This window comes from Lactuca saligna, chromosome 1, assembly GCF_052625555.1.
Source record: "Lactuca saligna cultivar CGN05327 chromosome 1, ASM5262555v1, whole genome shotgun sequence".
NCBI lineage: Eukaryota > Viridiplantae > Streptophyta > Magnoliopsida > Asterales > Asteraceae > Lactuca > Lactuca saligna.
Genome location: NC_136417.1, coordinates 35,687,144 through 35,759,232, shown reverse-complemented (window position 1 = coordinate 35,759,232; position 72,089 = coordinate 35,687,144). Strand labels below are relative to the sequence as shown.

The window sequence follows — 72,089 nt, the reverse complement described above, 5'->3', positions numbered from 1 at the left end:
AGACCAAAGGATGCATCCGTAGTAGGGTTGAAATGGGTTTTTAGGAATAAGTTGGATAAAGAGGGAAATGTCATTCTCAATAAAGTGAGGCTAGTGGTGAAAGGATATTGTCAGGAAGAAGGAATAGATTATGAGGAAACCTTCACTCCTGTAGCAAGGTTGGAATCAGTAAGAATCTTTTCGGCATATGTTGCACATAAAAACTTTGAAGTTTTTCCAAATGGATGTAAAGTGTGCTTTCTTGAATGGAGAACTAGAAGAAACGGTGTACGTGGAGCAACCACCTGGGTTCGTGAACGAAAAGTATCCCTATCATTGTTACATCCTGGATAAAGTAGTTTATGGTTTGAAGCAAGCACCGAGGACCTGGTATGAAACTCTAACTCGCTTTCTGAAAATGTCGAAATTCAAGCAAAGTTCGGTCGACCCAAACTTCTTTCGAAAGAAAGAAGGCGAACACTTGATGATAGTTCAAATTTACGTTGATGACATCATCTTTAGCTCCAGGAATCCTAGCTTAACAATTGAATTCAGAAAGTTGATGGAGACTAAGTTTGAAATGAGCGCAATGGGTCCGATTAACTTTTTCCTTGGACTGAATATTATACAGGGACCATAAGGCACCTTTATTAACCAGGAGGCTTACACAAAAACCTTATTGGTGAAGTTCGGCATGACAGGAGATTCCAAACTGAAGGTTCCAATGGCGTTTGGCACAAAGTTAACACCATCTCTGGATAAACCGGTTGTTGATGTGACACTTTATCTTCAAATGATAGGGTCTCTAATGTATCTAACGGCTAGTAGTGTAGCACCTGGTTCCTGGTATGTAAATCTTAATTGAGTATTTTTCCTTTTTAAGCCTTGGACTCGGCGAGTCATAGGTCCGACTCGCCGAGTAGGGACGGGACCCGGGACACGTTTAAGTTGGCGACTCGGCGAGTCCATATCCTGGACTCGGCGAGTCACCGTTGTTGGATGAAACCCTAAGCTTTAGGGGTTTGCACCCTATTTAATCCCCCTTTCTGCCCCCAAGCCAGCCCCCATTCACCCTAAGAGCCATATACCTCGTTCTAAGCCTTGTTTTGTGGATTTGAAGCCATTTGGTGTGCCCTCTTGGAGATTGGAGTGAGTAAGGAAGGAGATCAAGAAGAAGAAGAGGAGGTCAAGCACTTGTGAGCAATTTCAGAGTGATATCTAAGGTATGGCTCATTTTCCCCCTTGTCTCCATGCTTATGGCCCCATTAAAGTCCTTCATGGCTCATTTCCAAGCTTGTATGTGCATCATATTTCAAAATAAGTTGATTGGTCCCTAGATCTAAGCATAGTTGAGCTCCAGGAGCTCAGATCTACTACCTTTATGAGCCCATATTGCATATAAACCTTATATCTACTCTTTTGGTGCATTTTGAACCCTAAAAAACCCCATAGATGGATATTTACACATAAAGTTGGAAACTTTACGTGTTATTCATGCTCTAGGAGCCCAGATCTACGAATGGCATGGACTGGATTCGAGCAAAATCGCATTTTTAGCTCTTGCATGGAGCGGACTCGGCGAGTCGCTCATCTGACTCGACGAGTCTAGTCACGAGTCTCCGGGTTTGTCCCCTTTTTGTTATGTCGATTTGTGTGGTGAGTCTAGGAGGGACTCGGTGAGTTGGAAGCCAAAAATCACCCATAGTGGAACTCGACGAGTCGATGCCCAGACTCGGCGAGTTCAAGGCAATCTCCTTAGATCAAGATCAGACTCGGTGAGTTGTTCATACAACTCGGCGAGTCACAGTATAACTTGTTCATCGGATGAAGATGAACTCGGCGAGTTGTTCATACAACTCGGCGAGTAGGATGAAGGACTTGAACATCAGTTTGGAAGGAGAACTCGTCGAGTCGACGCCTAACTCGACGAGTAGAAACAGAATTCAGGACAGTCGTTTGGACATGGACTCGGCGAGTTGGCGAGCCAACTCAGCGAGTCGGGTCAACTGGAAGTTGACTCTGACTTTGACTTAGGGCATGATCAGGGGTAAAATGGTCATTTTACCCAAAGGTCAGTTAGCAGTTTTTGACTAAGTGTTTGGTGGGAATACAGCCGGAGGATTTCTGGAACAGCAGCAGCAGCAGTCAGACTATTCCCACGAAGATCAGCAGCTACTCCGAGGTGAGTTGCCTTCCAGTAGCGATGGGTCTAAGGCCACAATGCCGGCCCACCAGTAGGAGTTCTATGTTAGATGATTGTCTTTGTGATATCATCTAGGTTTGCTACTACCTGATATGTTTGTTATATGTTGGCATGATATGTTGTATGTGATAGTAGTAGAGTTTGGTTGCTAGGACCGAAGGGTGGTCAGACACCCCAGATATGTCTGATATTACGTTTGTGATATGATATATGTGATGGTAGTAGTAGGGGTGAAATAGTCCCCGAGGTTCGGTCGATAGGACCGAAGGGTAGTCAGCACCCCATAATAGCTCGACATGGGTCGGTCAGCACCCCAAAATGGCCGTATCGGGTAGTCAGGCACCCCAGAATAGTCTGGCAGTATGTATGATATGTGTTGTATGGTATGTGGTACGATGGGGGAACTCACTAAGCTTTGTGCTTACAGTTTATAGTTTTGGTTTCAAGTACCTCTTCATCGAAGGGGAAGGAGCTGGCTCGATAGCGGCACATCATGCACACACATTGGTTTCCGCATTTACTAGATTTCCCTGGGATTTATACTCTGATGTTTTGATTGGTTGTATGACTTGACTTTTGAACATGGTCTATGTTGTGATGTAGTTTGGTCAAACAATGTTTTTATTTATTAACATTTTCTAGTGTAATGTTTTAAAAACAAAATTTTTGGACGTGAAAATTGGGTCGTTACAGGATAACCCAATGGATCCCCTTACGAAGGGACTGAGTAGGGTTAAGCACTTGCAGCATACTATGAGCATCGGGCTAAAGGACGATATTAGTTTTAGTGATTAGATAGTTTTTTTAGAAACTTGTAAAGATAAAAATGTACTTGGCATTTGATGATTGAATAAAATGAGTTTTATTTATAAGTAAAGTTACTATCTTGTGTCAATTGTTTACTATTGTTTCACTTTTGCATGTTTTGACTTCCAGAATTATAAGATTATTCAAACCGTCCACAGTCAATCATACTTTGGAAGTAGGTATTGAGACAAGATTGTCATGAATTGGCTTGTAGATTGTATAAAGTGTTTAGGCATAGCTAAATTTTGCTACAACATTCATGAGTACTCCTAAAATAAGATTTGAGTATTGGATTAAACTCACGCTCACATGAATCACTTCATGGAATTTATCACGAGTTATTGTGAAACGATAATATCATATAGTCCTCAAACCAAGATATATGAGTTATTGACTACGAGTTGGTTGTGCATTGATAGTATGAAACCGCATCAGTAACTTGATGTTAAAACGTATTGTTGTGTATGATTTAACGAGTAGTTAGTACAAGCATATAATTCGAAGTTTATTTGTTCCTTTTATCCTAAGAGGATCAAAAGAGATATCTTGGGCCCCTCGATGATTTTGTTTTGACTTATGTGTCGAGCCCGGTCAAGACTCAATTGATGTGTTCAATTAAGTTCGATGTTAAACAAATCAAAAATCGGGAAACAAATTGTTCAATAAGTATGACTATGTTCCATGTATTTTTCTGCGTGATATCTTGAAGAACAGAGGGTTATATGATCTCTTATCGAAAGGACGCGTTACTTACTAGGTTAGAGTTCGACAGCGGCTTTTGAGAGCTACGATTGCTAATCGGTTTTGAAGTTACATTGGCAGTTATAGTTATTAGACTTATCCAAGTAGGAGACTGTTGGATTAGGTGTCTAAGCCCATAACTATAATTGGTATGTACTTGACTCGATAGTAGCATAGTCCTTTTGGGTTGCCTTCACCGGAGCAATATGATAGGATAGACTTTTGAGAAAGAGGTTGTTTGTGATTTATTAATATATTATATAAATAATATGCTAATTTAGAAATTATCTTATTTGATTAGTATTGATCAAGAATTAATTTGGAATTAATTTGGTGATCAAAAGAGACTGATTAAATTTACGGGGACTGATTAAGTAAATCAGTAATACTTATAGTTTGGGCTAATGATCCATGTTGATTAGGGATGGGCTAAACCTATATGATAGTCCATGAAGGTTTAACCCAAAGGGCCTAAGAAATATGAAGGGTCATGGTGAATTAGAGTTTACATGGAAGAAACCTAGGATTTCCACACTATAAAAGTAACCCCTTAACACCCCCCCCCCCCCTAAATCGGCTAGTGCATTCTAAAGGTGAACGATAACCTATTTGGTGCTTTCTAGCCTCCTCTTGCATTTGGTGTTTGTAACACATTAAAGGCATCACATTTGAGGTGATAAAGCTTTTAAAGGCCAAAAACTACAAGCTACACTAAGAGGTATTCATCTAACCTTGTTTTATGTTGTATATCTCCAATTGCATGCTAGCTAGGGTGTATGCTTTGGAAAAATGAAATTGCATGTATAATTAGAGAAAACTTAGATCCAAAGCATCTAGGGTTGTATGTGCAACATAGGAGTGTTATAGTACATAAAACCCAACACTGAAGGCCCAGTGAGGCGGACCAGACATGCTGAAGGTTGTGAGAGTGGGCCAGATAGACTGAAGGCCCGGTGATGGCGGTCCAGTCATATTGTAGACTCTATATGCATGTTGTTTGTTATTATATGGTTAAGGGTTGTATGACATTGGTATTTTAGGGAAACTCACTAAGCTTCGAGCTTACAGTTTTGGATTTTGTTTCAGGTACTTCAGATGATCACGGGAAGGCGAAGGTGTGATCGTGCACCTCCTCGCATTTTTATGATTTGATTTCTGGGATACTCTGACATGAAACCATTTTTAAAACATTTTGTAATAAATGATGGTTTTTGAATGCTTGAAAAAAAAAATTAAACTTTCATGAATTTTATGGATGTTTCAGTTCGCCACAGCTTGAGGTTTGACATTGCCGTCAGCCACACCCCACGCGATTTAAAACCTTTGTTGTGGCTGATTTCTCAAAAGTGCATTGGATTTAATTTATTGTCTATCGATTTCTAGATTGATTATTTAACTTGGTCCCATTAACTAATCTTAATTATAATAATGACAACTAATTAACTATCCAAATAATTAGTATTAGTTCGTATCATGCAAGATTTGATCTAATAATTAATCTCAATGATGATGACAATTAACTAATACACAAAATGTTATCTAATGGAATCTTACACATTAGAGTTAATTATTTTATCATTTAATCTTAGGGTTTGGTTCGATCACTATTTTTACTTCTATTAGGACATGAAGAAGTTATAACACTAATTACTTGAGCCAAATGCTATTGATATTTCTATTATCAACTATTCAATCTTTTAATACTTTTAAAAAAGGTATGGATGCTTTGATTATCAACTCTTCCATCTTTTAAATCTTGTTTGCCTATTAAATTTGATTCATAATATTACATTGTTGGTGGAAATAAGAAGTATGACAAAAATGTTAAGTAGATTGCCACTACTGCAGTGGACATCGAATCAACATATGTACAAAGGTATTTCATTCATATTACGTTTTTTACTCTTCTTTGTATTTTACTTTACTTCATTTTCTTATTTGATTAAAGATGATCATTTTGGTTTAATATGTTTATCTAAAAAGTTTGATTATTGATGCTCATTTTGTTTAGCATGTTTATTTTGAATCAATACTTTAATAAGAAAAAAATAAGAAACATGAATATAAAATATTACAACTTTTTAAATTAAAAAAAAAATGGAATCAAAAGATGAGAAACTTGAACGAACGATAATCGTATAAAAATGCATTGTTATGGATAAGTCAAAATAAGGCTATCTCATTGTTGTCATCTTTAGCCGCACATACCAATGTGCTTTATAGTTCCAAGTGCTATAGCAATATACTTTATTGCTTTCTGTCTTGGGTGTATTAGAAACGTGAATAGAAAAAAAAAAATTATAAACATGAATTCAAAATTAGAAACTTTAATGAACGATAAAGGCATAAAAAGTGTATTATATTGGTTGAGTCAAATAAGGCTATCCGATTGGTGTTACTTTTAGCTGCATGTGACAATGTACTTTGTTGTTTCCTGGTGCTAAATCGATGTACTTTGGTGCTTCATGTTTTGGGTGTCTATATAGCAATGTATTTTGATGCTTCCAGTATTGGATGTATTAGAAACGTGAATCAAAAATTAGAAGCATGTATCAAAAAATTATAAAACTAAATGAACGATAAGGGCATAAAATTCAAAATAATAATAATAATAATAATAATAATAATAATAATAATAATAATAATAATAATAATAATAATTGAATCGAAAAATAGAAAATTGAATGAATGATAACTTTATAAAAGGTGAACTATATTGAAGAATCAAAATAAGTCTATTAGGTTGATATCATAATGTAAATAATATTTAATCGGGTTATAAGAACATTGGGTGTAGACAATAAGATGCAACACTAAATTGTGTCACCTCACATGCTACATAACCAAATTGTGTTATAACACCAAGTAAGAAAATGAGCAACAAGATGTAACACCAATTTTTTAAGAATAAATATGTTTTATTTTTTATTTTTTATTTTTTTCGAATTTGGTTTTTTTTTCCTTTTTCGTTTTTTTTCTTTTTCTTTTTTTTTTCCTTTTTATGTTTTTTTAATCACTAAAATGAATATATTTTTATAAAACATAAAATTTTAAAAACAAAAAAAAACATAATATTTAAAATCTAAAATTACGATTACAATTTAAAAAAAAAAATTTAATTTAAAGTCATAACTAAAATATCATTCAAATTACTCATAAAATCCTAATTAACCCAAATATTGCTTCTTAATTTGTTCATTCATCGCTTGTAGCACCACTAGATCAGCAGGCGTTAAACCCTCCTCGCTCATCTGAAGAATTGACAACTCATGTGTCATTAGTGCCCTCTCTTTTTGCGTCTGCTTCTCCCGTGTCTGCCTTTCTAGGAACTCCAAATGACGACGTTTCAAGTCATTTTTCACTTTCATTAATAAATTGCGTTCGTTGAATTTCGCTCTCATTTCCGACGCATCTTTTGCTTTCGCCTCAACCTCATGTGCATGCCTTGCAGCACGCCTCGCTTTGTCGCGTCCGGGCGGTCATCGTGTTCGGGATATCTCCTCGATATCATCCAGGATCCCATCGGTGTCGGTGTTTAGGTCGATGTGAGTTTGTGAGTCCTACAAGTCGACCGAGCTTAAATTGCGAGACCTTTTAGATTGAACCCCCGACGATGTAGGCGTTTTATTCCACTATGGATCCGCTCGCAACAACTCCCATGATTTTTCAAAGTCGAAAACATGTCCCATTTCAACCCGATATTCTTCATTTGCAGATTTGAACAAATCGAAGTCGTTGGTTCCGCTTTGCTGTTGCACCTCAAGTTGTTTGTAAATACCGTTGAATTTGTTGCACCGCTTAGTTATTTGACTTCATTTGTTGCTCAACATGTCATTGTTGTAATACGGATTTTCTTCAAAATAGCGTGAAACTTGTCGCGCACCACCCCCCCCCCCCCCAATAAGCTCATTTCTTCATTCCATTTCCACGGAGCTCGTCTTTTGAAGTAGTACATCAAGTCGCCGTTAAAGCATATTCCTCCTTCGGTGTTCACTATTGTGGAACGTCTGCATTTTCTGTTTCAACCGATATCGATTTCCCTTTTGATTTTCCTTTCCCTTTCCCTCTCCTACTACCTCCCGCTTCCACTTCAACCCATGGTTGTGTTGTAGGTGGTGATTGGGTGGTTGTTTGTTGCATCGAAGCAAGAATAGGGAAAATATGTTGTTATAAATTGTGTTTAAGGTAAGGTAAGTTGGGAAATTGCAGTGGTGGTGAAGCGGGATTGGAAGTGGCGCCTTAGTATGGGATTTGTAGTGATCCTTGAGACGATAAAAGGTTAAAATAAATTTCATAACCCGTAAATCCGAGAGGCGAGGTTGTGTTTGCTTGTGTGTTTAGGTTTGATGATGGGGGGTTGCAGTGATCCTTGAGACGATAAACAGTCGAGTAATTAAACGTTCAGATTTTCATCCATTTCAATCCATGGTAACAACCAGGAGTGATGTCACAACGAGAAGCAACGAGGAGGGGGCGGTGTTCCCCCGTTACAACAGTGTTATGGCCGGACACATAAGCCCATAACGAGTAATTTTGGACCCATACTGTTTACTCTAATAAAACATTTCTTAGTTATAACATTGATTGACTTTATAATACAGATTGTGAATCGTGTTTAGTCGGGTTATAAAAAAAAATAATAAGTAAAATAAATAAATAAATAAAAACTTGTTATTTCTATTTATTCACTTTGAAATTCATTTTTTTAATCATGTTTAGTTGGCTTATAACAAACATTTAAAAGTTATAACATTGATTCAATTTGTAATCCATGTGGTATGAATCATGTTTAGACGGATTATAACAAATATTTCTTAGTTCGATTTCGGACAAAATAAAATTATCTTAGGTTGAATCATTTTTGTCATAATTAATACACAACTACTATTATATAAAAACAAAAAATATTCAAAAACATAATAGACACGTATACAATGATTTTGTTCTAGGAGGGGAACAAGAAATCTTACGGAAAGTCTTTTGTGTGTTGGCAAAAGGAGACCTTTTCGAAGAGAATCGTGAATAAATTTGGTATCGTCTTGTCTTGTCAATTTGGATAAGATTTAACTTTATAACAATCATATATCCATACGATGTATTGTTAAAAAAATTAATCAAGATAACAGATAATTGTCCATATCAAAATGGTCAAAATTGATGAGTTTGATTATAAAAATATTAAAAAGTTTTAAAGATTAGGAATTTAAAGGGTAATGTCTGTAAGATTCGACCGTTTTTTTATCACGAAATTGATATACGAGTGATTCTCATAAACAAAATTTGAAAATAAACAAAAATAACAATAATGTGGTTTCAAGTACCGGCACGATCTGGTATGTTCTTTTCGATATATTTAGGTGTGCTGGAGTTTCTGCTAAGAAATAGACACATGTGAACTTTTTGACTGATCCATTGGAAGGACGTTCAACACTTATACCAGTGGATGTTTAAGTTTTTAGATGGGTTAGAGTTAATCATGCATGTATGGATCTAACGGGATTTTCCAGTAGACTTGGATAGTGGGGTTTTCACTACATGATATGTTTTAAAAATCACATCATGCAAAGTGGCTAAACACGAGAAAACGTGCAAGGAAAATCAACACACATTTATACCTTATGCATTTAATATTTTCGGTTTCGTTGCGTCAGATGTAGTGCAGCTCCTCAATAGAGTCTAACATATCATACATAGTAATGTTATAACTCTAAAATCTATGGATGTTTTTTAAATAATTAGTTTTGTCATCCAAAAAAGGGTTGCGGTACAGTTAGTTGTTCGTTTATCTATTACGTCTATATAAAAATTTTATAGTTTAAAATCAATGAAAGTGTTTTGTGATATGCAGAAATGATGGTATCATTGCAAGAAAGTAAGATATTTCGGAAAATAAATTTTGTTAATACAATACATATTTAAAATTTTAAAGGACGATGAGCATTCATATCATAGCACTATTTATTTCGATTAATTTAATAAGTATCTTTTGAGGTATAATCTTAAAATAAGATTTGATAAATTGTTTAAACAAACTAGTAAACGAATAATTTTGGTGTATATGTAAACCATATTTATATTCAAACTATACATCGACTAGAAGTTAAAGTATATACTATATTATTTAGATATAATTATAGAAGATATTATCTTTTTATAAATTGATCTCTTCTTTATTAAAATAAATACAACAATGGGCTATACAACAATGTGTGTCGATTTGTCAAATATTAGAAAATCCGTATCTACTATAATAAATGAATGTTTTTTTTTTTTTTTGCCATATGTTCTCTTCTTCTTTATTTGGACACATGGCATTTTCTAGATTTTTTAAATTTTTTATTTTCCACTTATTATTTTATTGTATTTTTCATTTTATTAAATTAAAATTTCACATTTAATGTGTAAGGTAATATGTATGTAAAGTATTTATTAGAAAGGGTTTATATATGTAATGTATTCAATACATTAAAAATCTCATTAATTTTAATAATTCAAAATTTTTCTTATTTTTCTTATAAATTCAAACTTTTCAAATTGTTAAAATTTCATATTTATTTTTTTAAAGAATCTCATGTAATACATAGGTCTCACACCTAGTATATAATACATACCAGGTTAATATCCAAGAAATTTTTGATAATTTAAAATTGTAATGACTAATGAAAGATTTGTAAAATCTATTAATTTATAAAGATAAAAATGTTGTATGTAAGTTTATAGTGATTAATTAAAATTAATATGAGAAATCTCAAATAAAGTCTCAATATTTTGAGTTAGTTTACGATTTAATCCCAAATTAGTTTGTGTTTACAACAAAAAAAAAAACAAAATACCAGCTAAAACTTCGGAATAACCCTTTTTGGTTTTGCAAATTTAGTCATTTTTCCTTTTTTCGTTAATTGGTCAAAAAAATTTTGGACTTTTCTAAAGATTACGTTGATTTTTACCAATAACCTAAAACTTGAGACTTTTCTGAAGATTATTTTTAAACTAATTTATATTATTACGTTTATCAATAACCAAAATATTGAAATTTTTTTAAGATTACCTTGAACTAATTTAGGTTATTGGTAAAAAAAATAGTATAATCTACAGAAAAGTCTCTATATTTTGACCAATTAACAAAAAAAATGCAAAATATTGACTAAATTTGCAAAACCGGCCAAAAATGGTTATTCCAAAATTTTAACCGGTAATCTGTCTTTTTTTGTAAACAAAAATTAATTTAAGATTAAACCGTATAGTGATCCAAAATATTATAACTTTATTAGAGATTTCTCAAACTAATATATACATTGTTAAGAATATCTAGTCTACCTTCTATATGTGTAGATATTTGATAAAACCATAATTTTGTACAATACAACATAATATTGAATTAAAAAAAAATCAATCATGAAAATAATATTGTCTTCTAGTGATGGATTTAGGTATTTCAAATTTTAAATCAGTTTTGACTAAACTGCACAAATGGTCCCTGTGGTTTGCTCAAAATTACCACTTTGGTCCAAAAATGTTTGGACTAGCACCAGAGGTCCAAAGTTTTCATTTTGTTGCTTGTTTAATCCAATATGTTCTGATTTTTTTTCAAAATGATGGATTTGCCCCTGTTTATATGATTTTTTTTTTCTTATTTGTTTTTTTATTTTCATATTTTGAAAAATAAAAAATAAAAATAAATTTCTCTCTCTCTCTCTCTCTCTCTATATATATATATATATATATATATACATATACCTTCTTCCCTCTTCATTTGTTCTTCACGGTTCTCAAGAACCCCTCATCGTCAAATCCACCACCGTCCATCTTCAGCCACCCCTCATCCTCGCTCCCTTCATAATCTGAACATGGACCCAACACCGTTTTACCACCCTCACCATTGATCACCTTCACCATCCTTCAACCTTCAACTGAACCTTTCATCATCTATCACCACCCTCATTTATCAATCACAACCTACACTACCCACCATTAGCCACCACCGACCTTACAACCCATCATTTTCTCCATTAGATCATCACACCACCATTGAAACACCATTGATTGTCATCAACACAAAATGATCGCCAAACCACCAACAACACCAAATCTGCCAAAAAATAAGAAAAAGAAATTAACCAGTGGATATGTTCATCACTTAATCTGTTCGTCACCCTCTTTATCTTTTTTCTCGTCGGATTTGGGAACAAGAAGGTAAGGGCATCGTTCAACACATACCAGTGCTAGGGTTTCCTGATGAAGATGTCGGAGCTAGGGTTTTCGGTGGATGATAGCGGCGCTGAAATAAGAATAGCCGCTTAGGGTTTTCTGAAAACCCTAACTCTTCGCCGCCCTTCGTCTTCTCTGGAACGTCGTCACCAAATCGCTAGGGTTTGTTGATGAAGAAAGCAGAGAAACATGGAGATAGACGAGGCTCGCCGGAAGAACGATAGTTTATAGATCTAGAGCTTCGTCGAGTTGCAACGGAGTTTTTCATATTGCCGGAAAAACGAAGGTTTATATATATACACAACGGCGACGAGATCAAAGAAATGGTTTGCAGATGGATGGCGATGGCGAGATGGTGGTCCATGACAGGTGGTGGCTGAAGACGATGGTGACTGAGGGCGACGACGGTGGTGGAGTCGACGATGAGGGGTTCTTAAGAACCTTGAAGAACAAATGAAGAATGAAGGAGAAATAGTGTGTGTGGGAGAGAGAGAGAGAGAGAGAGAGAGAGAGAGAGAGAGAGAGAGAGATTTATTTTTATTTTATTTTTTTTAAATCTGAAAATCAGAAAAAACAAATAAGCAAAAAGAAAAAAATCATATAAACAAGGGCAAATCCGTTATTTTGAAAAAAATCAGAACAGATTGGACCAAACAAGCAACAAAATGACAACTTTTGACCTCTGGTGCTAGTCCAAAACTTTTTGGATCAAAATGGCAATTTTGAGCAAACCACAGGGACCATTTGTGCAGTTTAGTCATCAGTTTTCAGATTAAGATGGCAAAAATAAAAGAAGTTTGTGCATTCTTGATTTATAGGTAAATTGTATGATTTATATTAATAAGGATGAAGGGTAAAATGGTAAATTAACTTTCATAGAGGAGGGTTAGAGGAGATATGGCAAAATTTGATTCTTTTATTAAAATAAAAAGATTGTTACATCTCCACCTCTTGTAATTCAAGGTGTAAGAATTTAGAAAATCACCTTCAATGATGATTACTTGTATCGACTATTTCATAATATAAAGATACAATCATAAGAGGAATATGGAAACAAGATAACTACAAATAAATTTATAATTACCAAATCAACAAATCATGGATTTCATAATATAAAGATACAATCATAAGAGGAATATGGAAACAGGATAACTACAAATAAATTTATAATTACCAAATCAACAAATCATGGAGACTACCAAATAAACATTATTGTAATAATTAATTTTTTATTCACAGATCGAATTTCTTAATATCCCTTGAACTTATGGAGTGTTTGGGAATGCATTTTAAAATGACTTATTAACTTATTGGCTTTTTAAAAAGCCAATAAGATATTAAAAAAAAAAAAAAAAAAAAAAAAAATGTTTGATAAATAACCCAAATAACAATCAAATCGGACTTATTAACTTATTAGCTTTCTAATACCTAAATAGACTTGCTTTTTGTCAAGTCCTAAACCATTTACCATCAAATCAAAGTAGAAAAAAGTAAATCAACTTTTTTGTCATTTACACCTTCAAGCTCAAATAAATTAACCAAATAACAATCAAAATAGGACTAAAACTTCATCTACTTTCCTTTTTGTTAACCTACCATTTTCAACCTTTTACACACAAAAACAAAGGTATAACCAACCACTACACATGCCCATTAACATTTCACATTTCTACAACAGCTGAACATAGTCGATAAAAACTACTCAAAATTGTGAGGTTTAACATTAACAAAGGGTTTGTACATAGGCTGGAAATTTTTTTTAAAAAAAAAAAAGCAAAAAGCATCATGAATGAGAGAGCGCGTATAACTGACCCGGATTCTTGTATATTATAACTGGGCAACTCCTTTTCCTGCTTCACTTTCCTCAGATTTGTTCTCTTCATTTGTTGACTTGTTATCAGTAGTACTAGTAGTAGTAGAAGGCAATACTGTTTGACTTAAAGTCGAACATAATGTAGCAAATACACTTTCTTTAGGCTTTTGGGTTTGGGTTTTTCCAACTAACTTGCGTTTTTTTATGATGTCTGTTTCTTCCTTTTTTGCCAAAAATTTTCTTTTTAACCTAAATTCTAATGTTCCTTCATCTTCTTCTAAGTGTTTCTTTGGTGGAGGTTTATAGTCTTCATCATCCTCATCATCTTCATAATCAACCAATCCACCAGATCCATTTGATACACCGGGTCCCGGTCGTGTTCTTATCCTACCCCCACGTGTCATTGATGCAGAATCTTCCTCATCACTATCAACATAAACAAAATCAGTAACTTAACAAAATAAATAAATAAGATAATGTAATTAGTTAATTACGAAAATACCTATCCTCGTTGAAGTAATCCTCCTCTTCCTTCTCGAGTCCACGCTCATCTACACGTTTTCGTGTTTCCGTGTTGTTGTTTTGGTTATTCGTTGCATGTTCTTGCGCCTGTGTGTCGGAATTTTAAAAAAAAAAATCTAAATATAAATAAATGGTTTGTGTTTTTTTAGATGAAATTACAGAAAAGGACCTGATCGTATCTGAGTTTGAGAGATTGAATGGAAGGTAAACTGTCAAATTTCGCTAATTCATTCCAGAAGGTGTCAATTAAATACTTCAACAGTGTCTTTATATTCTCCTGAATTAATGGCATTGTGTTTAATGTTATTAGATAATAAAAACAATAATAATAATAATAATAATAATAATAATAATAATAATAATAATAATAATATAAGATATTTAGTTATATTATGAAATAAATAAATAAATACCTTACGGATATGCTCGAAAAGTTCAAGAACTGAAGAGTTTAACAAATTATAGCGACTTCCATTACAGATAAACGCATCCACGATTGGTTTAAAAACATTGTTCTTCACAATATAACTCATAAGATGTTCATCCTGTAATAAAAGTAAAACACATATTTTTTTCATTATTATAACATATAAATTCTAAAAAATTAGTTATATAGAATTTGTGGTTATTACGTTATGTGAGATTAAAGTTCGAATGAAACGAATGGCTGCAACTACAAGATACTTTTCTTTCCTTCGAGTCAGATGTAAGACTTTATCTACAACACCATTAAGCAAGAAGTTACACCTGCAAAATTAAAAAATACAAAAATTTATATAGAGTATAAAAGAATTTACTCCAGAATAATTTAAAATGGAGAGATTACTTGAGTTGAGTACTTTATTCTATAAGGATGATGAAGAACACAAAAGCATAGGAGATCACAAATGTTCATAAGTATCTCAGGCTTTGCACTGTTTTTACTTCCATTTGGAGGACATGAAGAAGTTATAACATTAATCACTTGATCCAGATGCTTCTCGTAGAATATTTCAACAATCGCATCTCTCTGCTGATGAAACAGAATTTATATAAAAATGTTTTATGTAATTTAGAAAAATATATAAATCAAAAAGAAGAAAGAAAAGAGCGATGAGAGTTTATATGTGTTTACCCTAACCTGTCCTCCTGAAGAAAAGGAATCAAGAAGACTTCGAATTATTTCAAGAAACTGGCAATGCATATCGTCTCCAAAATCTGTAAGCATCCCTTTCACCTGTGAAAAACCTACCACATTGTTAAGAGATTGCCACATTGTGAAATTACTAATATACCCTTGGATGTGTAAGTTGTACATACCAGAAGGCCGAGCAATGGGACACCTTCTTGACGGCTGACATAGGAACGCAACATGGTCGGATCTTGGTTTAATGAAAAAATGAGGATGTCTGTCCTGCATCCATAACATTTCGTCTACCAAATTGTTAATTAATTTAATCTAAGAAATCAAAAGTTTTTAGAGTAAATTACACGAATGGTCCCTATGGTTTGGGGTAGTTTGCACGTTTGGTCCCTAACTGATTTTTTTAACTCGGAAGGTCACTACTGTTTGTTTTTGTTGCACGCTCAGTCCCTATCTTACCTAAAAAGACTATTTTGCACTTGATTTTTTTTATTTATTTAAATAAACACAACCCCAAACCCACTTCCACCTTACCTACCCCACCTTATTTAAATAAATTAAAAAATCAAGGGAAAAATAGTCTTTTTAGGTATGACAGGGACCAAGCGCACAAAAAAAACAAACTGTAGGGACCTTCGGAGTTTAAAAAAACCAGTTAGGGACCAAACGTGCAAATTACCCCAAACTATAGGGACCATTTATGTAATTTAATCAAGTTTTTATAAAATTTGTGAGATACAAATTGATTACCCAGTGAGAACAAGCTTCTTATCTTCACTTTGTAAGATATCAGTAATCACACTGAATATGCCTTCATTCACTAGATCTCTAAAAACATTCCAAAAAAAATGATTTGTAAATTTGTATATATTGAAAGTGTGTAATGAGATTTATTAATATACCTGAAAAGGCGAAGTTGTTGAACTACTTGTAAGCTTTTGCTTAAGGTGCAAAATTCTTGTAAGAAAAACACCAAATTTCTCTTGGAATCAGGAGATGTTGTAGGGGATTTTAGCCTTGCAAACAGCTCCTTAATGAAAGTGGTGTCATCTTTTAATAAAGTCACAACCTGGAAATATAAACAAACAACATGTTAGATGATTTTTTTTTTTTAAAAAAAATAAATGGGAGTTGAGATTTAATTAATTATGTAAATATCAATTCTTAAATCTTACCATTCCATTATTGGAGTGAATCATGGAATTAAGGCTTGCAAGAGTGGATTCATCCAAAACCCTAGGCAACACAACATCCTTCAGATAACCTATTCTGTATGTTTGATGTATCTTTGACAAGGCTAGAGGATCTTTAATTGGTATAGCCTATATAATATCAATTAACATTGTATTTATATTTATTAAATACTTCCCAAAATAATTAAAACAAATACATTCATTAATTAATTAATTAAGTATTAACATCTTCCAGATTGATACTGATACCTCCTTGAAAACAACATGATCTTTAAGGAAATTTCGATGATGTACATGAGGTGTTTCCATGTCATCTGTAGACAAACAAAATTATAAATTTAATTATATAAGTATTAAGAGTAAATGTCAAAGAATCTATTTGAGATTTATCATTACTTACATTCAAGACACCCGATAATATCCATGATTAATTCATCACTGAATATTTTCTCAAAGATTTGAGGACTGTTGAGTAGAACTGAGATAAAGAAAGATAAAAAAGTTGTGAGTTTTTTTATAGAATATGAAACTGATTCTTTAAAATTGATGATGAATTGATGATTAGGAAAGTTTGGGTATTAACTGATTCCTTTGACAATTTTGTATATCATGTGAAGCCCATCTTTGTTTTCCAAATCTTCACATACTCTAAATAAATCCATCAACTTTCGGAAAAATATTTGCTGCTCACATTAAAGATTTCATAAAAACAAGGTGAGTTTATCTATAAAGATTTTAAAAAGTTACAAAAAGACAAATTTAGAATTAGTAAAATAGCATACATCATGTAGTATGAGCTCTGTTACACACAGCTGATCTGTAACACTACCATCAACCACAACCTGCAAGAAAAAAAAATATTCAACACTAATTTTATAAAAAAAAAAAATCAGAGTAAAATATGGATTAAAAAATTTAACACCAACTTTAAGTATTGAAGGGAGTGTTGAGAGCTCTACAGCTGGCAACTCCCTTAACTCATTGTTAGCCCCATGATATGAGTCATCTGAAGAGAAATACAATAATAAATAAATTATGACAAGATGATATTGATATTTACAATATACATAAAAAAGTTAAATAGTAATAATAACTTACTGCGAATAGTATCAAAATGTAAATTACGCTGCAGATTGCAAATATGATCCCTAGGTAAAATATAATGTTAAGCATATGCATAATTAAAAGGAAAAGAAAAACATAAGATGATGAGATATATCATTTATTGATTATTAGGTACCATATGTATGAGCATCCTGTGGTTTCTTGAAAGCTAAGAGCTATTTCACTTGAAAACTCTGAATCCCTCCATGAAATTATAGTATCTGGATAATAGGACAAGATAAAATTAATTTTTTTTTTTTTTAAAAAGAATGATATAGAATGTGTTTCTGAAATTTAAAAACACCTTCTTGTTTGCGATATATATCATCAGAGCAAATACGATGCATTAGCAGTGTTTCATTGTCTTCTTCATCAACAACAAACAAGCCCAATTCTTCAGATCTCTGTTGTAAAGATTGAGGGTAAGAATGTCTTTAAAAGATGAAAAGTATAAAAAGTTGAAGTTTTTCAGAATATAAAGATTAAAGATTAAAGACAAACCTCTAAATAATCAACAGTGACATGACCAGTCCCTTGATCATCCCATTTTCCATCATCATTGAGTCGATACACCTTCACACGCTGTTATTTATAAAGTTTAAAAGATGGGGTAAAGCACATTTTGAAGATATTTTATACTGTTAATAACAAACACGGGAAAATCTACAGAAAATAAAAAGAAGACAGCATCTAGAAGAAAGAAAGTTGAATAGTGTCATTAACAGGCTATTATTCTAAATCAATTAACTCACAAAGCCATCAAGAGTGACTAATTAATGACATAATTGAGAGCTAAAGAAACTAAAATGCAGATTGAAACTAATTCATTAAAGTTTTGATGATTACTGATGTCAAGCTAGTTAGCTAGGTAAGCTACAATCTTTTTAAAAGATAACTTCTTTTATAGAAGCTATTATAAAAAAAAAAAAAAAAAAAAAAAAAAAAAAAGTAAGGATTTTGTAAAATATAAAGTGGGATCTTCTATTTTAAAGTAAGTAGACACTGAAAAAACCTTTCTAGAAGGTATGCATTTTTTCTGCTAGTTTTCTACCTCACCATGTGTCCAATGAGCTTGAAATTTCTACTCAGCTTCTTAAATGGACCAATTAGAGTTTGCTAAATCTTGGGCTTCCGAGTTTATAAAAAGTAAAAACCCTTTTTTATGCTCGGGATTTGCAAGAAGTGACATTATCCCACAACCACAACTTTTTCTCTCAAATTATACTCGTTGTTAAATACTTGTGTTATTTTGTGGTTGTTTATTGTTTCTTTTCTTGTATTGTGCAACATATCTTATTACATGTATTCGTGTAATCTATATTCCAAACATTCGTATTTAGCTCTTTCCTATTTGGTGTACAAGAATTTGGTATGCTTCCTTCATAGTATCACAATCCCAAGTGTTACACCCTGTTCCCGAGTTCAACTTAACGAAGGAAAAGAATGGAAATGGATGGAAGTGAGAAGAAAGATAAAAAAAAAAATGGTGTTCCTGAGTTTCATTAATGAAAGGAAGTGGAAAGAAATGGAAGGAAAACTTTCCTTCCAATTTGGAAGGATTTGGAGAGAAATGAACATAATGTTTAATTTTCATTTCATTTCTCTCCAACTCAGGAACACAAAATAGAATTTTCTTTCACTTTCCTTTCTCTTCTTTTCTCTCCTTACTTTCTTTCCCCTTCTTTTCTTTTCTATGCTAAAACTCAAGAAAAAAGGTATTAGTGCTAACCATTCATTTAGAGTTTTTGGTTTGTTACATATATTGGCATTTTAGTATTTTGAAGTGTGTTTATCAAGAGGTTTTAGTTTTCAAAGTTATGCTCAAAATGGGTGCGAGTGTCGCAATTAACACAACGAGGTGCTTTGAGTACGTCATCACCAAAATCCATGCAAAATAATATTTAGCCTAAATAGAATAGAAGGATCCACAAAATAAGAGTGTCTTCATTCATGCTTACTTTAATAATGCATAATTTGGATAGCCACAAGTGAAACATGCTTATATGACATGAATTCAGGCACATGTGGGTGTTCTTGATTACTTCCAATATCACACTTTTACACTTTCTTATTTGCACCTAAGCTCACCCGAACAAGTAGTTAAACAGCACATATGACAAAACCACACGATTGCACATAAAAGTAGAAATTTTTTTTGGTTCGAATAAGAAAACAGGCAGTTGAAGAACACACAAACATAATAGAAAGGCAACTTTGGTAAAAAGAAAATTGGAACTCTGGAATTCAGCACAAAGCCAGTAACAGATGAGCAATTCACTAAAAACTTAACTCATAAATCTCCATTCATAGAGGGAGATTCACATCATAGTTAACTAAGCTGACATTAAGAATTATATCATAACGCCTATATATCTTAAAGCTAATAAATCCGGGTTTAAAGATCAACAGCAAAAATGAACTAAAAGTAACTTGAAATCAGAACGATATTATCAGCACATTAATGAAAATAACAAGAATAAGGCAAAAAAACATAAGCTACAAACAGACCTGCATCGAATTGTTGCTGGAAGTAGCCAACTTCTCCGGTGCACCCATCACAGCTTACTTCCTCCGTTTTCTTTTTCCCTTCAGCAAATTCGCCAAGAAAATCGCATCAAGATAATGTTTGCTTGATTTCGGGCGAAATTAGGGTTTTCCCGATTAGAATTCGAGAAAGGATAAGAAGAATGGAGTGGAGATAAACAAAAGCATGCAATAAAGTTCAGAGAATTGACAACGAAGAAACCCTAAAACATCATTCACACAGCAATAAGCCTGTTTCTCTCTCTATCTTCTTCTCTCAAAAGCTTTTCCCTCTGGGAAAAGGTTTCCGTGCACACCCCGACTATATGCTTGCTACAGATAATAATGGTAATAATTATTGCATGTATTTACACAAATAACCCCTAGGTTTAATCTAATTACACTTTAAATCAAAAAAAAAAGTATGGTAACTCTAATTGTAAAATCATTCTTATGGATTATGTGTCCATTCAAAATTAATTTTTAATGATAAATTAAACCGACCGTCTTCATGTTATTATTGATATTTCTGACCGTATTCATGTTATTACTGTCTGATCGTCTTTTCAGTTGTAGTCATGTTGTTATGATTTTTCTATTTATATTCATATTATTATTAATTTTTTCCGACCATGTTAGCTATAGTGTTCAGTTTATTTACATAGTGATCATTCTAATTCATATATTTTACAACATCTTTATTCTGGATATTCATTCATTGCATTGCATGATGAGTAATTGATCAGCATTGCATGTGTTGCTAACATTGTAGGTGTTGCTACGAAGAAACATTTATGATATTAGAACTAATGTTTGATGAGGCCTTTTATCAAAAGTTTAAATTGGTTTATTCTAAAGCGATGTTATCACGATAGATCCAACACGACCAACATTAAGTTAATTTGAGATGCGACTTGTCACTCGGGTGGCAAACCAGGTAGCTTTTCTAAAATTACATATGGATATTCACATATCAATGGAATACCTTGTAACTTCTTTTTTATTACCATCTACATCATATGCTAAACAAGGTATGTAACTACGTATTGTTTCAACATTAACTAGGAGTTTTACTATTGGAATCTTCCATGCATTGCATGCTTAATAGGTATTGTTTCAACATTAACTAAGAGTTTTACTATTCGAATATAAACCACACATAAAGTATATACACAATAGCATGACCATTATGTTAATTCGAAGGAACAAACATCTCTATGGTGCATTTTTCGAGTCGTCATCTTGACTAGAGCACACATTTCGGCTTCCACTATGGTTGGATATTTCATGTCTTGTATTTTTTTTTTCTATATTACATCAACTAAAGAGAAAACCATTGCTTTAGTGCATTAAAATTACATTCAGTAAGCAAAAAAAAATGTATTTAAAAAGAAAAATGAATTGTCATGATGATTACCTTTTCGTTTTATTAACATTTAGGAAACATTTTTTGTATATATTTGACCATTTAACTTGTTAAATGATCAAATGTGTACAAAAAAATTGTCTAATGTCATGTTTGATATGCGTCTAACCGAGTTGGATCAAACTTTTTTTGTTGAATCGGTCAGCTAAATATGTTTGGTAAATCAATTTTGGCCATCTAACTCATAAAGAAAGTTTTATCTCTGTAAGAAGAAAACCAACGACTGACTAAGAAATGAGGAAGCGTTACCAATTGTTCCCTTCCCTATGTTCCTTTTTCACGCCTTTGCGACCCCCTCCCCCACCGATCAACTCATTCTCCTCTTCTCATCAGGTACGTCTTTTCCTCTTCCATCGCCTCCATTCTTCTTTATCGATTCATAAAACCAATTTCATGAAATCGTTTTTGAAATTGATCCATGAATTCATGAAACCATCTCGTTCATGAAAATTAGTTTTTAAATTGATTCATGAAACCATCTCCTTCAATCGCAGGTTCTCCTTTATGTTCTAAAATCGATTTATGAATTAATTTTATTCACATATATTTCTTTGTACTTCTGTTTTGAATGGTATGATTTTTGAAATTGATTGCTATTGGTTCATGAAATTGATTCCTTTTAAACTTCTATAAAATTTCCGATTTTTTGATGTTAATAAGAAGGTTCCTACCTGCCTCTTGATCAGGAATGTTCTAACAAGCTTTAATCTTACAGCTTTTGTAGAAGATACAAACAGTAATGGTATCAAGTGTGATGAGATGATTAGATAGGTGTTCCATAGTTGTGTTTGGAGGATGGAGTTGTAGATTCCATCGAAAGATCATTTGTGTTTGGAGGATTGAATTGTAGATTCCATCGAAAGATGATGGCTTTTTGTTATGGTAGTTGAGGGATTGAATTGAAAGCGGAGAAGAATTGAGATGAAATTGGGATTCCAATGGCATCAAGTAGGGACCGAAGGCGGAAATGGATTGTGTGTTGGAATTAAAGACAACTGTGAAATTGGTGATTCCAGAGTATAATAAGGTGGGGGTTTGTATTTGAAGTGGGAGTTTTTGTTTCTAAATGGTATAAAATGTAGATGAAAAGTATTTTAGCAGGGCAAAATGATCATTTTTCATCGGTCGGTACATTCAATCAGATGAACAATCAAACAACATGGTTTCTTACTCAATCAGGATTTCTTACCAAGACATAAATTTCCCAATCAGCACTTTCTCAGTCAGCAACTATCAAATGTGGCTTAAATATGAGGAATTTTTTTTTTACTATTTTCTTAAAACTTTTTAGAATTTATTAAAACATTTTCAAGATAATTTTTTTCTTATAGGTTATTCTAATATCATGTTTTCAATTTCGCTTATAACATTTTCTTATAAGTTTTTCAAATTTATTACAACATTTTTTAGATTAATTTTTTTCTTATAGTTTTTTCTAATACAATGTTCTAGATTTCGCTTATAATTTTTTTTTTTTATACTTTTATATAATTTTCATACAAATACTTTTAAACCAATTATTTTCTAAATGTTTTAAACTTTTGTTACAAGTTTTATTTATTTATTTTTATATTTTCATACAATTGTTTTATAACTTTTATACAACTCTTTATGAACTTTCTTTTACAACATTCAACGCTTTGATGATTTTGTATAACAATTTAATACTTTTTTATAACATTTTAAAATACTTTCGTTAAATGAAAGTTTAGAACATTATATTTAAAAAATTAAAATTTTAATAAACTACTAATTAAAAAGTATAAAAAAATTGTAATAATGTTAAAACATTTACATTATAATTTTTTTCTATTTACTACGTAATATTTTTTAAAGACCTTACTTATTGTTACATATTTAATTTATTTAATTTTATTATTAGATACTATTTACTTTAAAAAATATTACATATGCTTAAAAACAAAAGAAAAACTATATATAAGAGGCTATATATAATATTTCACAAAAATAAAAATATATTTCTTAATTAAATAGACAATTTTATAATTGATCGATGATTAATTAGAATTTATGATAGTAAGTTTTGCTAAAAATAAATTAGTAGAAAATTGATATTTTAAATCAAAATGCTATAAATAAGATAAATGATCAATTATTATGGATCTTTTAAAAATAACACTTGAAAAAATAATACAAACAAATATGAAAAATAAAATTTCCATTAAAAGTGTGACTTAACATGGTAAATATCTTTTTGTTTTGTTCACGTTTAGGTCCTATTTAATAGATATATTTCCAGGTTTAAATAAATCATTTTGGTTGAATGGATTGGAAAAACTCTTTAATTTTGCAAAAAAAAAAAAAAAAAAAAAAAAAAAAAAAAAAAAAAAAAAATCCGACTAAGATATGTCTTTCCCACAAAACCACAAAATCATATCTTTTTGGTTAAATGGGTCGGAAAGACAATTTTGTCTCAAACACCGTCTATTTCTTTCTTTGATTATTATTATTTTTTTAAATAATTTTTTCTAGATTATTACTTTTTTATTGAATTGTTATATATTAATAAATATTTTTTATATTATAATATTTATATATTAATAAATATTTGGAATATTAAATTCCTTTACTTAATTTTTTAATTAATTTTTATTGGATTAATTTCTTTTTTGGCAATACCACCACCATCCTAATTTATTTAAAAAAAATATCATTCCCACCACAATCGGACATATCGGGTCAAGAATCACCCGTTGGTTAAAAGAAAAATAAAAAAAAAACAAAAAAAACTAAAATGACTATATATAAAGAATAACATAGTAACATATCTTAAAAAACAATAAACTAAAAACAACCTAATTGATATTCTATTTGGGTTTTAAGTGATTTATGTTTTATTACTTTGTATGAAAAATTGTATTTGGATTTTTAAATGATTATTGTGTGATTTTGATTTTGTATAACAATTTGTATATTTTTATAATAACTCAACAACTTTATCCATTACAGTATATAACAACAGGGTAATATGGTAATTTTTCATTATTCAGCATAGTCACTGAGATGTACAATCAAACAACATGGTTTTTTTTTTTTTCCAGTTAGAACACTTTCTCAGACAACAACTATCAAACTGGACCTTAGGTAATTTATGTTTTTGTACACATTTAACCATTTAACTTGTTAAATATGTTCACATGTTAGATAGTCGGTGATAATGATAATATGTAAACAAATTTAACAAGTTAAATGATAAAATATGTATAAAAAAATGTTTAAGTATGAACAAAACGAAAATGTGATTACCTTGATAAGTTATTTTCCATGTTTAAAAACTACAAGTAACCATAAACATACAAATACAACCATAAAGACCATCCATGCACATTAAAAGGTCACGTTTTACATCACCATTCAAGCTATAAGTCTATAACTTATGGTGTCAATCATATATTCAAAATAAAGTTTTTCATAGCTTTCCCCATTTGAAAAAGGGCAAATACCATATTAACCCATCAAACTTATTGTTTTTGTTTTAAAAGGTCCCCAAACTATTTTTTACACATTAAAGGAATAAACATACATTTCCTTGTTTTAAAATACTCTTATGTTACCTGAAAATCGGGTTCAAAGGTAATATACATGCCACGAAGGGTTTGACTGCCATATCAACATCAACCTGGTTTATTATTATTATTATTTTTTTTTTCATGAAAAATTCTTTGGTCATGTTCATTATGAAATCCAATATTATTCATATTGTTTCTAGAACATTCAAACACCATCACCTTAAACCACCATCTGCCACCTTATATCACCGTCTACAACCACCATCATTAATTCCTTTTCATCTTCTTCAGATACAATTTTACACAGAAAATTTCCTTTACCATCAAAACTAAACCTAAAAATAATCCATTAAAAACAAAGATTAAATTAGAAAAAACTCATAACTAGCAAAAAAATCTGGATTTGATACACCAAGAACACAAAAAGCCCTACCATCATATTTTCCTAAAAAAAAAAATCAGATCAAAAGTGCCACCATCTGATGAAGATGAAAACCCCAAACGATTAAAATCGAAAAAAATGGAGAAGTAATTGAATCTGTAAAACCCTATCGATCAAAAACAAAAAAATAGAGAAGAAATTGAATTTGTAAGACGACGTCGTAGTGACTGGCTTCATCGGGATCTTCGATTCTAAGCGTCTTCTGATTCAAAACTGAGTTCTTTGGTTTCTTTAGATCATCTTCTGAATGGTAAGGATAAATTTACGCATCGTGTCTTGAGTTGTTTTCCTAAGATCGGCATTGGCTCACAGGGGTGTGAGGTTAGGAATCTTGTAGGCTTTAATGGTGGCAAGAACAGAATAGAGGTCCAGTAAGTTGAAGGGTGGATTGGAATTAGAGGGCAGATGGAGTTGGGATCTTTTAATTTCAGTGACCAGACACTCATAGGAAATCCATGATCTTTGATGAGGTTGTTGAGAAGGCGTTTTTTTGGATTTCCAGTAGATGTAGGAAAGCTAAGCTTAATTGGACTGATTGGCTTCGTAAATCTGCTTTTGCTACACTTCTCTTGTAATGTGTTTTTCCTAGCTTCTTGCTAGGGGTTTTTTTTTTTTTTTAATTTTATTTTATTTAAATAAAATCTTCTATCGTTAAAAAAAAAAAAAAAAAAAAAAAAAAAAAAAAAAAAAAGAAGAAGAATTCAGTGACTGGAGATGGTGATGTGATGTGGTATGTAGGGATGAGATGAGATGCTGCAAGATGTTAGGATGATTTCTTTTACCGGAGGGAAGCGAAGTAGATACCAATGGTAGTTGGTTGTTGATGGAGATGAGTTGCCTATGATTAGGTTTAAGTTTTCCTTTTTTATAATTTGTTTTAATTTATATTATTATTATAATAATGACATAAATAATAACAACTAAAAATAATTAAGAAAAACCAAATAATAGTACTATACATGATCTTTTAAGGGGTTAAATGGGGTTAAATGACCATTTCAACCGGTCACATTAACCTTTATTACCTTGATGTGCAAAAACAAAAAATAAATAAATAAATGATCTTTTAAAACAAATGTGATAAGTTCTTGATAGTTATGTGCAAAAACAAGAAATAAATAAATGACCTTTTAAAGCAAATGTGATAAATTCATTGGGTTAAAATGATATTTATATTCGAAAAATCACTAAGTAAGCTTCCACCTAGTTTTTCATTTTTATACACTTTCTCAATAAAAATGGTTAAAGTGAAATTAGTGGGATTCCAACAATAGACAGACTTCAGATATTTTGGTTGTTGAGTTAAGCTAAATTACACAAAAAAGGTGAGAATCAAATTTTTGTATCATTACTAATGATAACAAGATTTTCCAAAATAAATTACTTGATTATAACAAAAAACTTTCTAAAAACATCCTTAATCATAACATAACAAAAGACTAGCAATGGACTCAAGAAATGATTTAACTACACTGTATCAGAGTAGTTAAATGTGATAGATCTCAATTTTAGATGATGCCGCTGTTTGAAAACAATTGAACTTTGAAAGCAATGGACTCAAGAAATGATTTCATTGATAGAATACTCAAAACACAATGACAACCATAACATAGAATGTAAACTAGATTCAACAATCACATGAGATATTGCAGTGTTCTAATTGATAACAAAATTCAAAACAGAAAGAGATCATAAATCAAAAACCCTAAAACATCTATTCTTCAGTAGCAGATTCACCACTCTGCTTGTTGTGCTTCCTTGCATACCTCTGGTTCCTCAAGAACTTGGGATCCATCTGCATCACACACATAGTTTCAACAAAATAATCATCAACCACCATTACTTCACTCTCCAAATAGAAAACAAAAAACAATTTTTTTTAGGTTTTCATCCAAATCATTAAAACATGATGAAATTCACCCGTATCCATATCACAATAAATACCATTTTGAAGTTTTTAATATGACACAAAAACCATAAACAATCAAATCCGAATTCCAGAATTACAGTGTACATGATTTGATTCATAATTTTCAAAAACTTTTTTTGTGTAGAAAATACGACGACAAATTTCGATTTTGCTAAAAGCGTACATTGTCATCCATCAAGCATCACATAGCATTTTTAAAAATCTACATGACCTATTAACGAAGATCAATCGACCACTGATTCAAGCTCAAAAATCAAAGGAAAAGCTTAAAAATCTTACTCCTTTGGTGGAAGTGTGTCTGTGCTTCCTTGGCTTCTTGATACCGTTCCTGTGAGCCTTGGCCGACTGGTTATGCGCGGTGTGATTCTTCGACTTGGCCATCTCTCTGGCACACTGTTTACACCAATAATTAACAAATCAACACACAAATAACTAGGAAAATACGGAGTCCGCTTACATACAGATCCCCGAAAGCTGGAAATAAGCTAATAAATTTGGAAAAGGTTGAGAGAAAAACCTGTTAAGTTGCAGCTCCTGAGAGATTAGGGTTTTCACGATTGACTGAAACGAGGATATGGGGTCGCCGTCTCTTTTTAAAAACCCTAATTTGCGTTTTTTTACGAAATGGGCTTCATAGATCGAGCTGGGCCCAATATTTGTTGAATCATTTTGTCACCGTGTTATCAAATATACCAAAGTTTACTATAATTTTATAATACTGAATGAAAAATTACAGATATATACCAAAGTCTACATTTTTTGCCGAATTGTTTCTTAAATTAGTTTTTAGAAAATTATATTAATGTAATTCGTCTTCATTTTTTATTTAGCGATAATTTCATTAGCAAGTTATACTAAACCAAATGTAAGTTTGAATGGCATGACCATGCATAGTTTCAAATTTATCATGGCCAAGAGATAAGAAATAGCAACATGGTATTTATTTTTCCCTCATTAATTATTTTCTTTATTATGGTATTTCTAAAATTTAACCATTATAACGAGTAAGCTATTGTTTTGAATTATGATTACACAACACAAATTAACATGTTTTCCTGCAATGTTAAGAAAAGAAAATAATGGGATACTGACAAAGAAAATAATGGGACGATTCAATATTGCAAGGGGATAATGACCTGATATGGTAAAATACTTTTTGAAATAGAGATATTTAGTCTTTATTATTATTATTTTTTTGTAAAATAAACCTTTGTACTTTATTAATATGTACACATTAGGTCCTTTTCACCAAATTCTGCAGGTTTTGCTGATGTGGAAGAGTTTATTTTACAAAAAAAAAAATAATAAGGACTAAATGTGTACATTTCAAAAAGTATCTTACCCTATCAAGTCATTTCCCTTTCTTTTATTTTGTTGAAATGAAATACCCATGTGGCATCCACAGATCCACAACGAGATTTTTCCAACTTTTTTCATCATGAAAAAGAGGGAGAACCCCAATCTCCGGCGACTCCTTTGTGTGTTCCTACACATCACTGGTAGCAAGGATGAATGATGGGTAAAAACAACAAGGTCGAAGGGGGAGGCAGGAGGAAGTAAAGACGGTAATTAGCGGCGAGGAGCTGCTCTGGTAGCCCCCTCGTCGATTTTTTTTTCCCTGACAACATATCTCAAAGATGGAGGCAAAGAGAGACAGATCGGAGAAACACAACAGGTAAAGGGTGTTTGGTTGTTGCTGTTCGACCGGAAGGAAGAGAGGCGAGAAAGAGAAAGGCCGCTGCCCTTTTCTTGTTGCTGGAGGATCACCCACCTCCGGTAACTAAGCTAATTAATTGCTATTTAGTGCCACTTGTGCTTCCTCATCAGCAAAACATGTAAAATCTGATGAAAATGACATAATGTGTACATATTAATAAAGTATAAAAGTTTATTTTACAAAAAAAAGAAAAAAAGAAAAAAGACTAAATGTGTACAATTCAAAATATATCTTACCCTATCAAGTCATTTTCACTAAAAGAAAATTTATATATGACCGATATACCGGGTATAACCGGTCACAAGGATTGCATTGTTACAAAAAAAAAAAAAGTATAAGAGTTTATTTTACAAATAATAATAATAATAATAATAATAATAATAATAATAATAATAATAAAATAAATAAATAAGAACTAAGTATGATTTCAAAAAATATCTTACCAAGTTATTTTTCCTATTGCAAGGGGCAGATCACCCATTCTCATAATACATAAAATTACAAAGTATAATGATTCAATAAAAGATTGATTTGAACAGTGTTGTTATAACCAGAATTTAAATTTAAAACTATATTTTATTTCTTGTATTTTGCCCATCCTCCTTAATAAATGAAGGTTTTTTTTGCCACTTGTTAATCTTTTATCAGTTTTGACACTTATCATTTTGTGGTAATTTTGAAATAAATATTATCCACTTGTCAATTTTTTGTTTGTTTTAATTTTTAATTAAAATCATATATTTATATATGTAAAATATTAAATATCATATATATTATATTAAATTGTAATAAATACGTTTTTTTCTTTTTTATTTTAAAGTTGTAATTAAAAAATATTTCTTTTTATACTTTAAGTTTATTATTTTTTAAATCAACCCATATAATATCCGGGTATCACACCTAGTTTATTATTATAGGTCAATGACTAGCGAATTTATATGTTGGTCAAAGCATATAACTTTATTTGTTCCCATCAACCATTCATTCACATTATTATTACTTTACCAAACAATAGAGTTAACACCTAGTTTCCATTCCCATTTCTTCTAATATTACATCAAATCATTATATATAAACTTCAACACAAACCATTAACTCAAAACAATCATGCCCTCTTTCTCATAAAAATACAGACAGACGAGCAGACACAACTTTGCCTTATAGTTTATGCATTTACAACAGTCAAAACACAAACACCAACATCTTCTATTTCTCCATGTCAGTTGGAGGGTCAAAGCTCTCATTATACTCAATCTGCAAAAAAATAAATATTTAAAAGTCAAATAAATGAAAGTATGATATATCTTGCATTTAAGCACTAGAATACACATACCGATGCTTGGATGTGTTGTAGCTTCATTTTCCTGTATTCTTCTTGAGCTAGTTTTGATCTGAACATGGCTTGAACCCTAACAACCGATCTCTCAACACGCTCTTCAGCTTGCTTCCTACTCGCATGGAAAAATCCTTCTTCCCCATCAACATTCTCTTGCTTCTCATCTTTATCTGCCTCCACTTGAAGACCCCGAAACCCTTTTCGCTTCAATCGCCAACGCAATATCGCTTTCTCAAGCACTCCAACTGACCACACTATCTTCGTATACTGCCTTCTCACTTGATGACCCCGAAAAATCGCCTAAATTCAACAAACACAACATTAGTCACCAAAAAAAACAACACTCCCCCAATCTCATATGATAAAAAAACAAATCTGAGCGACACAGGACTGAATCTCAATCTCAGTAGATCGTATCAGCAAGGCCATTCTGTCACTTACAATAACCTGTCAAACTTACTTGAATTCTTATGGCTTGACGGCGTTTATTTAAGAAATCTTTTCTTATTTTCCAAGTACGGAACCTATACTGTATCCGTACAGCAGCCGCCATTTGTTTTTTCGATTCATGGTTCCGGAAGGCGTGTTGGATCCTCATGGCGGCTATGATACACCGCGCTTCGTCTTCCGGATTGGAAACTTCCACTTCTTTTGTCTTGAGTTTAAACGACTGCTCCCTAAACGCCGCCTGTATACGGGCGGCGGCATCGGCGGCTGTTCGGTAGGCTGCCAGGGTGTCTTTTAGATACTGCTCCTCTTCGCTGACGAGGACTGATGACGTGTCTGGGACAACGGGTTCGTTAGTTGGGAATGTGCTTTGTAGTGAGCCGCTAACGTTTCCGGCTAATGTCATGGCTTCAAAATGTGCCACGAGTGCCTTTTCGGCTAGATATGCAGCCAATCCTTCGTACCCATTTTTGGATGCCAGGTCAGCAGGTGTGTGTCCACTGGGGTTTTCAGAAGTTGGGTCGGTTACTAGATTAGGGTTCGCTCCAGCCGAGAGAAGAGATGCCACCATCCTTTGCCTGAACATAGTAAACCAAATTTAAGTTGAGATATTTTACTAATGGGTTTATATAAATGGATAAATGCGAGAAGTAGCAACGTATTTTTGTTTATTTGTGTATTATAGCATCTTACTTTTGTTTTTTCTATTTTAGCATACCAGTTTCACTATTTTCCTAGTAAAGCATTGTACTTTGAAAAATCTACCCAGTTATAGCAATGTACTTTCAATTTTCTTCTTATTAGCACATTGTACTTTGAAAAAACCTACCCAGTCACAGCATTGTACTTTTAATTTTTTCTTATCAGGACATTATACTTTGAAAATCAGTATTTTCAATTATTTTTTTTATCAGGACATTATACTTTAAAAAAAATCTACCCAATTATAGCATTTTACTTCCAATTTTTTTTCTTAGAAGGACAATATACTTTGAAAAGGTTACCCAATTATAGCATTTTACTTTCAATTTTTCTTATTAGGACATTATACTTTGAAAACACTACCCAATTATAGCCTTGTATTTTCAAACTTTCTCATTAGGACACTGTACTTTGAAAAATCTACCCAATTATAGCATTGTACTTTCAATTTTCCCTTATTATGATGTTACATTTCGAAAAATCTACCCACTTATAGGACATTATAGTATTATACTTTAAAAACTATACCAACTAGAACAATGAATTTCTTTGTATATGGATGACATTGCTATATTTGGGTAGATTTTTTATAGCACAATCTTGTAATAGGAAGGAATAAGCAAATCAAAGAAAGCACATTGTTATTTTTGCATAAAATACACACAAGAACCATACCTCCCATGGTGTGCAGCCCAATGAAGAGCAGTCCATCCAAATTTATCACGAAAATCTAAGGATAACCCAGACCATGAATACGGGTAAATCGCCCAATTATAATCCAAAATTGCACACAAATGAATAACTCCTTGACCTTCATCATCACGAACAGGAATCTTCCCACCTTCCAACACTCTTTCCAAAAGCCACTCAAGTAATCTATTTCGCAACGTGAGCTCCATTAAGCTATTTCTCGCTTGTTCAAAAGATACTTTTTTTTCCATAACCGACTTCACCAAAAAATCCCAACGATTCACAATATGTCGTGTTTTTTGGGCGAATATTATCGCATCCTTCAAACTCTTCTGTGGTATTTTACTTGATAAAATCTCTAGACTCTTGGATGTGGAGAAAAGCAAATGAGCTAGTCTCATGTTGACTTCGAGGTCTTGCCAGTCTGGCTTCTCGTTGACAGGTGTCGGTAGATTAGTGGTGGGAGGAGGAGGAGGAGGACGGAATTCGAATTCCATCACCTGACTGATGGGGTTGTGGCAATCAGAACTCAGGAATAGATTCACGATTCCGGGATTTTGTGGAGGAATCATACATCGAAAAACTCCGGATTGAACAAATTCTAATTGAACAAAAACATCCCCACATACACAAAATATATTCGAGTTCATTAGGTGGATATACTTTTTGTTAAAATCTCCAACCACTAAAATCTGCAGAGAAGAAACACAAATGTAATACATTATGCTATTTCCTTTACTTTGACATTTAATTCTTTAGAAAGTTTTAAGAGAAAAGTACCTTTGTTTCTTCACTTGTTAGAGCCCATGAAGGGGAGACATCGGTTATGTTGAAAATTTTATCAGTGGAATTGTGATCACCATTGAAAGGTGTGAATGGATGTTGAAGTGGATCATCTATTGATCCAGGAGAATCTGTGATGATGTAATTCATCCATCTTCCAAAACTTTCTTGTGTTGGTAATTCATCTTTATGCATTGTGTTGAAGACATCAATGCCTAAATTTGCAATTTGAGCATTGTGTCTATTTACATTGTCTACTGATCCATTTGATACATATTGGTTAGTTTGATCAAATTGTGCAACATTTCCTACAAAATAATAGATCCACACATGTAAATAATTATATAAACTTAAGTTTCATTAACAATAACTATTAATCTTTTAATAACTAGATAGATATATTTTAAAAAGAACTAAAGAAAGGAGAGAGTTTGGTTAAAGGGTAGAAACGTAAAAAGGGAGTTCTTGATGGATAAAGAAACTCTCCTCTCACTTAACCTGTTAAGTCAGTCTGTTTATATTAAGTAAAAAAGAAACATCACTATATATCCATTTAGGTTAAGTTCTATCTCCATTAAGTCCATTAAATCAGATATAAACAACACATAAACCAAATTCATTACCTCCTTCAGATCCACTCAGCTTATCGGAAGTTGGAATCACAAGCTCATCCCATTCCAGTGTATTGATTTCATGAATTCTCATCTCATGATTTATTGCTGTCTCATTAGGCTCTGTTGAATCACAAAAAAACAGAAAATACTTTACAACATTTTAGTCATTTAGTTTTCATTGTTATTGTTCAAGAGAAGTGTTTGACTATTAATCAAAGTTTTCTTGATGTTCATTAATAAACTTACACACCAGTAAAGTACACCTGATCAACCCCATCAATTTCTTCTGAAAGATTTGATGAAGTAGGTGGGTCCGAGCTAGAATTGGAGTCAACAGTCAACCCTGGAGACCCTTGCAACTGCATCATATGTTCAGGCAATTTTCAACAAAATATGTTTGACTATTTTTCATTAATAAACTTTTTATGTGAACAAACCTCTTGAGTGTCACGATAATGAACAAGTACAATATGTTCCAGATTCCTGTAACATAATGAAATTAAACAATGATCAATATATATAGAGAGAAGGAACATCTTGAAGATATGTATTGTAAATATCCATGAAATCTTGGATTGTTGCATACTTATCAAGAAGCCAGTAACATCTACGAACAAAGGTTGACCGGTCTTCACCATGTGCATAATAGACATGAATTCTTTCATTGTTTCCAACCTGTATTAACAGCAATGAGAGCTTGTATATTGACTATTCCACACAAGAAACTAATGCTATATTGACTATTCCACACAAGAAACACAAAATAAAAAGGTAAAATCATGTATAAAAACTAAAACTCACCTTCAAGTGTTCATGAGCTTCTTTTACAGTTTTTCCATCTTTTTTCTTTTTCCAGTTATGCCCATCTTTCCGGAAATTTCTGAGCATCTTCCGGTCAAATAGGACGATAGTGCCACCTATTAGATTGCAAAGGAAAAAAGAATTATCTTCCAAGCTATAAAGCTCAAACGAAATTACAATCATAACAATTACACATAAGATAATAAGAACAGTAGCAAAAAGTGATATTAGAGAAGGCATCATGAGCTTTTTATAATTACTTGAAGGCAAATTAACCGGTTTCACACTGATGCTGAAATGCTTGTGGTTATAAAGTACTGCATGAATCTCATTTGGTCGGAGCCATCTTGTCTTTGCTTCCTCCATCATGTTGGGCACATCCAAATCTGTTAATGGAGTTAAGAATCAGACTCAGTAGGAAGTAAAAAATGAACTTAGATAACAATTTTCCTCAATTTCAGTTAAAACGTAAGCATAAACAACAATTTTAGCAACAGAAAGGGCGTGTTTGGATGTGCGTTTTGAAAGTGCTCTGATTATTGTTACCTCGATTTCTGGAGTTTGGATAACTTATCAAACTAATTCTGCTTATGATTATCGTATTATTAGGGCTCAAATAATATGTTTGATTATAGCTTACAACAAAATTGATCATCAACGAGTAGAGTAAAATTAGTTAATTAGCAATCAGAATCTGTTTGATCGGTCAATACCATGAAAAAACGATTATTACAGCTTCAAGAGCAGAACCACATTTACATACCATCCGCATTTGATTACAGTCAATTACAAGATCACATATTCGCTTACAAAACGCACATCCAAACACCACCAGAGTCAAAAATGTAATCCGGTATAGAAACGAAAACGAAATACGCATAAACTAGAAAAGTTCAGAATCAAACACACACCTTCCATGGTTTTGAAGCCATGAATCTCTGAACCAACGAGTCCGGACACCGCAGGTTCCATATCGGAGAAGGAACCTCTAGTTTTTTTAGTTAAATCCAAGGAATATACAACGAAGCTTCAAAAAGTAGCCAAGTTCAGTAAGATTGATTGAAGTCCGGATCAACAATATAATATTCAATTCAAAATTCTACCAAAATACCTAATACCGTATATCAACTACCCCAAATGAATCACTAGGATTGACTTTCAGTAGTCACAATTCCACAAATCAGGAGCATAATGAAATTATTAGTAAAAACCTACAGAAACGCAAGAGAAGAGAATAACCCAAATCGATTATCTAGCGTATATATAGAGGAAGGATATAAACAATAATCAAATCAACAATTGAAATAGTGAAGACTCGGTTGAGCAGTCAACACTCTGTTTTCCCACCGTAGAAAAAAGAAAGTGTTCCTTTGGAATTGTCGGTAATTTGGCATAGGATTGATGTGTAGTTGTACTTTTAATGAAGGTTGATGTGTAATTGTACTATTCAAAGTATAGGTTGTGTCCAAAAGTTATTAAAAATGTATAAGTTGATAATTATATCAATTCAAGGTTGTTACGATATAAATTTATGATTGTTATATGTTTTATAAGTTTGTATCAAAATCAACAGCCCTTTAAATTTGTTCGTAAGCTCTGCTTATGTTTATGTTGTATTTATTCAAATTTAATGTTAAGATTAAGAAACTAATTGTTGAATCAACTTTAATTTTATAAATTACGATTTTTATAGATACAATGATGCAAACTTCAAGAATTAGAAAGAAAAAACGTTTTAAACGGAAAAAGAAAAAAAGATGAGTGTGAACTTGTATCGTTAAAGGCACAAGATCACGTGTATATCATTATGATTGGTTTAATTCAGTGGATGAATTAATAAAGTTGTGATGTTCTACAAACCTTATTATGATCTTAATGTTTGATATCGAGTTGTGATGTTTTATAAACCTTATTGATAAAGTTATGAATGGATAAATTTTATGGTCTGATTTCAAACTTGAAAGACATTTTTTTTTATATTGACGTTGAGTTTTTTAGCAGAAATAATGCACCGTTTAAGGTTTAAAAAATAAAGATTTAAGTATAGGGTAATTAAAGATTAACAATGTAGGATAGTCTTGGATAAAAGTTAGGTTTCTAGTGGAGATCCTAAGATCTTAGTCCATATCTTGCTTCATAATCGGTCTTAATATTTTAGATAGTTTTTTGTTTATAAATTCTTAAAATTATAAAGCTATAAATAATATCAAGATCTTTAACGAACATAATTTAATTAATTCAAGGAAATCCACTTATGTCTTTTCAAAATTATTACAATACTATTTGGTTTGCAAAAAGTTAAGAGATAATATATAAAATCAACTATAGAATTTCATTGAAGGTTTCAAAACATTATTTAATTATAAAACCTATAAAGTATGTCATAAACCTTTAAAGTAAGTAATTTATATCAAGATGACCAAAATGACAAAAATAACCTTAGGTATAATTGTTTGATATTTAAAATTATAAACATAAACTCTGCTAAAGAAAATCTTATACCGAAACTTGGAAATAAAAACAAAAGTCATGAGCATCTCGCAAGTCGGAAAGGAAGAAGTGGGGTAAGTGGGTCGTTGTGTGAATGTGCATTATCCCAAATTTTTCGGATTTAAAAGCTGATGGTATATATTATCTCATGAGTTTTTGAAAAAAATTATGCGTTTTGAGTTTTAAAAAAAAAAAAAAAAAAATTGCACCGGTGGCGCAGGTATATATCCACGGAAGGTTCAATGTATGTATGAAAAAAAAAAGATTTACGGAATCAACATGTTGGTTTTTAATAATCATATGCTACGGTGCTGTTTAGTTCGCAGAATGTTACCGAAGTAATTTGAATTGGAATTGGAAAAGGAATCTGTCAGGAATTTGAATCCAATTCCATATGCTATTTGGTTGGTAGGAAATGGAATTTGAATTAATTCCAAAATTTGTTTGGTTCGCAGGAAATGAAATTGAAATTCATGTAAAATGATATAATTACCTTTTTGCTTGTTTTGCTTAATTTTACATCGTTTTCTAACTTATATGTAAAAATACATTATGAAAATTATAAAAACGGTAGAATTTCGATGGTGGTGGCAGTGGTGGTGGGGGCAGTGGCGGTGGTGGAGGCGACAGTGGTGGGTGGCGGTGATGGGGGCTACGACGGTGGTGGTGACATTAATTGTGGTGGCAGAAGTGGTGGTGATGGTGGCAGTGTCAGTTGGTGGCAATAGCAACCGCAGTGATGGTGCTGGTAGTAGCAGCGACGGCTAGTGGCGGTGGTGGTGGTAGCGGCGATGGTGGCAACATTGGTAGTTGTGGTGGTGGTGGCAGCGGCGGTGGTGGTGGGTGATGATATTGGTAGTGGTGATGGGTAATGGTCGTGGTGGTGGTGGCAGCAATGGTGGCGGTGGTAGTGGTGGGTGGTGGTGGTCGGTTGCGGCGGCAACGGTGGTAACGACGATAATGGTAGTTGGTGGTGGCGTCGTAGGTAGTGGCGGCGGCAGTGGTGGTGGTGGGTGGTGATCATGGTAGTGGTAATGGTGGTCGGTGGTAGTGGCGGCGGTGAGAGTAACAACAACGATGGTAGTGGTTGTGGCAGCAGTGGTGCTGGTCGATGGGGCGACAGCGGTGGCGGCGATGGTGGTAGTGATGGTGGTGGTTAGTGATAGTGGTGGGTTTTCTGATAAGTACAAGGGGTATTTTTGTAATCTGCCACTTTCCTTAATGAAAAAGAATGTTTTCTATCCAACTTTTGATGGAATTCACTTTCCTCCATACGGTGGAAAATTTATTTCATTTAGGAATCACTTTCCCTCAAATTTCATTTATTTCCTTTCAACCAAACGCACCCTAAAAGTCACACACTGGTGGGTAACTTTTTTAACAATATATATATATATATATATATATATATATATATATATATATACACACACACACTCTCTAGCCGATTACATACGCCAAGCGACGGATGTTAATACTTTTTTTTTTTTAAATAGTTTCTAGAAACTTTTAGTTCGGCAAACAAGGATTAGCTTCAATTCATTGATTAGTTTGTTTTATGAAATAAGATATATTAAAAATAAGACACAATGTATTACAATGAACAATGTATTATGGTTTAGTGTGTTCGAGAAAGGTAGGTGATGCAACATATAAAAATTTGTTGTTTCGGTTTAAAATTGAAATATATTTGTTTTTTGTTAATTATAAAAGTTGGTTGACGAATTGTTTTCTGAAAACAAAATTGTATTCTAACATCTTCTTTAATTATATTTTTTATATGAAAAACATGTATTCTATGAAACACGCAGGAAAATATCGTTCAAACAAAATCTATCATACGAGCATTGGTCCAAAAGATCATCCAATGCATGATAACTTTATTTTATTTTTGTTTTTCTTTTTTAACAAATGTATCTCATGTTGCCGGGGTTTTTAACACAAAATATATCAACTTTTGTATACTTATTTCCCGAAATAAAAACTAAAATTACTGAAATATTTCTAATAGTTGATTTATTTTTGATAACTTACATTTAGTTAAAGAAAGAAAAAAAAAAGTATATATTAAAATTGTGTGTTCTTAGCTACAGTAAAGTTGCAAAAGTATTAGCAGTTTTGGTCCTTTGTTTATTTCCCTATTGTCACTTGTGGCTGGCCTTACATGTCTGTCAAAATTGCCCTAATTCTTTTTTGAAATTACAATTTGTTCCATCTAACTTTTTGTAGAAATCTTATGTCTGGCCGTCTGGGTCGGTGTGGTTGATAGGTATTGGACACATGTTCTTACACGTGTTCTGTTTCTGGAATTTTCTACCGCCTCTCCGATAAAATCCCTTTGTATTCTTTTTCTTCATCCCACTGTTCTTTACGGTCACGTATCTATTTTGTGTCCGTTCAAGAGGCGTTCCCCATACCGCTGTTGTTTCTGATTGCAACAAACTGACACAATCCCTAATTTCTTTCGGTCATCATCTATTTCACCATTCAATAATTTACAAGATCGAACAATTCCTACATGCCATCAAGCTGCCTCGGGTTTTAGAAAAGAAGTCAACCCTAGCTTTACCTATCGTTTTCGACGTTCATTGGTGCAACTTCAGGTCAACCAATGGTTGGGTCTCCTTCTATTCCAACCATTACCGGTGTCACTACTTATTTGGCCCCTCCACCGCCTCTCACCGATTATGCTCCCGCTCTCTTCTCCTATCTCTTTCTCTCTCTATCACAGTAACCACTTCAGATAAGGGCGGTGGAGATAAACCCCATTTATGAAATTTCACATTAACGGCTTATATATATTAAAGTTATGAAAAATTTTAACAGTATTTTGTTTTAATTGGTTGAAATTTCTTTTTTCAATCAATGTTACAACATTCACCCTTCAACTTTATGATTTTGTTCACAAACAACCCTTTTTACTTTCATTTGAATTTCGTCTTTTATTACATATTATTACTATTTAGTCATATTAATATTTTTTTTGCAGGAATGATCCCTCAACTATATTTGGGTTATTTTAAAGTTGCTTCCTTTTTGTCTTTTTTAGTCCCTCTACTTCCGTTGGTTATTTATAACATTATAGGTTCCTATGTTTTCGTTTAATTGTCACTTTATTAGTTTTGCTTACAAATTCATTGATGTTTTTTTTATTTCTTATTTATATATTTGTTTATAGATCAGTTAAAGAGGGAAGAAATGGACAACTCAAACTATAAACATTTTCAAAGACAAACAACGGAAAAAATTGTCGCATCCGACTCCGGCAACGCGGGGGTTCCCCATCTAGTTTATATATTAAACTAGTTATGAGACTTATGTATTACATGACTTTATATATATATATATATATATATATATATATATATATATACACACACACACACACACACATATATATATATATATATATATATATATATATATATATATATATATATATATATATATATATATAGAATATACATTACAACCCTACCTAAACTTAGATACTAAACCTATAAAATATGTCATTTCAACTTAGTAAATATATCCGGTTTAGTTTTCACTTAGTAAATATATTATCATCCATAACATTTTTTTCATCCATTATCGTTTTATCATCCTTGTTGCTATTAAAACAGTTTGGATAAATACAGAAAGACAATGTCTCCACTTAATTATGTTGTATTCTATCACTCTACATCTTAGATTAACTCAAATTTTATTTTATTAGATTAGTTTCTTATGCATGTATTTCCATTTTCCATACAACTATAATCCCCAAACTTCCACTTACTATTAATCACAGAAAAACTATGCTTGCTTTTCTTACAAAATTAAGAAACCAAAAAAGTCGTAGTCACAACCTTAAAAAGCGAAGGTTCTTAATATCATCCTAATTCTAATAAATAAGTAGAACTCGGCCACGTGGCATTCTCCCAGCCCCCCAAAATAGAGTTTTCCCGCTCATTTTTCTTCTATATTTACGTAAATGCCATTGAATCCGAAAATTGAATAAAAGTTCAAACTGATGCAATATATCAGGAAATTTTAGCTGTCAACTGCATTCAAAATATTCATGCATTAATTTTAAATGAATAAAGATTATGAAAATAATTTGAAAAAATATATTAATGAATAATCAGATTCGAAAATCACGATTAAATTTGAAAGTTTGTTTATTTTGATTGCAAATTCAATATATTGCAATCATTAAATCCCTAAAAATCTGCAGTATTTTTCAGTAAACGTAAATATCATTTATACGGTTATTTTGTTTTTACCATTCTGCTCCATAGAAACCACAACAAACGTATTCTTCTTCATTCTTTGTTATTCTGCAACGCTTCAAGAATTAAATATTAGGTTAGTGTATTCAAAAATCAGAATTACCAATATTTCTATTTCCTCCATGTTCTTATTTATCTGTATCTATCACGTTTTCAGTGTATGATTTCTATTCTTCTTCTTTTTTGTAATTCTTCTTAATCGTCTACTTCTTCTACCTTTTCAGTTTAAAAGACGAAAAACTAATGAACATTACAAGTTCATTTTCTTTAAAAAAAATTAAAAATAGTCTTTTTCAGATGTGCACAGTAACTTTTTTTTATGGTATGAAATTTTAAAATTTGTTTGTTTTTATCTAAATACAATCTCAAAAAAATTTAGAATTTTAAAATTTATGAGTACATTAAGTCAGTTGTTATTGTCATGTGTTGATTTTTAATTTTTCTGTTTTACTCATTGTTATGTTATCTGTTAGTGTTAGTATGTTGCAGGGGCATTTTCGGTATAATTGTCGTTTTCATGTTTATTATATATTTGTGTTCCATCTTATTATATAAAATTTTATTCAATCTAAAACATTATTTCATATGAATTATTTGTTTTTGTTTGTATTCCATTTTGTTATAAAATGAATTATTCAATTTAAAAATTTATGAGTACATTAAGTCAGTTGTTATTGTCATGTGTTGATTTATAATTTTTCTGTTTTACTTATTGGTTAGGATGTTCTGTACATTTTAAAAGGTTGCTAATTTTCCTTACAATTCTATAATGATTAAATTTATTGCAGAAAATGGAAATATGAAATAAGGTTTACCTAAATAACATTGACCAGATAGATGAAAAATCGCATATCAAGGTTCGGGTGCTTAAAATTTGGAACTTTGTCAGAAATAATAAAGTTTGTTCCATTGAAATGATCATCATGGATGAGGAGGTTTGTTGTATTTGATATATTTTTTATTCATCATTCAATATTAGACATGTTTCATGAACATAATAATTTTTAATTTTTTTTTAAACAGGGTACACAATACCAAGCTCGTGTCTTCAATCAGAATTTCTCCAGATTTCGTCATCTTTTAAAGGAAGATGAAAGTTATATAGTTATAAAACCCAATATGGCTTCTGTTACTAATGGTTTTAGTTATACAGGTCATAAACAAACCTTAACTTTGGATTGGAAAAGCATCCTAAAAAAATGTGATGATTTCTCGGGTCCGATCAATGGATTTATGTTTGTTGACTTTAATTCTATCATAGAACAAACATGCCCAAAAGACACATTCTTTGGTTAGTCATAAAATATTAATAAAATCATTTTTTATCATTTGTTTTTTTGGTTATACATTTTATTATTTAAATATTACGAATTTAATCCTAAACTTTTATTTTTTTGTGGTATCTGTTGTGTAGATGTTATTGGACATATCGTGTCATTTAGGCCTCTTGAAACTTCAAATCCAGTACCATCCAAGCATTATATAAAAGTCACTCTTAGCAACCTAGAGTGAGATTATATTGTATTATTTATTTATTATTTATTATCTTTAATTAATCACAAATTAATATTAATATACTATTTTATGGTTTATTTAGTTCTGTACATCTGAAGGTTACTATTTTTGGAAGTCAAGCATATCAAATTTCAGAATACCTAAAAAATAACCCGACTGTTAATTTTGTTGTTATCGTGATGCAGTTTTTGAAGCTAAACATTTGGAATGGTTTGTATTCAGTCTTTATATATAGATGTTTATAATTACTGTTTTTATATAAATTTTAATAATTGGATATACATTTTTTACAGGTCTTGGTGAAGCTAAAAGTCATTTTGAAGTAACGAAATTGTTCATAAATTCTGACATTTATGAAATAAATGAGTTTAAAAATAAGTTAGTTTCCAATTGTTTTTTATTTTTTTTATAATGTATTTTAACTTAAAAAAAACACAAAACCTAATATTCATGAATCTAAATTAAACATTACAGGTTGAAATGTCATGACAATTTCAGTATAACTGAAAAAAGCATAACTACACTTCAAAGCTACTCTTCTTCATATACAGATGACTTTAAGGACAATTTTCCATTAAAAACAATCTGTGAGATCACCGAACCAATTAAGGTATATTGCATTATTTTATATGTTTTACATTTTATTTTTGCATTATTTATTTTAATAATTTTTACATTTGATATGATACAGGAAATGAAGTTTTTATTAGTTGCTTCCATTGTTAATATAAGGCAGAATCTACCATGGTATTATGAAGCATGCAAAAAATGTGGAAAAAAATTATCCCTGTTCCCAAAACCAATCATTCGTATACCAACCCTGAGGGAATTTCAGAAACTATGGTTGTCGAGTGTACAAATGTACAATGCAAAAAATCTGAATTTCAGTCAGTTATAAAGTATAGACATATTTATTTCTATTAATTTTGTCAATCTTAAAACAACACTAACAATGACATAATTATTTTTTGTTTTAGGTATATAATTCCAATTAACGTACAAGATTGTACTGGAACTATTGGATTGACTCTTTTTGATAGGGAAGCAAGGAGGTTGTTAAATATAAGTGCCTACGAGTTGAAAAAGATACATGATGCGGTATATTATTCATAATTTTAAAATCAGAAAACATTTACTTAATTTTTTTAATTTATTAAAATATATCTTACAGGCCGGAGACAGTGATGCCCTATTTCCAATGCAACTTAACGTGTTGAAAAACCGCAAGTTTGGTTTTGTTGTAGATATTACATAATACAATGTCAACAACTATAATAACATCTACACAGTTCTCAGAGTTACAGAAGATATGTCCATTGTTTGTGAATTGGAAAGTAAAATAGAACTTATGGTATGTAATTTTTTATTGTTGAAAATTTACAATTCTTTAATGTTAAAGTACATAACGATTAACATATTTCCATTTTATTTTTTAGAGTATTCAATCTGTCTCCTTAAATCAAGTTGCTTTGGAATCCGATGATGTTGTACAGCCTGTTCAAAAGGTTTTTCATTTTATTTTATAAACTTTTAATTATATTAGTTATTTTTTTAGGAATCAAACATTTTTTTTTTAAATTAGGATGTGATCTCACAAACAGACGAAAGTTTTACACCCTCAACAGTTGATAAGTCAACCGCAACAAGTCCTTGCTAAATATCAGGTGATTTGAAGCGCAACCTCCAAGAAATTTATGATGTTGATTCTGGATATGATTTAAGTTCAACTAAGGCTAAAAGAAAGTCAACCGCAGAGGAAACTCCACTCTTGATTCCAAAAATTGAAAAGTGAGTTTCTATCGGTTATAAGACACATTTAATATATTTTGATCATTTGTTTTGGTTATAAAGATATTTTAATTGTTTGGTATGATTTTTATTTTGGGGTATTTAGGATGTCAAATATTATTGGTTTTGAATATTTTTGGATACTTTTATTGTTTTAAATTGGACAAGTTAGTTGATTTTGGTTATAACTCAAATAAAATATATTGCCCCTAACTTGATAAGTATTTCATATATCGCAATTAACAATTAAGACAAATCAATCAATCAATCAATTTGTGTAATAAAAATGCGAAATTCTTAGCTTTCTTCCCCAATTCGCATTCTACTGTAAAATTCGCATTCTTCATTCACCCTCTTTCTTCGCATGTTCCAGTCATTTTTTTTTTTAGTTCATTCGCATTTGAGTTGTTTGTCTCACCAAATGCGAAATTAATATTAACCATAATCACCTTCGCATCTTTAACCCCAATCCATACAACCTCATATGCGAAACCCAATTTTGATTTGTATTACCAAATGCGAACATTTTTGCTTTTACACGTGAACTGCATTTGACTCCAATATTGAACAAATCACATTTCACAGTCCTTCTTGACTTCGCATTTTTCTTCACGAATCGTCCCTCAATCAATAACCCAATTAACCCAATTGCGAATCCAAAATCAAAACTTATTTGTTTTCATATGCGAACCCAACTGATTGGCTTTTCAAAATCAAATTCGCAACTCCAAATCATTCGATTATTCGCCCCAATTCCAAAATCAAATAACAGATCCTTCGTATGATTCATTTAATAACCAAGGCTTCGTTCCAGAAAACATCGAATTTAACAGTTATTCGTTCCCATAATCTTTAACCTCCGTTTAAAATCGATCCCTGTATACAAACCCAATAACCAATCGAACGCATACCATTCGAAAACAATAATCATTACACCCTTCAACAGATTTGACATCGCATTTCAAAACAATCGATCTTACTTCATCTGCTTGATATATCGCAATTAACAATGAAGACAAATCAATCAATCAATCAATTTGTATAATAAAAATATTGCTATATATGTAAAGACCATATTGCCCCTAACTTGATAAGTATTTGATATATCGCAGTTAACAATTAAGACAGATAAATAAATCAATCAATTTGTATAATAAAAATTCGAAATTCTTAGCTTTCTTCCCCAATTCGCATTCTACTGTAAAATTCACATTCTTCATTCACCCTCTTTCTTCGCATGTTCCAGTCATTTTTTTTTTAGTTCATTCGCATTTGAGTTGTTTGTCTCACCAAATACGAAATGAATATTAACCATAATCACCTTCGCATCTTTAACCCCAATCCATACAACCTCATATGCGAAACCCAATTTTGATTTGTATTACCAAATGCGAACATTTTTGCTTTTACACGTGAACTGCATTTGACTCCAATATTGAACAAATCACATTTCACAGTCCTTCTTGACTTCGCATTTCTCTTCACGAATCTGTTCAAAAGGTTTTTCATTTTATTTTATAAACTTTTAATTATATTTGCTTGTAAAAATTTTTTAAATTTTTTCTTAATATTTTAAATTTTTGGCCGATATTGCATATGTGGTTATTATTGTTCAAATGTTAAAGCTATCTTGAGCTTGATACTTTGATACTTTTACAGGTGAAATTATATTGTGATTGAGGGTGCTTAATTTGTACTTTATCTAATTTGTATTAAAAAAAATGAAAACTTTGTTGGTATTCTTCTTAAAGTAAAAAATAACTACTCAATAGTCAATACTACAACATTTTACTTTCATTGGTTTTAAAAATTGGTGTTCCAATAATGTTACTGAGAAATATTGATCAGAAAAACGGCTTATGTAATGGCACAAGACTACAGGTGTTATCATTGGGCAAACGTGTTATTGAGGCACGTATAATAACTGGAACTAATATTGGAAATCGGACTTTTATTCCAAGAATGTCTTTAACTCCATCAGAAAAAAAGATTCCCTTCAAATTCACAAGAAGACAATTTCCTTTGGCTGTATGTTTTGCAATGACTATTAACAAAAGTCAAGGACAATCGTTGTCAAAGGTTGGTCTGTTTCTGAAAGATCCAGTTTTTTCACATGGACAATTGTATGTTGCCTTATCTAGAGTTCAGAGTAGAGAGGGATTAAAATTATTAATTTTAGATAAAGATGGCAAACTCAGAAATAAAACTTCCAATGTTGTTTATAAGGAAGTTTTTCGAAATTTGTAGCCAACTTTTTTGTAACGTCGTTTTATTCAATTTTAGGAAATCACACTTAATCCATCATATTACTGTATTTTTTTATAATTACGTATTGTTGTATTTTATGTTAATTTAATTACACACATTGGTATTGTATCATCTACATATGTCCAATTAGAATGATGAATAAAAAAAATAATTTTCAAAAATCTTCATTCCTAATTAAATACTTCCCATTTAGTTAGTAATTAAATAATTACCAATAAAAAAAATTATTTAAATATTCAATATTACAATTTATAAGTTATCAGAATTATTGATATAATATTTTATTAAATAATTAATTTTTAAATTCAATTCAAAAACAGCACCCGTGGGTTCCACGGGTTTTAACCTAGTCTATGGAATAAATGAAAATAATTAACTATAAAAAAGCTAAGAATCAAACCTTCACATGGAAAAGATGAAAATAATTATATCTCAAAAAAGCTACTTAACAAAAAAAACATATGATATCTCACAATCATGAATCATGAAGACAATATTTTTAAGAAGCTTTAAATTAGGATGCTATAATACCAAGTAAGATGCTAAAATTGGTTATCTTGATATAAATAAATATTCAAATATGATAAGTAGTACCTAACATCTTTTGATTGATAGTAAAAAGGTGCCAACACTTAATAGATTGATTTTTTGAAAGTATAATGTTATAATTGGCTTATATTTTCAAAGTACAATGCCTTAGTACACTAAAATGCAAAGTGTGGTTGTGTTTAATATCTCATAATCATTTTAACAATTGTTTTTAAGAAGTTCAAAGTTGGTTGCTATAACATGAAGTAGGATGTTATACAGGAGCACTGAAACTTTAGATAAAATCCTAATATTACCCTCTGTTTGACTTAAATAAAATGTAGAGTAAATTACACGAATGGTCCCTATGGTTTAGGGTAATTTGCACGTTTGGTCCCTAACTTATTTTTTTAACTCGGAAGGTACCTACTGTTTGTTTTTGTTACACGCTTGGTCCCTATCTTACCTAAAAAGACTATTTTGCCCTTGATTTTTTAATTTATTTAAATAAACACACTCCCAACCTCACTCCACTCACCTTACCCTACCTATCCCATCATCTTTCTCTAATCAAATAATAATCTTTTTAGGTAAGACAGGGACCAAGCGCGTAACAAAAACAAATAGAAGGGACCAAACACGTAACAAAAACAAACAGTAAGGACCTTCCGAGTTAAAAAAGTAAGTTAGGGACCAAACGTGCAAATTACCCCAAACCATAGGGACCATTCGTGTAATTTACTCAAAATGTAAATATAATACAAAAATTCAATAATAAAAATGATAACATTAAACCGAGTACTTACCTGCTAGTGATTACTCATACCTTTGCGCAAGTTGTTCCTAAAGCTAATTTTGTAATAAAAATATGCATACAAATGAAAGTACATGTTGTAATAGAAAAAAGTTAGAAGTAAATTGCTAAAAAATTATGAAACATAATACCTATGAATGGTGCTACCTTCCCACCCTCTATTCTACCAATAGATTTGAACATCTTGCTATATGTTATCTCTTTTTTAATGCTTGATTTGGAGGGGAAAATAACCTACTATAAGAAATACTAACATATCACATCACATCATGTCAGGGATAAAATGAGTGTTATGATTTGACTCCTTATTTCTATGGATTTGGGATGGAACGTATAAGAAGTGGAGATGTTATTAGTATATAAACACATCTTAAAATTTAACTCAACGAATAACAATAACTAATTCTTGCTAAACATATGAGTTATTCAATGTGCGAGCACAAATTATAAAAAAACCTTCAAATTTGGTCATCTACTTCTATTATCTACAACTAATGCTAATAATACTATTAAATAAATCATATCGCAGAATATGGTTTGATTGTGAGAAGAAAATATAAATTATTGTTGGAGTATAATGGACAAAAGGGAGTTCTTTAAATTGTGTTCTTTAAAATTGTAATTTGTTTCTTATATAAGATAATAATAAATAATAACCACAATTATTTTAACAAAATACAAAAAGAAAACTCATTGTGTTTTATTTAAAATCATATCATTCATATTAACTTTAAAAATAAGAATAAAGAAATAGAAACATCAGGGGAACGAAAAGACGGATTACATGAACAATTTGAGTTCTATTTGTAAACTCTCTGATTGACAATACTACCCCTACGTTTAAATCCACTTGTCTTTTTTGCAAATCAAATGAAAAGACCATATATGTGCAATTTAAGTTGTGATGCACAAAATTTCAAGTAAAACAATAATATATTTTTATACCTTATATATCTTTAATCTTTAATACCAATTCTAGTGAAACCCATTCTCCTTCTTTTGACTCCCCTTCCTCCCGTGTCTTCAAAAACATTCAATATATCAACTTTGAGTTTATTAAAATATCTAAAAAAAAGCAGCATATAAAATAAGAAAAAAAAACCATATATTTGGCTATAACAATGTACTCTAATAATGAAATTCAAGAAACGTACCATCAACCACGAAGAATTCATACACACGTAGAAAAAGATGCTACACATAAATCAAACATAAAAGCGAACATTAGCATTGGATTTAAAGGAAGACTTTTGTTCCTAAAAAAAGGAGACTGATTTGGAAAATATTTCAAGATATGGAAACAGATCATACACATACATCAGTCATAAAATCAAACATTAGTACCAAATTTACAAAACAAAACAACTTTTGTTCCCAAACAAAACCTGCAGATAAATATATGACCTTAATTTCAAAAATATTTCAAAATATCAAACCTCTGTTTTACAGAGGGTTTTGATATATGCAATAAGAGAGATAAAGGATGGTTCAAGGCATTGATTTGATGGTAGTGTGTTGGTTGTACGACGAAGGAGGGCAGTGACAACTACAGATCGCGAAGGGGATCTAGGGTTTAAAGAAGTTAGAAGCTGAGAGAAAATGTGACTTTAGAGTGAGACATATTTGAAAATGAGGCGTGTACATGAAGACATCGAAAATAGGGGAAGGCATGCCTAGATTGCCGAGATAATGGCTAAAATCTCAGTTTGGTGGTTGTCTTCGTTGATCGCAGTTGAGGCTCGATTGTGATTGTTGTTCTGTTGATGATGGTGTTTGGGGTATCAGGGTGACAGTTTGGTGGTTGGTGTGCTTCTCGGTGTTTGGATAGGAAAAAAAGAGGTGCTTATTGCTTATTCTCACAATAAGCTAATTTAAGTGTTTGGATAAAATCCAGCTTATTAGGCTAAATAAGCTAATTTTAATAAGCATTCTTCCCCATGCTGATTGCTTATTGCTTATTCCCACCACAAATAAACTATAAGCAATAAGCTAAAAATCTAATACAAACACCCCCTCGGTGTGTGATTTTCAGGCGGTGGAAGTTAATGAAGGTTGGAGATGATGTGAGTGGTTGTGATGGTGAAGATGTCCAATGAACCGGTTGTGTAGGGCAAACTGATGAAATTGGAGGAGCACATCATCGTAAAATATATATAGGAGAAATTGGTCCAGGATAAAGGATAGGGTTGGGATTAAGGGGAGTTTGGTATTAAGGTATTCAAATCATTAAATCACGGATGGATAGGAACTCAACTCAATATCTTGACTTTTATCTCTTAGAACAAATAAGATTCATATGCATAAACTTGTTGTAAATGCTGCTTTAAGGATTGTAGCTCTTAAAATTCAGCATTTAAGGCTATATGCTTATTAATATATATATATATATATATATATATATATATATATATATATATATATATATATATATATAGATATAGATTCAGGTTCATTTGAGACCATGCTAATTTTGTGAGACCATGAGACCAAATATAAAAACAATTTTAAAATGCAAAATAAAAAGAAAAATCCAAAAATTCTTTTTTCTTTAATTATTATTTTCGGAACTTTAATTACCTAAAAAAATAAATAATAATAATAATAAATTGTTGTTTTTTTTTTTTGAAAAATACGTGAAATATTCTAATATAATATTACACTGTAAAAATTCTAATGTGATTTTTATAGTTTTAGAATATTCTACTAGATTTATCAGATATGTAGAATACGTAAAAAAAAGTTTTTTTTTATTTTTATTTTTTTTGGAAATTATAAATTCCGAAAATAATATTTGAAAAAAATAATTTGAAAATTTTCAATTATTTTGCATTTTAAAAATGTTTTTTATCTACCAAATGAGTGGCTAAGATTGCGTTTCACGGTCTCACAAAATTAGACCGTCTCACATGAACCTAACATTATATATATATATATATATATATATATATATATATATATATACACACACACACACACACACACACACACACATACATTACAGCCTCACCTAAGCTTATGTACTAAACCTATAAAATATGTTGTTTTAACTTAGTAAATTTACCCGATTTGGTTTTCACTTGGTAAATATATCATCCTCGATAACATTTCTTTCCTCCATCATCGTTTTGTCATCCCTATTTTCTTTCCTTCATTATCGTTTATTACTTCACCCTACTGAACATCATTTTTTTCCACTGTTAGGAAGATTTAATATAATTAATATTCTTACTTCATTATCATAACTATTGCGTCAATCTTGAATCTACATCTTCAATTGTTAATCGTGAATCCCCTAACCGTAATCTTTATATAGTAAAACAACATATTTTATGAGGTTTAGTACCTACGCTTATGTGGGGCTGTAATGTATATTCACTTTTCCCATACACACACACACACATATATATATATATATATACATACATATATATATACATATACATATATATATATATATATATATATACATATACATATACATATATATACATACATACATACATATATATATATATACATATACATATACATATACATATACATACATATATATATACATATACATATACATATACATATACATATATATATATATATATATATATATATATATATATATATATATGTGTGTGTGTGTGTGTGTGTGTGTGTGTGTGACATCCCCATTTTCACGGTCAGAAAAGACCGATTTTGTTTATGCTTTATAAAAATCAGTGTTGCAGAATTTGTTCCCATAAAAACATGATAATTTCGTTATCAAAACATTTCCGAAGAAATGTATTTTTATTCATTTTAAAACATTTGGGATGTCATCGTCAATACAAAAACATAAGCATAAACATAACTTACATTCATTTACACTAGTGATCTATATCTCCTTAATCTCTTAGTGTAATGTAACTTTACCTCGTCACCTGTGATACAAGTAAACTGAGTGGGTCAGGTTTGGAAACCTGATGAGTATATAGGGTTTTCAACCCACAATAGTATAATTATTATGTATAATCATCAAACAATTAACCCAATTACTCATCCCCATTATCTTCTTTATTCCTAAGTATCTTCCCTAAGCATTGTCTCCTACATCATTTTTACCTCTCATCTCCTTACATCACATTTCCTTATATGTTTGTTCCTAAGGACTCTCCCTAAGGTTCATCGCCTATATCGCATAGACAGTATTGATTCAGGGATTACTCCCTCAATACGTGCCCAACAAGGGTTAAGGCATTATCACATGAATACGTAGTTACAACATCGCCTGAACTCGTAATTCATAGTAAGGGGCTAGAGTATCATTGCATGAATACGTAGTTACAACATCGCATGAACTCGTAATTAATCACCTACAGGTTATGGGCCTGCTGGTGTTTCCACGGGGCTGTCTATAATAGTCTGTGGTCGTCATCTATACTCTGGTAGATGAGTACATCGCCACATTGCCGGTTAAGGTTATGGTATCTCCTTTCATCCTACATCACCTATTCATCATCATATATTTACCTAATTATCATCACCTTTCTATCATCACCTATCTCTCATCATTTTATTTCATCACACACCAACTATTTCATCTACCCATGTTTCATCCGCAACATATTTGTAGATATAAAATAAATATATCGTTTAAATCTTTTAAAACATGTATAAAATCGTTCATCCAACATAGACAACAAGTATTCAAATAATATGCACACATAGCATGTAATTTGTATAAAATACTTCATATCTATGTGTAAGATGAAAGTAACCATGCACTCACTTGAAAAGGTGGTGATTCCGAACTCAGACAGCGCTTCGCTTCTTAAAAATAATTTCCTTCGACGAAACCTAGTATTATTACCACTAGAGTTTAGTCTATTATTCGATGAGACTAATTAATAGTCTAGCTATTATTACTATTATATAAGCGTTAAACAATACTTATATAACCCATAATAATAGCACAAGTACTTATTATAAGTTCCTAATAATGTTACTATAATTAAATAAAAGCTATATTAAAAATACCATATGCGTAGCTCACTTACAGCGGGTTTTTATAGAAAACCGGGTTTTGCTTGGAGCAGCGTTCCCGAGCTGAAAAGCTCTTCTTCTCGGAGCCGTCAAGCACTCTGGGGCTTCCGCTTCGTGCTAGGGAGGTTCCCCAGGCTTTTCGGGGGGTTTCGGGGTTAGAGAGAGGTTCTAGAGAGAGAGAGTAAAGAGAAGAAAGAATGGGAAATGTGTGAAGAAAATGAGGGTGAGAGAGGTTCTATTTATAGGGTGAAATATGACTGAACTTGGTGCCACATGTCACCATCTGGTGGCAAGACTTGGGGAGAAAGCAATGGCCAAGATTGTGCCACGTCACCATTTTACATCACACTTCCGACTTCTAAAATCCGTAACTTTCAGATACGAGCTCCGTTTTTGATGTTCTTTATATTCAAGCATAGGTAAAAATAAGATCTACAACTTTCATTTGGACTCCGTCGGCTAATTCTCGACCAATCTTAAATTTAACAATACAAGAAGATTAGAGTGTTAAATGACTGCGAAAAATCTGTAACTCCTTCATACAGACTTCGTTTTCGTCTGTCTTTTTACCGTTCAGTTCCTATTAATGAGACATTCAACTCTTATTTAGGTCGCGTAAACCAAAAACCGCTCGAACTAAAATTCGAGTTTACGGTCGTGCACTACTAAGCCAAATCTTAGAAAAAATCATAACTTCCTCATACGAAGTCAGATTTGGGCATTCTTTTTATGGATGCTCTCAGGTTAACATATTCTATGACTTTCATTTAGATCACTAACGCTAAAAGTCCCTCTATCATAAATTCACTATTTACGTCTCCCCAGTGTCGTACCGGTTCCGTCGCGAAACTTCGACGGGTCATAACTTCTTCGTTAAAACTCGGATTTCGGCGCTCTTTATATGTACGGAACCCTTGCGGCATATTATACAACTTGGTTAAGATTATTTATTCTAAATAATCTTTCGTTGAAAAGTCGTTTTCGACCCCTATTATCTCTAAATTGACTAGCCCGGATCTACGGACGTTACACTTTGTGTGTGTGTGTAAAAATGACTTATTAGACTAATCATCTTTATCGTTTTGTTCATATTTTGATAACTTCTTTATTTTTGTACTTATTTGACAATTTAACTTGTTATATGTGTTCACATATTGTCATTATCACCAGCTATAACAGATGACAATGGTAATATGTGAACAAATTAAACAAATCAAATGGTTAAATGTTGCAAAAAAAAGAAAGTTGTCTAAATATGAACAAAACGAAAAGATATTTACCCTGATAAATCATTTTCCCATTTTTAATAGCGATTTTGTTTTTCATATTTGTTTGTATTATTTTTTCAAATGTTATTTTTAAAATATTTATAATTTCCTAAATATTAATCAATTTTAAACTTTATTTTTTTAATTAATAAATATGTTTTTGTTTTTTGAAATATTCTATATAGTCTCTTATAATTTTTTTACTTTTGTTTTTAAACGTATACAATATTTTTAAACTAATAGTATCTAGCAATAAAATTAAATAGATTAAATATATAACAATAAGTATGAAAGGTCTTCTAAAAAAATAAAAAGAAAATATTAATTAGCAAATAAAAAAACAAAAAATCTATATAATATAAATGTTTTAAAATTATTCCAACGTTTTAATATTTTTTAATTAGAAGTTTATAAGCTTTTAATTTTTTTAATACAACATTTAGATTAGTATTTAACGAAAGTATTTTTAAATGTTATAAAAAAATGTTATATTGTTATACAAAATCTGTAAAACACTTTAAAAATGTTGTAAAATAAAGTTTAGAAATAAATGTATGAAAGTTATAAAAAGTTGTATGAAAATGTATTAAAAAAAATAAAAAACTTGTAAGAAAATTTTAAAATTTATAATATATTTTGTTTAAAAGTACTTGTATTAAAATTATATGAAAATATAAAAAAAGTTTTTAAAAAAATATAAGCAAAGTTTAAAACATTGTATTTGAAAAACCTATAGGAAAAAAAATATCATAAAAATATTGTAAGAAATTATAAAAATTCCTAAGAAATTTATAAAAAAAATTGTTCACATTTAAACAACTTTTTTTTGTACACATTTGACCATTTAAATTGTTAAATTTGTCCACATATTACCATTGTCACCTGCTATAACAGGTGACAATAGTAATATGTGAACACATTTAACAAGTTAAATGGTCAAATGTGTAAAAAAAATAAAGTTACCTAAATGTGAACTAGACGAAAAGATAATTATCCACGAAAGTTATATATATATATATATATATATATATATATATATATATATATATATATATATATATATATATATATATATTAAAGTTCCAGGATGAACTCAAATAATGGGAGAGAACTAGCTAACAACGACCTGATTCATTATATCATTCTACTGGTGATTACAAATTTGGAACAACGATCAATTCAATTGAAATGACTAGTAAAGGTTTGGAACAACAATCGATTCAATTGGAAATAGTTCAATTAATTAGTTTTTATCTTTTTGAAAATATCGATTCTACTTAGTTGGCAAATATTGATTTACAGAAAGAGGAACATTGTGTCCTGTAATAGAAGCAGCTGATTGAGAATCGCAATTTGTATTCTAATGAACTTGCGTTTAAAAGTAATAGATTGAACTTAATTTACGTCTAAAGTTTATATGCATTTTTTAACGCATATATTTTTTTAAATGTTTTTCATGTTTTTTTATAGAAACCGGAGCAACATATCATTCTTTCAATTCTGATGTCTTTGCATATATAGGTAACTGACTGAGATTTGTTAATAGCCAAAAGCAATGACCCCATATTTGATGTTATTGTTTAATCTTAGTGATTTTGGGTTGGTATTTGTTTAGTTTTCATATGAAATTTAGTCGGGATTTGGCTATTTTGAATGCTGGTTATTAATCTTTTTCTAGCTAATTTGATAAAATAATGGTGGTTACACTTAACGGTTGTTTTGTAGCTATATGTGATAGAGTTAACCCCTCAATAGAATGTGGTATACAAGTAGTCATTGATTTTGTTACAAAAAGGGAAAATGAAGTTTCATATACAAGTAGTCATTGAGTTTGTTACAAAAAGGGGAAACGAGGTTAATGAAACTGATATATCAAGGTCATTTTTTGTCATTTATCTTGATCTCTTTCTTAAACATTTTATTTCAGTTATACTTCAATTATTTGACCTTTGTGTTGTCCTTTAGAATTGCACAGTCTTTGCTCCTTGCTACAGTTCATGTGTTTGTGTTTGAGAAATATGTACGTCACGAAACACTTATTGTTGTATCCTTTAAAAATTTTAACTTATGTTTTTTTTTTCTTTTTTAAGTATTTATTAATTATTATTGTACTATTTGACTTTTTTTATTTATTTAGATCTCTTGTCTAGATGAACATACAAGTCATATAGTTGTTTTCAAAACTGATGAGGTTTGCTTCCTTGAATGTTCTTAACCTTATCTTCCATTGGAATAACCACCATGTACCCTTAAAAATCCCATTGTTCTCCCCTTTTTACATAAATACCCCTGAAACTTTACCACAAAACTGAATTTAGTTGCCTCTTGTTTCTTCCCTCCATTTTCTTTTTCGATTTGAATTGTGTAAAACTTGATTGCAATTGTTCAAATTTAAAAAAAAATATAATAATATATACAAAAAACAAAAAATAAAGTTAAAAAATCATGTGGTGTAATTTTTTGCAAACCTTAGGGACCAAATTTGAACTTTTTATGACTTCTTTTGCAAAAAAAATTAACCAAGTTAACCTTGAAACTCATTAAGTAGGCTAGGGTGATAATTTTGCGAGAAAGTTTTGACCATAGAAATAATAAAAAATATATAGACTTTTCCAAATACACGTCAACAATTTAGGGATTTTATGATATTAGTCCATAAACATAGACTCGGTGAAAGAAAACTTATACCAAAACTTGGAAATAAAAACAAAAGTCATGAGATTCTCGCAAGTTGGAAAGGAAGAAGTGGGGTAAGTGGGTGGTTGTGTGAATGTGTATTATCCTAAAATTTTCAGATTTAGAAGTTGATAGTATATATTAGAGTAAATTATACGGATGATCCCTATGGTTTGGCTTAATTTGCATGTTTGGTCCCTAACTTATTTTTTTTAACTCGAAATGTCACTACAGTTTGTTTTTGTTGCGGGTTTGGTTTCTGTCTTACCTAAAAAGACTATTTTGTCATTGATTTTTTAATTTATTTAAATAAGGTGGGTTAGGTAAGTTAAGATAATGTGAGGCTGAAGTGGGGTTGAGTATGTTTATTTAAATAAATTAAAAAAATCAAGGGAAAAATAGTTTTTTTTATGTAAGATAGGGATCAAGCGCGCAACAAAAACAAACAGTATCAACATTCCGAGTGAAATAAATAAGTTAGGGACCAAACGTACAAACTACCCCAAACCATAAGGACCATTCATATAATTTACTCTATATATTATCCATGAGTTTTTATAAAAAAAAAATTATGTGTTTTGAGTTTAAAAGAAATTGCACTGGTGGCGCAGGTATATATCCACGGAAGGTGCAATGCCACAGAAGGTATACATCCACGCAGGTATATATATATATATATATATATATATATATATATATATATATATATATATATATATATATATACACACACACACACACACACACACTAGGCGAATGCCCGTGCGCTGCGCAGAAATACCTATATAGTTGAAGTCTTTGCAAATATATGTTTTTTTTAAATATAGCAATAACATTGTTGTTAAATTTAATATAATAATTCTTATACTAAATTGATATAATATATTGATTATTTTGAATTATATGATAATATATATATCTATTATAACTGCATAATCTCAATCGTTTGAATGACTTCTATTCGCGAGTTACATATTAATAAAATTGAATATAATATATGGTTTAATGTCATTTATAGTTGTTGTTATTGTTAATTAATTTATTAAAATTTATTTGCTTAATGTTTTAATTTCTATGTTATTGTTAATTAATTTATTAAAATTTATTTGCTTAATGTTTTAATTTCTATCATTATAATTATTTAAAACATCAAACATTGTTTTTATATTTTAAAAGCAACAGTATAATCATTTATATATAGTTATTTTTAACTATTGTTATTGTAAGTTATTTTAACTTACTTATTTGAAAACTTTTAACGATCATAAAAATATCTTTAGGAAATATTTTAGTTAAATTGAGATTACAAGTTTTTTCATTTATCATTATAATTTATCAGTTTTAACTATTTACAAAATATTCTTTGGTTTTTTAAGTGTAATTGGAATTAATATTTAAGTTGACACTGTAATATTATATTTAAATTAAGAATTTAAGTATTTTGCCCAAATTGTTCAAAAGTTGTAGTTTTAAACTGATAATGTTTTCCATTTAATAATATATTAAAACTAATAAATTATGTATAATATGTTAAAAGTTAAAAAATATAACTCTATAAGTAGAAGTAAGTATATTATTTTAATATTGAATTTAGTTTATATATGATTACACTTTAAATTTGATATTTATTTAACCTTATTAACCAACTTATAATTATTATAGAATGAAATTGAAAAGTCATGGGAGTTTAAAATGAATGTGGTGAAAGGAAAAATATTTCCTTTATAATATAGTACTAGGCGAATGTTCGTGCGTTGCGCAGAAACACCTATATAGTTGAAGTCTTTACAAATAGATGTTTTTTTTTAAATATAACAATATTGTTGTTGTTAAATTTGATATAATAATTTGTATACTAAGTTAATATAATATATTGAGTATATTGAATTATATGATAATATATACATCTATTATAACTTCATAATCTTAATCGTTTGAATGACTTCTACCGCGAGTTACACATGAAAAAAATTAAATATAGTATATGGTTTAATGCTATTTATAGTTGTTGTTATTGTTAATTAATTTTTTAAAATTTATTTACTTAATTTTTTAATTTCTATCATTATAATTTTTTTAAAGATCAAACATTATTTTTTGATTTTAAAGGTAAAAATATAATAATTCTTATAGAGATATTTTTAACTATTATTATTGTAAATTATTTTAAGTTACTCATTTGAAAACTTTTAACGATTATAAAAATATCTTTAGGAAGTATTTCAGTTAAATTGAGATTACAATTTATTTTTTGCATTTATCATTACAATTTATCACTTTTAACTATTTTTAAAATATGCTTTATTTTTTTAAATGGAACTAAAGTTATATTTAAGTTGACATTGTAATGTGCATAAACACCTATATAGTTGAAGTTTATGCAAATATATGTTTTTTTTAATATAACAGTAACATTGTTGTTAAATTTGGTATAATTATTCGTATATTGAATTGATATAATATATTGATTATTTTGAATTATATGATAATATATACATGTAACACCCGATACCTGGTATACCTTTAATTCAAGTATTTATTATGTTTTTCTCTAGGACTCAACGAGTTGGAGGCCCAACTCGTCGAGTAGAGTCATGATCCGCGGGATGTTTAAGTAGTCTACTCGACGAGTCGGGAGACCGACTCGGCGAGTAGATGTTGTTTGAGTGAAACACTAAATTGAGGATTTGCACACTATTTAAACACATTATAACCCCTTAACTCAACCCCCGTCGTCCAGAGTAAACCCTAACTTGAAACCCTAGCCTTGTTTGAGTGTTCTAAGGTCATTTTGTGCATTTTGGTGGTTTGTGAAGCTTGAGAAGAGGAAAGGAGCTTGGGAGTTCAAGTGGGAGCTTGGAGATCCAGAGATTGTGTTCCATTTCCAGTTCATTTAAGGTAAAATGCTCCTATCTTGATCTTCCATGTAAATAATCATCTTTAGGGCTTGGATCTTGGTATATTTAGGGCTTCTAAGCCAGTTTTGGGTTGTGAAGTGTAATATGGAGTTAGAACTTCAAATCTGAGGCCATTGGGGGTCTTTATGGCATAAAGATGCCAACTTTGTTGCCATAAACACCCCATGCATCTTATAGACCATCTTTTATGGCTTTTTGAGCCAAAGATCCCATGCATGTGTACCAAGCTTGAGACTTAACTTGTAAAATGGATATTAGGAGGCCAGATCTATAGTTTTGATGTGTTAAGACCCATTTAAATCGACTGTATAGTAATGGTCAAGGATGGACTCGGTGAGTCGGGGTGTAATGACCACCAACTCTTTTCTTTCGAAGGACCAAATGATAGTGTGGAAGGTTCCCCAGTTGTTTAAGTTCTTAAGGGACCTGGGAATCATGGGACTCGACGAGTGCTAGAACACACTCGGCGAGTCCAAGGCAATCTCCTAATCTTTGAAAATGGACTCGACGAGTTGTTCTTACAACTCGGCAAGTCATAGACTGGATGCATTCATATGCTGAAGATGAACTCGACGAGTTCAAGGAAGAACTCGTCGAGTCGGTTGAAGGTTGACTGAAGTGTTGTTGAAGGCGAACTCGTCGAACTTTTGCTAGACTTGATGAGTGGGAACGGGTTTGTAGTATTATGTGAACGAAAGGCCTCGACGAGTTGGCAGAACAACTCGGCGAGTATGGTCAACCAATGAGTTGACTTGACCAGGGTTTGACTTTGACTTTGACCTTGACTTGGATTCAAGTTGACCATTGTAGGGATTATGAGTACAAGTTGATAACTTAGAAGGGTTGTCGTGTAGGGGGTGAGGAGTCGAGGAGAGCCGACTTTCACACCGAGGACAATGCAGACACTACACGACATTGAGGTGAGCTACCTTCCATTAGGGTGGGTCTAAGGCCACAATGTCGGCCCACCAACAATAGTAATTGATGGATAATTGTCTTTGTGATAATTATCTTGGTATGCTTACGTGATACTCTTATGAGATATGCTTATGTGATATGTTATATGAGTTAGTGGTAGTAGCAGAGAATAGTTTCTCCCTGACTCGGTCGTTAGGACCGAAGCGTAGGTCAGTACCCAGATATGCCTGACCGTATGATTGTATTTGTTATTGTATGATAGAGGTAAGGGGTGAAATAGCCCCCGTTGCCGGTTGAGATAGACTGGAGGGTAGTCGACACCCCATAACGGCGTGACATGGGTAGGTCAGCACCCCATAATGGCTTGACATGGGTAGGTCAGCACCCCAAAATGGCTTGACATGGGTAGGTCGGGCACCCTATAATTGCCCAATAGTGTGTATGCTATGTGATGTATGGTATGTGGTATGATGGGGGAACTTACTAAGCTCTGTGCTTACAGTTTCAGTTTTGGTTTCAGGTACCTCTTCGTCCAAGGGGAAGGAGCCGGCGGTGTAGCAGCGCATTACATACACTCACTCATATGGTTTCCGCATTGAGTTTATGGGATTGTACTCTGATTTATATTACTTATGTTGAGTTAGTTTTGAACACGTTTTTATAGTTTTGTTTATAAAATGACATGACTTGGGTAACGTTCTGGTAAACTATGTTGTGAAGTATTTATTAAAAATGAAATTTTTTGTATTGAAAATTGGGATGTTACAATACATCTATTATAATTTCATAATCTCAATCGTTTGAATGACTTCTACCCACAAGTTACACTTGTATAAAATTAAATATTATATATGGTTTAATGTTATTTATAGTTGTTGTTATTGTTAATTAATTTTTTAAAATTTATTTGCTCAATGTTTTAATTTCTATCATTGTTATTTAAAACATCAAACATTAATTTTTGATTTTAAAGGTAACAATATAATTATTTATATTGAGTTATTTTTAACTATTGTTATTGTAAGTTATTTAAAGCTATATCTTTGAAAACTTTGAATGATTATAAAAATATATTTAGTAAATATTTTAGGTAAATTGAGATTACAATTTAGTTTTTGCATTTATCACTACAATTTATCACTTTTAACTATTTACAAAATATTCTTTGGTTTTTGAAATGGAACTGAAATTTATATTTAAGTTGACATTGTAATGTTATATTTAAGTTAAAAATTTAAGTATTTTGTCCAATCTGTTCAAAAATTGTAGTTTTAAACTGATAATGGTTTACATATAACGACATATTAAATCTATTAAATTACGTATAATATGTTAAAAATTAAAGACATAACTTTATAAGTAGAAGTAAATATATTATTTTAAAATTGAAATTAATTTATTTATGATAATACTTTAGGTTTGATATTTATTTAATCTTATTAACCAACTTATAATCATTATTAGAAAGATACTACAATTTATCACTTTTTACTATTTACAAACTATTCTTTGGGTTGTTTAAGTTAAACTAAAATTTATATATAAGTTGACCATGTAATGTTATATTTAAATTAATAATTTAAGTATTTTATACAAATTGTTCCAAAATTATATCTTTAAAATGATAATGGTTACACCCAACAATATATTAAAATTAATAAATTAAGTATAATATGTTAAAAGTTAAAAAACATAACTTGATAAGTAGAAGTAAATATATTCTTTTAATATTGAAATTTAGTTTGTATATGATTACACTTTATGTTTAATGTTTATTTAATCTTATTATCTAACTTATAACCATTATTAAGAAGAAATTGAAAAGTAATGGGAGTTTCAAATGAATGTGGTGAAAGGAAAAATACATGAGAGTTTCAAATGAATGGGTGAAAGGGAAAATGTTAGCTTTATATATATATATATATATATATATATATATATATATATATATATATATATATATATATATATATATATATATATATATATATATATATGGGAAAAGTGAATATACCCTTAAGGGTATATAAGCTTAGGTACCCAAACTCACCATACTATTTTGTTTTGTATCATATATGTACATTGTAATTGTCCAATATTCTTATAATCCAACTTCTAACATGATTTACTTCTAAGATTTTTATAAATTTCACATTTATCTTCGTCTTGCATAATTTTCATTTTCAACTCTAATATATATAGACTAATAGGTGTTCGGCAAAAAGAAATGATATAAGAGGAAAACAATAGTGAATTTTCGAAAATCTTCAAAGTAAATCAAGTTAAGTTGAAATTTAATAACATTATAATGAATATATCACACAAAACAACTAATTATAGTGACTTTGGGTACCTAAGCTTATATACCCTTAAGGGTATATTCACTTTTCCCTATATATATATATATATATATATATATATATATATATGTGTGTGTGTGTGTGTGTGTGTGTGTGTGTGTGTGTCATTAGGTTTGATCATCATGTTTTCTAACTCAAATGTATTACATACAAATCATGAGGTTATACTGAACTTTTATACATTAATACTCATTTAAAAAAAAAAACATAATGTATCTCTATAAAAATCCTAATCATAGATCAAGTCGAAATTTACAAAAATAGGTATTACAATTAAATGTTAATTGTGTTAACTATCCTATGTGCTAGTTATGTAACTATAATAGTACTACTTAATAGGAACTATGTTGGAATTAAATTGCCTTTAGTTAAAGTCTGGTTTAGTTATAAACCTATAAAAGGTGCTTAGTTCCAAATATGTCTCATTTTGGGGTAGGGTGTGAGATCAGAGCGGAGTGTAGTAGTCTTCCTTTTTCTTGGATGACCACAAATGGTGGTTCTAGATTAGACAACTAGCAAGTATGTCTGGTTATCGACCATAGTATATGAGAACACTTTAATATTATAGGTGGTCTAGTGAATTACGTTGCTAGTGTGGACTTATAACCCACAAACATAAATAAAATTGGGTATCATATTTATCAAATACTCTATACATTGGTTACCTTTGTATGACTTACACTGGTCAATGACCCCTTAGGTGTGTAGTCAATAATTGTTCAAACGATTCATCAAGTAAGGCGATTCTAACAAATGATTTGTGGAATTAGGATTTGTGAGAATCAATTGGGCAGAATATGTGGTCTTACATCAGATTATATACACCTATAATGTTTGGTTGCCGTGTTTATCAAATACTCTGTATGTTGGTTGCATTGATATGACTTACACTGGCCAATGACTCCTGTTGGGTCAAGATATGGTTTATACTTTGTTTTTTTGGGCAATTATATTTTTTTGTAATATTTCTGGAGTTTACGGTCATGTTTACGAATGAGTTTACGGCCGTAAACACCTTACGACCGTAAAATCATTTACGACCTATTTGTTTCCAGCCCATGTTCCCTTAGTATAAATATAGGTGTTAGGGTGTGAGGAATTTTTTTGATGAACACAAAGGAATTTACGGCCTAGAGAGAGAAAAATGAGTGTGTGAGAATCTATTGTAAGGAATTTCATTCATGTCATCAATACAATCAAGATTCTTAATATTCTTCTTCTCCTTCTCTTCTATTTGATCTGACATCATCCGTTTGATCGGGATTCCGCACCATCAAACGGATATGATTGATACACGGGAAATTAGGGACTTACAATTGGTATCAAAGCCAAGTTGTATCAGTCAATTTTGTTAGATTTGGGGCATTATTTGATCTTATTTTCGAAATATTTTTACGTTTTTGGATAGATCTCGCAAAAAAATGGGGGTTTGTTCTTCGCGTTTTTCATAAAAACGGGTTTTGATCGAGTTTTGGAGCAAAAAAGGGTAAAAAACAGTGTTTTTAGTCGTAAATTGCGAGGGGGTGGCGGCCAGCAGCTAGGGTTTCCGATGAGTTCACAGCCCGAGGTTTGCGGCCTCGACTCGGAGTATATGGCTCAGCAGCGTTTACGGTCTCGCATCTCGCAACAGGTCCCCGCTTCGCATCGCATCGGCTCGCATCGCTTGCTCGTCCTCGCTGCAGCAACTTCGCTTCGCATACACTAAAAAAAAGTGGGAAACGGATTTAAGGTTGCCGGGGTTCGAACCCGGGACCTCTAGTTCACAAGGCAGCGCACTTAACCAACACAACCAAGAAATCCCTTTTGATTTAACTTCGAATATTTGAACTTAACCCATCCCTGTCGATTCCAACTTTCATTTTTTAACACTTTTAACCCCAAAACTAAATTCCTTTTAATTCTAAATTTCTTTTTCATCCAAAATAAATAATAATAATAATAATAAAATTAATAATAATAATAATAAATAAATTAAATTAAAATTAATAAATAAATTATATTTTAATTTTTGACTCTTATTTTTTTTTAATTTTTGATTTTAAATTTTGACTTTGACTTCCAAGTTTGACCTTTGACTTTAAACTTTGATTTTCTCGTTTAATTTTTAAAATTTTCAAATTTAACTTTTCGGTTTGACTTTCAAGTTTGATTTTCTTAGTTTGACTTTTTCAAGGTTGACTTTTTCATGTTTGACTTTTGAGTTTGAATTTTTTTTTTGACTTTTAAGTTTTATTTTAGCTTCTAGTTGTGTTTTTTTAATTGATTTTAAGGTCTACGAGGGACTTGAAACATGAAAGAGAGTCGTCAAGATATGTTAAGACAAATTTTCAACATTTTTTATTATATCCCTGGAGAAACCCTCGAAACTCAGTTGCAGCGATTTACTGCACTTATTACCGAGAAGAATATAGCTGGGATCTTGTTGTCTAAATCTGAGATAAACAAAAAGCTATTGAATTCACTTCCAAAATCGTGGGATATGGACGTGGTTGACATCAAGAAGACAAAAAATCTCAATCCTCTTAGTCTGGCTGATATAATTGAAGAAATTAACTCTTTGAATTGTCGAAAAACAATGAGTTCAACAAACCTTCCGGTCAATGAAGCGTCGTGTTCTTATTCATGTGAAGTTTCATGTTCTCAATCATGTGAAGATACGATTAATTTTTTTTCGGGAACAAATTGATTTATTAAAAAGGGAAGTTGAGGACCTGAGATATAAAGGATATCAACTCAAGAAAGGACAGAAACCCCTAAAGGCTGAATTAGAAGCAAAAACCAAGGACTTTAGGAAACTTCAGGAAAAGTATAGCAACAAGTGTGAAAATTATGATTATATTAAGAGACAACTTGCTGCTGTAACTGAAGAACTTGACGCTTTAAAAATTAAGTGTGGAAAAACAGATGTCAATTTCAAAAATTATACTGCGTCAAGTCAGACACTCGAGTCTTTATATGAAACCCAATTAAAATTCAAAGAAAATCAAAACAAGGGTATAGGGTATGATAGTGTTCCTCCTCCTTATAATCATAACTACACATCCATCCCTATGACACAGGACGAAACTGGCAGGGAGGCACATCTTCAATATGGCAAACGAGCTGGATTTGTGTCAGGAGGAGTTATTAATATTGAAGATACTAATGTTGCTACTTCTTGTGCAGACAAAGTAACAGAGGATGAGAACAAGGAGAGTTCTTCTGAACAAACAAACGACCTCGTGAACTCTGAATCTGTTGTTTCTAATCAACCTGCTGTTGGTAAAGACAGGCCACCATTTCAAGATAAACAGAGTGCTTGTGGCAAGTGTGCGTGTGGGAACTGTTGGAATAGTGTCTAAGGCTGCAACTATATTAGGCAAGTATTTGACCCGATTGTGCATGGTCTTTTTGGATTGCCTTCACCATAGCAACTTGACAGGATGATTTATTATGACAGAATAGATATTATTAATATATTATGAGAATAATATAAGGAGTAATAATATTGTTATTTGATTAATATAAGTCATAGATTAATTAGTATTAATTTGGTGACTTAAAGAGATTAATTAAATAAGAGGGTATAAACTGTCAATTGTTTGATAGTTACACTTTGGGCTGTAAGTCCTTATAGGATAGAGGGTGGACGATTTCTAGGGCTAAGGATAGCCATAAAATCGTCCAAGGCATATCTTTGGTAAGGATTAGGATTGCTTAGAGTCTAAGTTATCCAATTAGGGTTTAAGGGTGAAACCCTAGGAGCCTTACAAGTATAAATTGACCCCTTGGGCTAGGGAAATCGACACCTCTTCTACAACAAGGAAACCCTAGCCGATTTCCTCCTCTCTCCTCTCTCTCAAATCATTCTCTTTGCTAGTTGGTGTTTGTAAGCCATTAGAGGAGTGATAATTGTGACTCTAAAGCTCCAAGAACAAGAAGATCAAACAAGTGTTTCAAGGTAAGCTTCTAACTATGGTTTTGTATTGTTCTTATACCTAATTAGCCATTAGAAGTCTTGGATTCAATGCATGTTTAATTAGAGAAACCTAGATCCAAGCATTAAGGTTTGTATGTGCACATAGGAATGTTCATATGACCAAAACCCATCAGGAACAACAAGAGACAAGGCAAGGATACGCCACCAGGGGCAGGAAGAAATAACTTCACAGTGAAGAAAAAGACTTGTTTTCATTGTGGAACACCTGGACACATTGCTAGAAATTGTCCTAATCGCGCATACATTCCCTACTATGCACAAGGGTGGCAGAACGCACCAAGAGGGAGATACTCCAAAGGAAACCCCTCAAGGTCACGTTCAGACAATGTTGACTGGAACGCGCAGAAGGCAAAGAATCAAACCCACAAGGCCAAGAATCCGAATGCCAAGGGCAAGAAGGGAGTGTCGGCCAAGAAGCCCAATCCAAGAGATGCTCCAGTGAAACAAAGACCGGCTAAGTCAAAGACATCTCGAAGATCGGTTTCAAGTTCCAAAGCAAGTGCCGAGGCACCCATCGGATCGAACAAGAAATGGGTTAAACCCGAATATAGATGGGTACCAAAGGTGAAAACTCCCAAATCTCCTAATGCTTATAACATTTCCACATCTTCTGTTTGTGATAAGCAGGATATGTCATGGGAGAGAGTATCGTGCGTTGATGAAAAAGGTCGGCCCAACATCAAAATGGACTGGGTTCTAAAGACCAACTAATCCCACTCTGTGTTGGAGCAGCTATGGAGGCATATCATCAGACTTTGGTTTGTTGGTAATGGTTGCTCCTGACATATGATTGGGGACATCTCTCAACTGTACAACACTCAGAACATTATTTGAGAGTATGTGTCCTTTGCGGGAAGGGAAGAAAGGAAGGGATCACTCATGGGGTTAGTGCTTAATGATATGAAGAATTTTCGGATCTGTTCTGAGATTATGCTTGTTGTTCTCAGACCTTCTGAATGCAGATTCAATCGGTGAATTACGGTTTGCGTTTTCTTCTCTATACTCCTGAATTTTTCTTAAGTTGATTCGCTTTAAAGACTAATTTTTATTTTAGGATAGTTTAAATTTGTGCATTTACTTTCGTTTCTCTCCTATGCACAAATTTAGGGGAGAAATAAAAGCAAAACAAAAAATTTTAAAATTTTAAAAAAATCCAAAAACATTAGAAAATCTGAAAATCAAAAATGTGGTGTTAATGGAATGTGCTTGCGGGAGATGTTTTGGGAAATGAAATCAGCAAGTGATAACGGGCAATCTGAATCGGCTTAACGTGCCTAAGTTGAATCGTCTACGCTTTGTACTCGATGTGCTGGTAGGCACGAAAGATTTTAAATGGACTTGACTAGGAAAAGTTGAACCTAATGAATTTATGGGCTTGACAAACTTTGACCTAGTTAGATCCGTTTAACCTGATGTCACGACGCTCGGATAGTTTGAGCAGGGAGATATACATGGGAATCTACCGGTCACATTAAATAACCCGTATCTAGAACTGTGGATTCACTTTTCCTCGATGTGCGGATTCTGTCCTTAATTCTGGTTGGATGGGGCAACTGGTAAATTCCAATAAATTAGATCTGTAGAATATCATTTTCTTTCTTTCCGTCTGTTAGTCATATGTTGCACCCTTTGCGTGATTGGAACAGATCCGACCTGGATTGAAACATATGCAACTTTATTTCTCTGCAAGTTTTATATATGAAATTCTTCTTATCTGTTAGCCATATGGTGTCTCCTTTGCGTGACTTCTAATCTGACCTGGTACACATCCTATGCAACCTTCTACTTCTTAACCCCTCTAAAGTGATAAGTTATTAAATTATGAATCTATCTTCTCTCTGAATGGTTGTCTGCTCACCCAATGTAAGGAGTACTTTGGAAGTTCTTGATGGCTGGGGCATATTAGGAAGCGGGAAATACGTTCTAGTACACTTAAAATTGAACACATATAGATTGTTTATTGATCTTGCTGGTCGATTTAGGTGGACAACAATATCCCTGGTCGTCGTCAGTTGAATGGTCCTTAAGATATAGTATCTAAGAAATTAGGAGATATAATTTTTAGGAACTTAAGTTCACCTTGTCTTGTAACACATAGTATGTCCTAAATTTGTCACAATTTTTCGTGTTTAAGTGGACAACAATAACGACGATTGACCAGACAAAGATGTGAAAATAGAAGGTACCGACAAGTGGATAAAGGTTGTCTAAAACCTTTGATCCCAAATTACTCTTAAAGTTAGATATCATTTTATTTTTGTTAAATTTGTCATAGTTTCTTCTAATTTAAATATTAGGGGAGAATTAAAAAAAATTAAAAACAATAAAAAAAACAGAAAAATCAGAAAAATTAAAAATCCAAAAATTGTGTTATTTCTGCTTTATTTCTTGTTCAGAAAAATCAAAAAAAAAATCCAAAAAATATTTTTGTTTCTATTTTAATTTGTGTGCTAAGTTTTCTTTTAGTTTTGTTTTGTCTTGAAAATGTGATTTCAGGTATAAATGAAACTCATGGAGTTTGTGTTGAAGATTTCTGAGCCAAAAGCTTCGTCTGTAAGCATCGAAGAATTCTCATTCAAAGGAGCAAGAAATGAAGATTATTCTTTCACATTCAATCTTTCAACCCCAAAAGCAAGGTGAAGCTCAAATTGAAGATTATGTGATGGATTGCATTGAAGCCTCCTCAATCAGTTTGCTGCTATCTTAAACCTGGTGAAGCGATCCAGAAGATTATTTCTCTCTGATGTTCTCTTTGAAGATTCTCAAGCTGAAAGCGCCATGTTTCAAGAATCATTGCGTCAAGCCTCCTCACCCAATGTGCGTTCAATGCCAAATTCTGAAGAAAACCTCAAGTGCTCAAGATGAAGTCATTCATTGAAGGTTCATATGTTCATCCTGATGCTGTGAAGAAATTGAAGGTTAAAGCTGAAGCCAAGCTCCCATTGAAGATTGACAAGAAGAGCCAGCTACTTTTTAGGGGGACAATTGTGACTCTAAAGCTCCAAGAACAAGAAGATCAAACAAGTGTTTCAAGGTAAGCTTCTAACTCTGTTTTTGTATTGTTCTTATACCTAATTAGCCATTAGAAGTCTTGGATTCAATGCATGTTTAATTAGAGAAACCTAGATCCAAGCATTAGGGTTTGTATGTGCACATAGGAATGTTCATATGACCAAAACCCATCAGTGGTATCAGAGACTAGATTGGTTTCTATTAAATTGTTGCTTGATTGTTTGAATCTTACCTGCAAAATTTGATTTTTGTGTTTCTGAGTCATGGACTCGGCGAGTTGGCCTGACTCGGCGAGTCCAGATTGGGTACTCGGCGAGTCCGAGCGTCAGGAAGAGCCAAAATCAGGATTTTTTCATATTTATCTTATGGAAACTTACCTTTATCATATTAGATCAACCCAAATCCGATTTTATGATATATATGACTATATTGTTCCTTATATGATAATTATTAATTATTTTGATTAAATTGGTAAATTGTTTTTCAAGAAATCATAAATAAATCAAATATGGATAATTATGTGATTAATTGTTGAATTGAATTATTTGTTATTTGATCCTTTATTTTTTTAAATGTTTAAAAACTTGCCCTCAAGTTTTGAAATTTATGTTTTGTGATTAAAAGTTTAATTTAGACAATTTAAATTTCAAACCCTAGAATTTTACAAGTTTAAAATCCAACCCTATACTAATATAATATTACAAGATTAATATCTATATATGTATAACTTAAATGCTAGTCTTACCGTTAGTAGGCCTCATTCACGAAGCCGGTCTATAAGGTGGGTATAAGGTTGCGGCCTATAAAATGGCGCTTAATAGGTGTACACTCACACCCACCGCTTGCTTGATCGGTGGAGGGTCGTTAGCCGAACGGGTAGGATAGGGCAACCTCATCCTCTCATTAAAAGTATAATATGAAATACAAAGTAACTACATGTTTTCTTAAAATTTCCTAATCTTAGTTACTTTAGGAAAAGTGAATTGATGCAATCCCATGAAATTACACTTTGCACCTTGCTAAGAAGTTAGTGGAGCGTGTGTGGTTTACCGGCACACTAATTGGTTCTAAGCGAAGGTGGCAAAGGGTGATTCATTGTTTATCATAGTTCGATGGAGCGTGTGTGGTTTACCGGCACATCGAATAGGTGATAGTTACAATGAAGGCACCATGTGAATTTGCATGGTAATTCACACCCGCTTTGTGATCCTCGGTATCCCAGTCACAAACAAGAGGGGCATATCGAGATTTAAACATGCCATTGAAAAGTTTCAATGAATCTCATCCAAACCTAGGAATTCTCAATACATTTAGGACTTAAAGTTATGTTTTTCATGGTGGAGAATTAGTGAATCGTCATTCACTTACCTTCAAATTGTTTGCATATTAGATTACGACATCCCTTTTCTAATGTGTAAATATTGTTGTTGGATCCTAGCCCTAATTTTTCTTATTGGGTGATAATTAGGGATTCAAATTCTAATCTATCTTTGTCCTTTCTATTTGTAGATGTCGAACGCTAACAATGCTGCTGCGAGTTCATTCACTTTGATGAGCCTTTGTCAAAAGGTCACCTTCGATGGAACGAACTTTAGCGAATAGATAAGATACATTCGCACGATTGCTCGCTATGA

The 72,089-nt window shown here is 31.5% G+C and overlaps 3 protein-coding genes and 1 long non-coding RNA gene across 13 annotated transcripts; 1 reads left to right on the top strand and 3 right to left on the bottom strand.

The window, feature by feature from the left end:
• Nucleotides 1–13,568: 13,568 nt before the first annotated feature.
• LOC145032756 (uncharacterized) lies at nt 13,569–20,540 on the bottom strand. 7 transcript variants are annotated; one of them, XM_078981687.1, is made up of 21 exons: nt 20,202–20,540; nt 18,195–18,275; nt 17,998–18,097; nt 17,830–17,914; nt 17,688–17,737; nt 17,516–17,595; nt 17,372–17,431; nt 17,173–17,272; nt 16,990–17,067; nt 16,839–16,903; nt 16,572–16,718; nt 16,299–16,465; nt 16,147–16,224; nt 15,573–15,666; nt 15,388–15,489; nt 15,113–15,285; nt 14,906–15,020; nt 14,687–14,818; nt 14,443–14,550; nt 14,254–14,360; nt 13,569–14,177 (listed from the first exon to the last, which is right to left on the bottom strand). In XM_078981687.1, the coding sequence occupies exons 1-21, from the start codon at nt 20,247–20,249 to the stop codon at nt 13,766–13,768; spliced, it is 2,382 nt and encodes a 793-aa protein (XP_078837813.1). In that variant the 5' UTR covers nt 20,250–20,540; the 3' UTR covers nt 13,569–13,765. The 7 variants fall into 7 exon arrangements, with proteins under 7 accessions (XP_078837813.1, XP_078837819.1, XP_078837833.1 ...); XM_078981693.1 differs by having other exon boundaries at nt 15,113–15,282; XM_078981707.1 differs by having other exon boundaries at nt 15,394–15,489.
• A 6,626-nt stretch (nt 20,541–27,166) lies between these two features.
• LOC145032749 (large ribosomal subunit protein eL29z) lies at nt 27,167–28,174 on the bottom strand. The gene is made up of 3 exons (XM_078981662.1): nt 28,062–28,174; nt 27,824–27,937; nt 27,167–27,409 (listed from the first exon to the last, which is right to left on the bottom strand). Exons 2-3 carry the CDS (start codon nt 27,923–27,925, stop codon nt 27,329–27,331), a joined length of 183 nt encoding a protein of 60 aa, XP_078837788.1. The 5' UTR covers nt 27,926–27,937; nt 28,062–28,174; the 3' UTR covers nt 27,167–27,328.
• A 2,099-nt stretch (nt 28,175–30,273) lies between these two features.
• LOC145032721 (calmodulin-binding transcription activator 6-like) lies at nt 30,274–35,998 on the bottom strand. 4 transcript variants are annotated; one of them, XM_078981645.1, is made up of 14 exons: nt 35,982–35,998; nt 35,746–35,845; nt 35,546–35,661; nt 34,895–35,020; nt 34,635–34,750; nt 34,420–34,508; nt 34,271–34,316; nt 34,084–34,192; nt 33,843–33,953; nt 33,217–33,527; nt 32,422–33,128; nt 31,058–31,622; nt 30,595–30,897; nt 30,274–30,515 (listed from the first exon to the last, which is right to left on the bottom strand). In XM_078981645.1, the coding sequence occupies exons 3-14, from the start codon at nt 35,604–35,606 to the stop codon at nt 30,468–30,470; spliced, it is 2,592 nt and encodes an 863-aa protein (XP_078837771.1). In that variant the 5' UTR covers nt 35,607–35,661; nt 35,746–35,845; nt 35,982–35,998; the 3' UTR covers nt 30,274–30,467. The 4 variants fall into 4 exon arrangements, with proteins under 4 accessions (XP_078837771.1, XP_078837764.1, XP_078837777.1 ...); XM_078981638.1 differs by lacking the exon at nt 35,982–35,998 and having other exon boundaries at nt 35,746–35,962; XM_078981651.1 differs by lacking the exon at nt 35,982–35,998 and having other exon boundaries at nt 35,753–35,962.
• Nucleotides 35,999–42,545: 6,547 nt separating this feature from the next.
• LOC144997197 (uncharacterized) lies at nt 42,546–43,122 on the top strand. Its single transcript, XR_013659729.1, has 3 exons — nt 42,546–42,686; nt 42,810–42,903; nt 42,993–43,122. It is a non-coding gene; the product is annotated as an uncharacterized LOC144997197 (long non-coding RNA).
• The last annotated feature ends 28,967 nt before the right edge of the window (nt 43,123–72,089 follow it).

Bases quoted from the DNA above. Each gene is read 5' to 3' on its own strand.
- LOC145032756 (XM_078981674.1), bottom strand. From the start codon at position 20,249: ATGGGTGCACCGGAGAAGTTGGCTACTTCCAGCAACAATTCGATGCAG. The intron at 18,276-20,201 runs GTCTGTTTGTAG...TATAAATAACAG, and splicing joins CCAGCAACAATTCGATGCAG to CGTGTGAAGGTGTATCGACT. The intron at 15,662-16,146 runs GTAATCAATTTG...GATGCAGGACAG, and splicing joins AAGAAGCTTGTTCTCACTGG to ACATCCTCATTTTTTCATTA.
- LOC145032749 (XM_078981662.1), bottom strand. From the start codon at position 27,925: ATGGCCAAGTCGAAGAATCACACCGCGCATAACCAGTCGGCCAAGGCT. The intron at 27,410-27,823 runs GTAAGATTTTTA...TGTGTGATGCAG, and splicing joins GACACACTTCCACCAAAGGA to ATGGATCCCAAGTTCTTGAG.
- LOC145032721 (XM_078981645.1), bottom strand. From the start codon at position 35,606: ATGGAACCTGCGGTGTCCGGACTCGTTGGTTCAGAGATTCATGGCTTC. The intron at 34,317-34,419 runs GTATGCAACAAT...ATTATGTTACAG, and splicing joins TGTTACTGGCTTCTTGATAA to GAATCTGGAACATATTGTAC. The intron at 33,129-33,216 runs GTACTTTTCTCT...TCTTCTCTGCAG, and splicing joins TAACAAGTGAAGAAACAAAG to ATTTTAGTGGTTGGAGATTT.